Here is a 72,089-nt window from a genome sequence, read left to right on the forward strand (position 1 = left end):
GTATGCTTATTCATGACGTGTGAAATTATTGGGACTTAAACAACACAAAATTTTGAAATCCTTAAATAAAATTTGCAATGATTGACAAATCAACATGTATAAGTTAATTTTATTGTGGGGACGATTGCGACCTATTGAAATGGAAAAGATAGAGCTTGATTAATAATTTTCTTTATCGATGTGACCAACTTTTTTTGATTATTTAATGTTATATAGGAGTAACTAATATGCAAAAATACAATATCTTGACGTTTGTATGGTTTCTGCTGGATTTCTTTTTATTATTGGGGTTGTTGGTTCGTCTTTTTTCTTTTTGGTTCATATTTAAATCATGCCAAGTCCTTTTGTTTCCCTTTTTATTCTCTTTATTTTTTTGTAATATAAGAACTATGGTCAACATTTTTTTAATATTTTAAGGACAAACTCATTATATTCTACTTGTAAGGTATCATATATCCCGCAAAAAATAACAACAACAATCACTAGTTTGAAATTATCTACCACCATGACGTGAATCGGAACATGAATTTCAAATAATTATTTTGATCATAATAAATCAAACTTTATGTTGATGCAATAACTAAAAAGCAAATTCGCTTTTGATTTTTTTTCTACCAAATATTTTTGAAAATTCTTGCTTTTATTGGACCATTGGAACATAATTTTTTTTTCTATTGATTGAAAAAAGGAATAATAAACGAGAGGACATTTTTATTTTGACTTGTGTTAAGGCAATATTCAAAGGGTTTATGCCAAATTAGTGGACATCACGTAAGAAACTATTGTTATTCGAATATTGCAACTAAATTTAATTATCAGATGCAATGGATTGACTTCAATAAACAGAATAGTATGAATTTGTTATTTTATTTAATTTAAACAAAATTTAGTCCACCTTAACTAAATCGACACAAGTGCTGCCACGTTAACAAATAATGCAAATAAAAATAATGTATAATCATCGTGGACTCAATTAATGCAAATGTTGAGTACGTACGTGTTTGATATGAGAGTGATATTTTTCTTAATAAGTGAAAATATTTTCTAGAATAACTTGAATATTTTAAAAGTATTCTCCTAAAAAAAAATATTTTACACCATTAAAAATGTCTTACATTGTTTGTAGGTGCAAGTTAACAAATATATATATTTTAATTCTTGCAGCATGTCGTTTGTTTTCAATCAACATTAATTAACATATTATTGACTAACTTTAATTCTAAAAATTAGCACAAAAAAGCACCAGTCCATGACACTACAAATAACATGAATTAGCAAGAGACAACTTTTGTCGTTATAAAATAAAATTCTAACACTAATCCGATTTGATAACGGATCATATCAACAGATTATGAGAGAATTGTGTTAGCTACGGACAATTAGTGATATATTAAAACGAATTTCATAGTTAGTTTCAAAAATCCTATGATCCCACCTTACATTCTACTACTATTAAGCGTAGTGGGTTGGAGTTGATTTACATCAAATTTGACGTAAAATTTGGTGTTTGGATTGGAGATACCTTTAATTAACAAGAAAGATCAAGAACTATTCTATTATTTTTTTTTGAAAAATAATATAATGCGATAAAAATAAGGGTGTCAAAATGAGCCCAAATATAGGTAATCCGCCCAATCCATCCAAATTTTTATGATTTTTGGCTCAACATAATTTGTATTGGGTTCAATCTCAATCCATTCAAGCATAAACTCATTTTTTAAAAATCTTCAATTGAGCCCAACTTAATCTCCAATTTCAATCTATTTTAAGACTCTTTATTTGCATTGGTGTAGTGTATGTTTTCATATTAAAGGTATTAATTACTAACTATTTTATATCTTTTAGGATTAATCTATCCATTTGTAAATTTTTATTTTTATTTTCTGGAGTTGAAATTCAAAATGTGGTTATAAAAGATAAATAATAATATATTAAAATTATTGAGATTAAGTGGGTCAAATTGGACATGTCATGACCTAACCCGAATTTTAGCCCAATTAAACCCAATTTATTTGAGCTCAAAATAAATTTAAATAAATCATGACCCAACTTAATTTCTTTTTCAATTCATTTTAATATTTTCAATTTCAATCCATCTCGTCTATTTGATATCCCTGTATAAAAACTAAACACATGGGCCAGAAATCCAAATGAAGGCCAAAATAGGATTAGTACAAAGACAAACTGAACTGCAGCACTTATTGGAGATATCAATGTTCACTTTTTCTCTTCTTTTTTTTTAAAAAAATCCTCACCCTCTCTTCAAATCCCCAGTTAGTCAAATTTAGTTAGTTTTCTATACTAATTTTGGAGGATTACTACATTATTAAGCTGTAGAGCTACTAAGTATTAGTAGCAGCTAAAATTAAAGTTATCACCATAATGAGATGTTGGGAAAAGACATCTCAATCTAAATTGAAGGACAACTTATTTATTGTCTTCTTGTTTATGGCATCGAACAGCTGGGCTTTCAATAGCACAACACTGAATATTGGCCACATATTACTCAAGAATCTTTTTTTAAAATTTTTTGGTAATAACCAAGAATCTTCTACAAATAGATCTACTATTTTTTAATTGAAATTTTACACTTTAATGATTATTTTTAAAGATATTTTGTTTGGATCGGTGAGAAAAAATAATAATAATATTTTTACACAAAAAAACCAGGAAGTTTCTCATTATTTTAGTGAGAAACTGTTTTTCACCAATGTGTTTTTCCGATGAGCTAGTTTAATAGGAAATGAATGAAAAAATCATGTTTTACACCACAAATTTTCCGTTAATTTGTGGGGAAAAAAACTTTATTTCTAGTAGTGAGAGTTTAATTTTGAGAAATAATAAAATTATTTTTGTGTGATTTAATTTGTAAGTTACAAATTCAAGCTACATTATCATCAGTTATACTTGGGCCAGAGTAAACTACTTAAATTACATCCCTGGAGTATACACTTTTTTCTAAATTTTGCATGAGCGCGAAATACATCATGCAACCAGTTATAAGTGAAAAACAAAATTCAAAATATTTCGTGCATCAAATTTAGTTGTATATAACAGTTAGGTATAGAATGTTAGCTTATAAGACTTTTTTTCTTTAATTATTCGATATCTGAAATTTACGGTTGGTGATTAATCGAAAAGAATATAAATTGTTCCCTAGCAAGATGTTTTATGTTTGGAATTATAAATTCGACAAAAACCTTATCACAGAAGAATGTTCTCCGCTAGTACTTATAAATTATTGTATTTATTAATTGTGAGATTAAATTTTAGCAACATGTATATATATTCAGTAGGATACGAAAATCATATTTGGATTTGAGATTAACGGAAGAAATTCAATAGTTGAGATGTCACCTCATAATATATACACTCTCCTAATACTGATCTTAGCTAAAAGACAACAACTTGATACTGTCTAAAAATTGATGTTACAACCAAAACAATATATGTCGTCTGATCTTAGAAATGTTGAGGCATACGTAGGCTTTATTTTATCTTGTGTGAGATATATAAATTGTTTCTGATAAATTCTCAGCTCAATGGGGAGCTTTTGATAAAAATAAAATAAAAGTGATATTGTGCTTTTCTTTTCATGTTGAGAATGATATTTGAATTTGTCTCTACGCACCTCAAATATTTCATCATCGATTACATTCTTCAGCATATATATATATAGATATTGAATAATTTTACGTACTATATAAAAATTTGTGTCATACACATTTATTTATTTGTTATCTATTATAACTTGTATTCTAATTTCTCATTCATTTTCACCCGCTTCATTTAATGATTAGCAAACAACTTCATGAGTGGAAGTGACATGCTTTTCCTCGCATGCTGGAATAAGATGACAAGGCCAGAATAATGCACACATGGTAGAACAATGTCAAGTGTCACAAGTTAACAATAAGGTTTTGGGTAAATTCCAAATGATGGATTGGATAACTATGAAGAAAAGAAAGTCTAAAAGCAGTACTAAGCGGTTGAAAAATATTTTTGGCACATTTGTGACAAATTTTGTGAATGTTCATATGCTAATGCAAAACATTTGGCACGTATGTCAATGCCTTTTAACACTTAGTTTTTCTCTTCTTTGTACTCTTTCTTTTTTGGAACTCTCTTACAGTTCTACTATATTTTTTCTGTAATGGTCGGTGGGGGTGTTCATGTCTTAGATTAGAAGATACCAAAAATGTTGGGCAATGACTGACAAAATAGCTAATAATAATGTCAGCAATTCTGCCTCTTAAGACTTCTGGCAATGAGTATTTGAACTTGAGGGAGAAATTTTGAACAGAAAGGGATGGGCTGCACGTGGATTTCGTTAAGTCCGTATGTATCTGCTCAACATGAACCCTTTAAATTTCAGGATTTGTCTTCAAAACTTTAATTTAGCGTTAACTTCATTGTGACTCTCATCAATTAGAATTATGTCATCCGTAGATAACATACACAATGACACCTCACCTTAAATTTGTCGTGTCAATGTATACATCACCAAGACAAATAAAAACGAGCTTAAGGTTGATACATGGTGCTACCTCATCACAATTGGAAAGTGCTCCCAAATACTTCCCTCAGTCCTTACCCGAGTCTTAACTAGCTCCATCATAGAAGTCCTTGATCGCTCTAATGTACGCCACAAGTACACCTCTAACCTCTAGGCAACTATATTAGACCTCCCTTCAATCTTTGTCGTACGCCTTCTCTATGTCGATGAATATCATGTGTAAGTCCTTTCCTTTCATATACTGCTCTATCAGTCTTCTTACAAGATGAATAACTTTTGTCATTGATCGTTCCGACATGAATTCAAATTGTATTTGTCGTTCAACATCCGACATGAATCCAAATTGTATATTTAAATTAGTTTTTGGGAATGAGTTGTTAAAACCTATGTGAGCACTATTTTTTTTTAATAATCTATATTCAAGGTCGTTTAATTCAAAACAAAGTTATCTTGGGATTACAAATTTTAAATTATAACCAAAACAAATGATCTCATAATCTGTATGGAGCACATCCTACGATTTTGATATATTTTTATCTTGATTTTAGCTAATAACCATAATCAAATACTGTACAAACTTAATTGCAAATCTAATCCTGGAATAACCTCTAATCCCAGTAACCAAACAGCCCCTTAGATTATTATGCTGATCTCCACAAACATTTTGTGGTACATTTTTTTACTTTTAGCACAAAAGGGTTAACTCGAAACATAGGAATAAATTCATCAGTGAAGTCGACTCACTTGCAATCACCCCTTTTCTGTGTTTTCCTCCCCTTTTTTTTTTCTGGAAAAAGAAGTGCCTTATTTATCTCAAGAGAAATACAACATGTAAAATAAGATTAAACTATACAAACTTTAGCTGCTGAGATCTTCCATCTCTGTAAATGAAAAATTACAACTATGCGAAAGTTGAAAGTTGTATCAAAAAAAGTTGACAAGTTCTTGATACAAACGCTCTCAATTTCATAATGTTAGCCCTCCCAAAAAATTGTGTCTTCCATTTTGCAGATTACAATTTTTTCTGTGCTGTACAGAACATAGACCCATCCCTACATCATGTTCTCATGTATCTTCCAGTTAATATTTACATTCTCTTGGAATAAACTAGGCATCAATTGACCAGGAACCTTAAATAGCCAAAGAATCTGACTTTATCGCGCTCTTCTAAGCTTCAACTCCAATATTGAAAATGCTGTAAATGTCACTGCAGATTGCCACAGTACTTGAGGAAACAGCTAACAATATCATGACCGATGACACTATCCTGTCCCTCTTGGTTGCAATTCCATGTGTATCCCTGTGATCAATGGCAAACGTGGAGAATTAACTTTGAATATGTGAGGATGATTACACATGATTAGTTAAATACTTTTTAAGAATTTTCATCAAAGAAATGATTGGATAATCAACAAGCTTTAAGATCCCATTGTTAAGATGGTAGACATGGGTACTTACCGAAGGACAATAGCAGCAGGGAAAATGAAACCAACAGAGACAGTAGCTGTGGCGCCAGTAAACTGGAAGGCATCCCAGATGCTAGGAACACAATTTGCTCCCAAAAATATGAGACAGATGAGAGCTGCTGTGACTGAAAAGAATCTGCGATTATCATAGGCAATAGGAATTGCATAGGGGAAAAAGAGGCCATCCATATTGAGGCGAAGGGAAAAGAAGACGATTGGAAAAACGAGCATCAGGTGGATCACATAGCTCACTCGCACCACATCATTAAGTAATGATCCGTAAGGAATCCCAAGTTCACCATCAAAGTTGGCGAGTACATCATCCAAGGTATGATCACCAAAGAGAAGGAATCCAAAAAAGCTGGTTGCTACATATACAGTTGAGCACAACACAATTGAAGTACGGACTATTGACTTCATTTGGCTGCCATCTCTTAGCTCATTCTCTATTGGATGTACTGCAACATTCATTGAAACAAGTATCAGAGTTACTAGTAATTTCTGGCCACTCATTGAGCATTTATCACGACTGACAATTAGGAAAAAACCATGTCTAGGAGGTGAGGTTTAGGGCTGGTGATGTAGTGTGGTGGTAAACCAAATTATGACAATATGAAGTAGAAGTGCATCTGGTGTTCCATCCCAACTTATAACAGCGTAAAATACAATAACTTTGTGAAATTTTCAATGAACAATCTCTTCCACTATGTCCAGGTTCATAAGTTTATTAACTAATGCTACATTAGTGTATCACCATTAATTAAGCAGTTTGCTCCTTTTCTGAGCCAAATGAAGTTCCGAGAGCAGTTTTTTCCTTGCAGCAACACTTCTAAGATTTCACCCAACTTGCAATTTTTTGCACTTCCATTCTTCTAGACTCCTATACAGGGAGAATCTACTCCAAGCAGTAGACCCAAAAGGAAATCAATGACAGAGAGTAGGCCAAAGGCATCTAACAATATGTGAAAGTGACAAATTGTTAAGCTATTGATCTATAGCCCAACAAATCGTTCTGAATATGAATTTTTGGGATCAGTAGGTTGTGGTGAACGAAGGGGAGCCTTGGAGTAACTGGTAAAGTTGCTGCCATTTGACCAGGAGGTCATGGGTTCAAGCCTTGGAAACAGCCTCTGGCAGAAATGCAAGGTAAGGCTGCGTACAATAGACCCTTGTGGTCGGGCCCTTCCCCGGACCTTGCGCATAGCGGGAGCTTAAGTGCACCGGGCTGCCCTTTTTAGTAGGTTGTGGTGAACATGCAAAGAATGACAGAAAAATTGCCCAGGAGTAAGGATTTGATCTTTCAGGACCATGAAATATGAATATACCCTATGTTACATGGACTTGGGTAGCAAAATGTTCCCAGCATGAGGATGGCAGATTTTTGCAAGTTTTCAGCATATTTAAAGGATTTGGACAATATATCCATTTTCCAAATCATGCTCGTTTGACTTGAATATGTCAAGGATGAAAGTTTCATGTAATATTGCTGCCAGATGTAGTATGATAGACAGAAAAAAGTGTAAGTAATCTAATTTTACCATGTCAAAAGAAAGTGTAAGTTATCCTAAGGTTGACAAAGATCATGCATTACTTTCTTGGGGAAGGATAGAAATTTAAACAATCCTTTATCATTCAAGATTCAAGCCCCCTCCCTCAATAATTTCAGTGAGTTGGCAGCAAAGGAGTAGTATGCAGGGAATTTAGAATGTTTATATTCAATTTTAGGACCTTTCCTTGATTTTATTCTATATTAATGACACATTCAAATCCATTTGTAAGTTGCTACAGAAGGCAGAAACTATTAGAATTCTGAGTATCTTTTTACTAAGCTAAGAAGTTTGTACTAAAGAAATAAACAGAAGGAAAGAAGCAAGACAGATAGCAAGAGATCATGAAGATACTCTTTCAGGAAAAATACATATTAACATGCAATTCTTTGCAATCAAAGACTAATGCGTAAGAATTTCAATACTCAACAAAGATTGCAGTAGTATAGGAAATTATCAAAGAGATATAAAAAAACATAACACATAGGACATAGAATCAACTTATTGATGACCAACATTGCATAGCATATATTAAAACACTTCTTTATAAACCGGTTACCGCTCACCTTGAATTAGCTCCGTTATCTCTTTTTGTTTCTATATATGTGGACGTGCTGGGATGCATAGTGCAGAAGGTAAAAATCATGACAACTGATAATTGGATCTAAGGTGACGAATAAGTAAATTCTGTAGGAGTAATTACATTTGAACACTTGAAATAAAATTAGATGATAGTCTTAAATACATTTATTGTAACTATAATATTCCCATACTGTAAAGGAAAAGCTAATCCTTACTAAAGAAGTTGAAGTATAATTTCCTCAGACTGAACAAGAAAAGATAGAAAGTAAATATTTGACAACAATTGCTCAAATTCAAAATGCCTAATATTTCCCTGAATTAACCAGGTTTACATGTTCAAGTAACCTAGAGTAGCAATTTCACTTTGATTTTTCCATTGACATTGAGAAGAGCTACACAGTTTCTTCTCTTTAATTTTGTTTGTGTCTCTGTGTGTGTGGTTGAAGACAACAAAGTAAAACTGACTACAAATAGATCTCATTTCACACCACTTAACTTTTTTAGGAAAAACAAGAAAACTTTGTTGAAAAGGGACGTACATAGAGGAACACCTACATGTCCTCAATGAACCCGAATAGACGTTCATGACTTGAAGGTTGAAACTCTCGAAAGAGCTGCTCAGTAAAATGTAGATTGTATGCTTAGGAAAAATGTATGACAAAGAAAACCTAGACAATACTCAGATATCTTGGTTTCTCTTGGATACAAGGAGACTTGTTACTGAAAGCATGTCATACAAAAGCCTATGAGAAACGTCCTCAGCTTGATTTGGGTGTTTTAAGATCACATCAAAAAGGGAATTTGCATTATATATCTGCTCACTCACAAAGAGGTTTATTACTAAAGATATTCTTTGATAAAAATACTGTATAAGTGATGAAATGCAGCTAGAACTTACTATTGTGATGGCAAATATAGGCAGTAACAAGTACAGGAACAGTTGTGAAAAGCTTCCAGAAAGACGCTTGATCAACAACTTTAGGAAGTAAGCGGGGCATCCCAATGCTTCCATTAATGAACTTAACAACGACTATTCCAGCAGTGATCACCACAAATACAACAGCCAAAGCGACCGACAAGGCTGATGTGTATCTCAATGAATCTGCCCAACACAATAAAAGAAGTAATGCATATCAGCGGCTGAGTGCAGATAGAGCATTCACAGGATTGTATACCATATAAAAAGTAGAGAAACAAGTATAAAGAATGTGTAACATCATATTGCTGGCTGATTTAGATAGACTTCCCAAAAGCAACTGGATACTACATGCAATATAATCCGAATTTCATCTCATCGACAAGGAGAACCACTCCTTCAGTAAAGGCAATGCTACATAATAAGAATTTAGACTGCATTATTATGCAATAATAAGTTAACAACCTTATGAACCTGGACATAGTTGAAGAGATTGTTCACTGATAATTTCACAAAAATATTGTATTTTATGCAGTAATAAGTTGGGTAAAGTGTAATCAAACACCAGATGCCCTTCTACTTCATATTGTCATAATTTGGTTTACCATCACATTACATCACCAGCCCTAAACCTCAAATACATAATTGGCATGTTCCACTATGAGGTGGTATCTCGCCCTAAATGATCCCTTAATGGCTTTTACCACAACATAATTGTTGGTTCTCATGAGGTCACATTTAGCTAATAGACACATCCATTATCAACTTAAAGCTGAGTTTTTCACAACCAGTCCACTCACAGATTGGAAATAAATCCTTCAACACATATTAGATTTATCTGTTAACACATCTTTTTCCTATGAACGGAAAAAAGAGCCTTTATCAAAAAGGAAAAGAACCTATTTGTCAAAATTCATGATATAGAAACTTACTCCCTACTTCCCATTTCATGTGACCCAAGCTTTGTGTTACTTATAACCATAGTTCTGACGGGAGAAAATTAACACTCCTCTATTCAGTATCACACTGTCCATATCCACTTCCCTTTATTCTGTCAGAATTTAGAACAAATTTGGATCTAAATGAAAAGTGAGTCCACCACCATATCTTCATACAGCTTGAAAGTATTGCTACTTCATATTGATTATCCTTGACATGACATTTTTCTGAGTACCATGCTTCTCAAGTTGTTAAGTCTTATAATGAACCTATCTGACTCTAATACTATAAACTGTACTTCTTTCCTTAATTTCAGGAAGTAGTCATAGACTCATGGAAGAGCAGCTAATGTGAAGCAGCAATTATCTCAGTTTCAAGTTCTTATACTGTCAGGATCAACTCATGTAATATGATTATTAAAACCTATGCAAACTCCATCTGTCTTGAAATGATATAAACATGATGAAGCATTGGGAGGGAGAGATCAGAGATGGGTTAGTAGGAATGCTCACCAACGCGTTTAAATGAAATAAGAGGAGAAAAAACAAGGAGCGTGGTAAGAAGCAGTAAGTTGGAGCGTGAATTCCACCAGTGTTGCCCAAACCATTCTTCCGTCACACCCGAATAATGCACGCCATCTGACCAAGTCCCAGATAAAACATCTCCTGCAATCAAATACACCACTTTTATAACCTTACACATATAACTCCTGATTTAGCAACTAGTAACAAAATGGAGATAATACTCAATTCTTTTTTCAAATAAAAGAATGCAAAGTCGTGAACTTTGTTAAAATTTCAAAGTCCGAAAGAATCAATACTTCAAAAAAGATCAATAAATTTCGAAAAATTTAAAGAAAAATATTATGAAAACTGGAGTTAAGTACCAATGATGATCATGTAGACAACAAGGGTCCCGAGATTGTTGATCACGATACAAGCTTGCAACAATGTACGACCAAAGCCACCGAACGCATCGCCGGCGAGGCCGGAGTAGGAGGCGGACTTGGAAGCTCTGGTGAACCTCAGCAACATCTCAATCGACTTCTCCGTCAGTATAGCAGCGAGGATAATTACGATAAGACCTGGAATTGCACCAAGTTGCTTTAGTGTAGCCGGAAGTGCCATGATACCGGCGCCGACAATTGTTGTGGACAGGTTGAAGACGGCGCCGGAAAAGGAAGCGCCATTGAATCCGGCCTCGGAGTGGCCGAAATCAACATCCTTTTGCGGCAGAAGAGGGGCGGTTTTATTGCTCCGACGGTGTTTCCGATCGGAGTAAGTCATTCTTGTAATTTTGGGCAAGATGCCGGGGGTTATTTGGAATGAGGAATAAAGTAAGGGAGGTTTTTAGGAATTTGATTCAGCAAAAGGCGTTACATGAAATTTACGCGGGAAGTAACTTGGACAGCGCTTTATTTATCGATTCAACCAATAAGACACCGCCACGTAATCTGTGGGTCCCAGGACGATTATGTCTGTGTTTAATTATAAAATCTGCATTAAAACTTTTAATCAGCACGCTAATTCCTCATCCGCAAATTAATTTCAAATTCTCCGGAAAGTAAAATTTCATGTGATTTTAATTTTTGTAAAAAAATATAAAATTCAATCCATACGTTTAATTTTTGTAAAAAAAATCTATTATTTTAATTTTTATAAAAGAGAGTCATGCTCACCGTAAATTGATTGTTCGTATCATGTGGTAGAATTATATTTAGAGTAGTCAATTACTACTATTGCTAACTTTTTAATTTAGTAAATCTTTATAAAATTATGTGTAATTGAAAATTATAATAACATGTAATCATAATTGTTTATGTATAAAAGAAATATGGAACAAATAATTTATAAGCTAATATAATATAAATAGTAAATCTTTGTAAAATTATATGTAATTGAAAATTATAATAACATATCATCGTAATCGTTTATGTATAAAAAAAAAACATAGAACAAGTAATTTATAAGTTAATATAATATAAATAGTCTACCATGATATAAGTATCAGTAGCTTAATTCGACTATTCAAATTCGTGATCACAACTTTATTATTATTTCAAGAAGATGTTATTAAAATTTCTAAACCAGAATGACAAAAATATATTAAGTATTAAAATTTGTTTAAAAGGATGAAGAATATGGTGCTGAGTCGATATAGTAAGGGCGGCGACAACCAAACTTGGGCCATATGTCATCATTCAACGGTCTCTTTGTTCTTGAATTGGGAATGTAAACAATGAGAGAATGAGTCCAAACTGAAACATTCAAACAAGAAACGGATGTATAATAATGATGTTGAATATAATATATTAGTAATGCTGACAATAATAAGTGCTATTCTTCTTTATTCGATTTTTTAAAGCAGATAGGCTTTAGGTAGACATGAGTTCTCCATGATTATCAGTTGTCACATGAAACACTTTATCCTCAATTTTTTTTAAGTATGCCAGAGAAACCAAGCAATAAAGACGTTGCATATCTCCTTTTTAATTCAAACGAATCTTAATTATAATCACTTTTTAGATAGAATTCGTATCTCACAAAAATGCCAAAAAAAAGAAAGTATAATCACATTAGATGGTCACATTCGATCATTTTAATTACCAAGAAAATAGTCATACAGTGTATATTCATGTATACTAATTATATATTTTACATAAAGAATGTATCATTATAGACGGTCACATTCGATCATTTTAATTACCAAGAAAATAGTCATTCAGTGTATATTCATGTATACTAATTATATATTTTACATAAAGAATGTATCATTATGTATATTCAATGTATAACTCATGTATAAATAATCTATATTGTATAGTCAGTGTATACTTTCTATGACTTTTGACAAACTATATTATATAATCACTGTATATTTTCTATAATTTTTGGCTATTTTTATGTAAATATAACATGACTATATTTATTGTAAACTAATTACTTATTGTATATATTTAAAATTGTCCCGAAAAAATGGATACAAATCAATTCTTCAAAAAAATTGACGCAAACGCCACCAAGTTTTCAACATGTCAACTATCAAGTTTGATTTCTTGTTCTCCAATGAAGTAATTGTAAGAGAAAATTATAGCCAAATACCTTTGGGTCATGTAATTTACAAAATATGAACAGAGTGTTTAAGTAGTGCGTACTTTTTACTAATATACATGTCTGCATATAATATACATATCCATGCATACCCATACATATAATATACATATGTATACACAACATATACAACCGGGTGTGAATGTAATGTATACTTCGGTCGTGTTTGAAAAATTAGATGGCCAAATGGTATATATTGATAACTATACCTAATTGTAATGTGATTCTACTTCCTAGATTTTTGTGCAACTTCAAGAAAAATATAGGATTTGGGGATGAATGAGATTTTTATCGTCCCTTAAAATGGTTTACCCACAAAACTTGTACAGAACGGTTCATAGTTGATAGGATAGATAGCTCATAGCAGTGCTACAGACATTGATTGTATGCCTAGAACACATGAAACACAACTAACAAGTGCTTCCTTTAAGGGTTTACATTAGCAATATATACAAGCAGTACAAGAACGGCTTTGAACTTATTGATCAACATCTATCGAACTTGACCAGCATCATCCATGTAACTTTCCACGCTTTCTCTTTGAATTCTGCTTCGAATTGACCTCCTTAGGCGCTTGTGACAACCCACCCAATTTGGCACCCACGGCAGAACTCCACAGCGCCCTTTCAACGTCTGATGGAGTAAAAGAGTCTCCTTTTGCTGATAACTCCTATTAAGCAATTGCCAAATGAACATGAAATGAGATAGGTCCTCCGCTTCAGAGGCAACAATAAACAACATACCATGGTTCAGCATAAAAGTTCAAATGACTTACAAACACTACGAAGTACTAAGGTTGTGGTTTTGTTCACAGAAAAGCTACTTAGCATTGTGTAAAAGAATCTGTGTTTAGTCTTCAGGCACTTCCTCAAAATATATAAACTCTAAATCTTTCCTAAGATTAAGGGCCAAGGTAGTCAGGTCTTAGTTATACATGTTTTTACTTCAAAAATCAATCAGCATACGAAAATCAATGCTACTCCAGAACACCATAAATTTACTTCAGGTCATCACATAAATATTGCCTTCTTCTTCATTCTTCACCATCTCATCAGGTCCTCGACGAGAATCTTACCTGGCAAATTGCCAAAGAACCAATTTTTTATCTCTATTGAAGTCAAACCTATGGACACCATGACCGCTTTCCCCCACCAGCATAGACAGAATTGTTTTCTTCATCCAAAGGGAAGTATGTCTGAGGCATGACTACAAGAGCCATAAAACATAGCGGGGGGGGGGGGGGGGGGGGGTTGAGCATTCTTTGATATCCTGGAGAAAAAACAGCAGAGGAACGAGCGGCTTCATCTGAACATGGCATGCATGTAAACAAAGTCTAAACAGAGCAGATTATTAGTTTCTTTCCTCAGGGATGTGGTCTACAGTGAAGACCAAAAAAGAAGTGGTCTTGAGTGAAATTTAAGGAATAAATCACAAACTGAATGATGAGATACACGTGCATTGTGAAAGCAGAAAACCACATACTAAACGACATACAAGTATGAAAACAGGGCAATGATGAGCTGGTATCCATGCATAAGCACTATTGGCATAGCTAATCAAACAAACTTCGGAAACTAGGAAAAGAAAGCATCTTTGTTCAATCAGACTTTCAGGTGGAAGCTAGAATCAGAAATATTACAAAAGGTTTCCTGCTTTATAATAGAGAAATTAGAGGGATATTGTGTGGTTCGCAATCGGTCAGTCATTTAGATGACAAAAAGAGATGTGCATATTTGTAATGGAGGAACCTGTGGTAATCTATGTTCTGTATCACACCAAATTTAATCCCTCTGTCATGTATTCCGAATGAATCAAATGAAAGTAGTTCCAGTTAGAGCAATTTGATGGTCTCATTCTCCAAAAAAAAGGCAACCAACACCCAGATGAAAGCATCGTTATAACTAAAACATAGGGAAAAAGTCTAGCTAACCTTGGCTTTTGCCTGCAACTTGTCCACTAAAACTAGATACTGTTTCAAAGTATATTCTTTTGAGTTACCAATTGCAGCAACCATTGCCTAACAAAACAGCATTTTCACATAAATGGAACATTTTAGTATACTTCAATCATCAAAATACTGCAGAGAATCAAATAGAGTTTTCCATAGCAAGAAGGTCATGATAAAATTTACTTCATCCGACATGAACGGGGTAATATCCGGTGCATAAGCAGCCAGAACAGCGGAGGCAGTGGCTGGACCAACGCCTTTCAAGACAGTGAGTGCCGAAATAGCTTTTGAGATATCAGGTAGAGACTGAAATGCCTTCTCTGAAGCAGATCTCACAACGGCATCATCCAGTGATGATACAAAATCCAACAGCCTAGGCCTGAATGACAATTATCATATGTTACTTGGATTTTTCTCGTAGCCTTAAGTACCGCGTCTTAATATACTCCCTTCATTCCAATTTGTTTGTCTTAAGTTCATTTTTAGTCCGTTTTAAAAAAGAGTGACTGTTCACTTTTTTTGAAACTCTTTAATTCTAACTTTCTAGGTAATATGTTTAATATCACAAAATTAAAAGTCATTTAGGGACATTCTACATATCTTTTAATTTAAGACCACAAGATTCAAAAGTCTTCTTCATTAACGAGTCAAGTAAAAATCAGACAAACAAATAGAAACAGACAGAGTAACATATTATAGTAATTCTTCAAAACACACTAAACTAACTACAAAAAGTTGCACAAACTAGAATACTTGCACTTAATCATAATACTTATAAACGAATCAAAATACCACAGCAATTATTTTTTGAAACTGAATACCATAGCAATTATCAAAAGTAAATACATATATTTTGGCATATGCTAGATGAAGAGATAAGTAAGAACCTCCATTTGCCTCTAGTAAGCTTCCATTGCATGAGCTTGGCGAGTTCGGGAGTTGTGATGTAACTAGGGTTTCGTTGCCGGAGAAGGCCGGGAAGCTCATTCCGGTAGAAATCATCGAAGGTGACGAGGTTAGGCTTTTTAAGTGACTCGATACGATCTCCGTAAGAAGATAGGGCTTCCTTCCACTGTTCCAAATCGGAGCATTTGAAGTCCATCGCCGGCGAATACAATTTGGAGCTCAAAGAGGAACTATCGCGCCACTTCCTATAAATGTGAAAATTTCTGTGGCGCCACCATTAGTTTCTTGAAAATACAAGAGAGTCCACTAGGTTCCGAGAAGTTGTTTTTCTAACCTCAGGCTCAGGCTAATTTAATTGATTTAGCCTTAACATTGATATTTCCTTAAATTTGTCAGAAAATTTTATTTATACATTCGAATTACGATTTATTTTAGTTGATCATACGAATACATAATAAAAGTGTTTCTATTAAATACTTTTGATCAAAATTTATTAAAACCCTTTTGTGTATGTGCACATTATGTAAATAAATTAATAATTTAAAATATGTTATCTTCTTTAATAATATGCTTTAGGTTTAGTAAGCCGTAAAACCTCATGTTTGTTATAATTGGGGCTGATGTGTAGTTAAAGGAGATATTATATTGATTGTGATTAACTTAACTACCTAAATGACGTTTGAGAATACACGCAAAAAGAATTTAAAATTTGAATATAAAATATCTAATAAACTTAAAGTTGGTCTTATGTGTTATTTTTTTTTGGAAAAACTAGTAATTATTTCAATAAAATATAGTAAGATCTATAGAACTGTTTGTTATGTAATTTAAAGTGTATATATATATATATATATATATATATTTCAGGTAATTTACATAATCTAAATTATTATTATATTTTTAATTCTCATAAAAAGAAACTTATACTTTAATATACTACTCTTGTTTCTTCCTTCTACAAAATTATTGAATCTCACGGAAACAAGAGTTAAAATAAATCAAATTGCACTCGTTTTCATTATTTTTTTCTCGGGTTGTTAGGGATAACAACAAGCAAATTGAAGTAGTGAAAGTTTGTTATAATATTGAGTTTTCAAATTCTAGAATTAGGTTCTATTGTTCTACTTTCTATGTATTATGTTTTAATTTGAATATTTTTATTTACGAGTTTTAATTTATGTGATACACTTTACTTATTAGTTCATTCCGAAAATAGCAATTAACAACTTCACATTTAACATGTTAGAAAAATACACATCAAATAATGTATGTATGATTTTTATTATAATAATAATAAAAAAAAAAAATCAGAGCCTCGTATTGAAGTTTGGCTTTAGACCACCAATTAAGTTGAGCCATCCCTGATCATATATTTGAAAGTTCAATAAAACAAGCCATAGTTTAAATGTATAAATGAATTTTTCGAACAGATTTAAGGAATTGTGTATGTATTAAACCATTGATTATGACTTGGAAACAATTTTAGATTGAACTAGGTCTGCTGAACCCATTTGAGTTGTTTAATTTAGCTAACACAGATACATACGATAAGAAATTTTAATCAATGTTTTTAGTGTAAAATACTTTTTAACTTTTCTCTCTTAAACCCCTTTTCTTTCCTTTAACGCATTTAATAACAATAAAAAATGACATTATTATTAGGGTTATTTAGAAAATGCTTACTTGCATGTATAGAATTAAGAATGTTGGTAGACCATAGTTTCAATTGTGATGCATGTAGTTTCTATATGCATAACGTGGAAATTAAATAACTTTGACGGCCTTTAGATCGAAAAGGAAGGGGTTAAGCTAGATTTTGAATCAAGCATGGCGGAGCTATCCTTGTCTGAGGGGTGTCAAGCGACACCCCTTCGTCGGAAAATTATATTGTATATATAGGTCAAAATTTGATTATATATATATATATAAGTATTGACACATTTTAACACAAGTTGAATATTTAGTATAGTGGTTAAGAAGTTACAAAAATTGCTTGAGGTTGTGTTCTACTCCTACTAATTGTATTTATTTTTTTACTTTATATTTTGACGCCCCTTAATAAATTTCCTTACTCCGCTACTAGAACCAAGTATATTTTGACGTAGAGGACTAGCTCATTTATTGGGATTCTTCTTTCTCTACAGTGATGAATGTAGAGCATCAGAAGTAGATTCATATGAACTCAATAATTTTTATATATTGATGTAATTGTGAATACAAATATAATTACACATTAATTTGAAATGCTAGAAAAAGTCATAAAATTCAAATTTTGAATCTCAATTTCTCATCCTATATTCAAGGAAATTCTTAAAGACAAACACAGTTGAAGCCCACATCACAGGAAAAATCCGAGTCTATCATAAAAGGCCCGAGCAATAGTTCGTCTTTCACTCTGCATTTGGGCCAAAGCCCATTCTTTATTATTATTGCGGAAAATTTAGTAATAGCAAGATTGCATTATTACGAAATATTTAACATTTTGATTTCGTAGTAAAATACATTATATTTGTTTGCATAATAATAATAATATAATAAATTGTATTTGCGTACATATTAAGTATTTCTATAGCATCACACATTGTATATGTGTGCTTAATAATAGTGAAATACACTATATTCATAGACCATGTATATATAATATTTCTGCTTAATTATATCTCATACTAATAAATATCTCCACACATTATTACTTTACTACTTAGCAAAAGAGTCTAGGAAGTAGGTGTTTGTCAACATGCCTACTTACTAGACAAGGATAATTTTTTTAATTTTTTTTATTTATCATACTTTTTTTTTTATTTGTTGTATATTTGAAAATTATGTAAATAATTCACAATAATTAAATATTTAAAAGTTATCAAAAATTGGTTGTCTCTCGAAATTCTATCAGTGCCGCATAAATAGGGTAGATGATAAATATATATTATTTGAAGATGGCGTAAAAAGTTCTATAAATCACAATAATTAACAACTTAAAAAATTAAAGTACGTATAAAAATCATTTTACTCTCGAAATTCTAGTGATGCCAAATAAATTGGGGCATAGGAAGTAACATATATTATTTTGAAAATTATATATAAAAAATACTATAAATTACAATAATGAACAACTTAAAATATTTAAAATACATGTAAAAAGAGGTTAAATTTTGAAAATCTATTTGTGCCACATAACTTGAGATAAAAAAATAATATATATTATTAAAAAATTATGTAAAAAATACTATAAATTATAATAATTAACAACTTTAATTATTTTTAAAATCATATAAAAATTTGAATAGCTTCTTCAGTTCCATCTGTATTACATAAGTTGAGAGAAAAAATAACATATATTGAGCCCCATGCTGGTACGGATCCTGTATCTAGTATCTACTATAAAACTTCACCTATCTCTATATTATATCTATAATTAGAGTACTTAGTTCAATATGCCACGTAATCCTCCCTTGTTCTTATATGCGTATAGCTTTGTTGCTATTACTGTGTGTGTGTGTGGGGGGGGGGGGGGGCTATTTTTTGAAAAGGAAAAAATAAAGTTGATTTAAATAGTTCACTCAATATTACATTTTTAGAGATTATCTATTTCTCCCCTTTGCCAACCACAAAATGCGTTTGAAACTATGTTTTGCATTGTCATTGTCCCTATGAAATAGAAAAAAGAAGGAAAAAACGAACAAACTATAATTAGAGGACTTTCATGATAAATAATAAAATAAAAATTCTTGATACGATTGGTACGTAGATGCTTACATGATGAATCAGATTAAAATTGAAGAAAATTTTGTTGGATTGTAAATTAAAGTAGAGAAACAAAAAAAGGCCCACTAGACAAATTCATAATAGTAGTTCTTGGAAAACAATTTCTTGTAACAAAGACAAAGAGCTCAGGGCCACATGTACCTTAACGTATTCATCTTCAATGGTCTCAATTTGTCACAATAAATACTATGTCCTCCGTTTTAATTTAATTCTTGTACTTTTAATTTGACACAATTTAAAAAATAAAAACAAATTACTTTGTGGCCTTGAATTAAAAATATGAAGAATGTATAAAACGTCTTATAAATTTATAGTTTTAAATATATTATGTGTAAAGTTAAAATGAAAAATACATTCTTGGGGCGTTAGTTTTTTAAAGGGATAACATATAACTTGTGAAATATTTTGATGAGAAAAAGATAAACTTATAACCTTCAAAAATTATTTGACTTAAAGAGACAAGTTTATAGATTTTTAATTTTTCATCAAACTCATAGTTATTGAGTTCACAACTAATTATTTATACATATTTTAAAAAAAATTAATTTAAATATATAATCTAAATAAAAATTATTGAATTCGTCCTAAACAAAGACTAATTAATAATCCATCTCTGACTCTTGCTGGATGGATCTCGTGATCTACGTGTGTGGCTGTCTTGAATATAGTACCAGTATATCTATATTTTATTATTGCTACGATTATGTACCCCAACTTTCATATATACGTCAATATGAATTGTGGTACAGTAATATGCTTGTTTTATTTTTAATTAGAAATTTTGAATTTGAATATTGAATGTGAAAAAATTTATGTTAAGAGCATCACCCTAAAATAAATTTTATAGTGCAAAATCTAAATTTAATCGGAGTTCCATTAAATCTAAACACCCGATGGAAAATTAAAAAAAGCAGGCCTTCCATATATACGTCTTCGATAAGGACCTTTATATATATGTTTAAAAAATGAAGTATTTTATTCACAAAAATTTTATGTTTATTTTTTAATTCCTTTCGTATTGAAGACACGTATTGTTATAAGTATATATTTATGGGTTTATTTACACAATTGTCCCTCTTTTTAGGCCATCATTTGATTTATTTTTCTCTATTTTAGTTGTGCTACGATCGAAACTTTTCCTTTTTGTGTTCTCTTTTTCTTGTAAAAGGAAAAAAAAAATAGTACCCTTTAAATATATAGCCTTGGGGTTATTTTTTGAAATATTTGGGGCAAAATAAAGCTTCTGAAAAATAACAAAGATAATCTCAGAATTTAAATTTAGCGTAATATAATGTATGATTGGTGGATGCATTACATAGACGTATTTAAAAATTTTAGAATATAATGCACCACCAAAAAGAAACTAATGTATGTGGGAGATGATTCCTAGTCCTCTGGGGCCTAGGCTAATAACTTAACATTCAACTAAGTGCACCATTTAGCTTTTTTGTAGGATGCATATGATAGAAAATATATACATAATATATCTAGTTTTACGGAAGACCACGAGTTCATATGCTCCATTTTTGCATAACTTATGCAACATATAATTCATATTATATTTCGCACTGCTAATAAATATTCTCTCATTATGCAAAAATAAATAACTTGTAGAATAAATATGAAATAACATCTGTATCACTAACATAATATAATTCCTATGTTACCATTGCCGCATTACGATCTTTACATAATTATTCATTGCATAGTCAATTTATGCATTTTAATCTCTGTATAATTAATTAATTGGATTGTGAGTCAAGCCATCCATAATGTCAGATCAAAACAAATAAGAGAAGAAACGCACGCAAAAAAAGAAGAGAAAATAGGTTTTTTCAATTGTTTTGTCTTTAATTTGGTAAAATCACCACAAATAATAAACAATATAATGAGGGCTAATTAGTTGAACATTACACTTTTGTTTTAATCACGAATATGCATTTCATTAATTAATTCAATAAACCTTCTTTCCTAAGCTTTTCCTCCTTTAGTTATAATAATAATAATAATAATTATGTGAAGCATGTTTGATGGCGCATTCCATGTAAATTAAATAATCCTTGGTTTCCCAACTTTTCCCCTTTGACTTATTAAGGTGCTCAATTACAAATATTCAGCAATCGGTGACAAGTAATTTCATCACTTATGGATCATACCAGTGACGATAATCCGTTTATACACGGGTCCAATGATATTATTTTTTATAATAATTGATTATATTTTTTACGATACGTGAAATAATATTTATATTTGAATATATTATTATTTTCAAAGTGAGTTAAAAAATAAGCTATAAGTTATTTTTCAAATTTGAATCATAACTTCAAATTAAATTTTAAATTTTCACGGTGAAACACTGATTTTTAAATATTTTTTTTGTCATTTCTCGGTCAACAAAAAGAACACGCAATTGATGTAACCAATTTTTCTTTGTCCTTTGAATAAACAGTCGGTTCTGCTTATGTATTAATTACATACTTTTAAATTATTTTTCAAAATTTAAAACTATGTATCAATCAATATTATTATTATGATAAAATACTCATATTAATCATTAATTTAAAAAAAATATAAAATTTAAAGTACACAAATAAAAATAAGTTCAAAATATAGATGGCGGATGAAAATATAACGTTAATTTCATTTAGATTTTATTAAGAAAATTATCTGCTACTAATAAATAAGTGTGAAACAAGCTAGCTACTAATCTATAAATGGAAATAAACAAGCAATTGATAGACAAGCAAGCAGCACGAGCAATATGCTGAGTTGCTGACCATTAGATGTCTTCTCATCCATCACTTAAATATTAGTAATGGATTTCATCACAAAAAAATCTGTGTGACAATTTTTTTGTGAATGATTCTATCTCTAAATCGTGGATCACTAAAAGTATATAAATACAACTTAGTGTTTTGTTGCTAAATAAAGTTATATTAATTACAAATATTTCTTTCATCTTTAAATGCATAATATTTGTGACGGATTTATTTATCATAAAGATATAATTTTTTTATAGTTAATAGAAGGTTTTTGTCACTAAAAAAGTTACCAACATCGATAAAAATACTTTATCACTAGTTATTTAATTTAATTAGTGATGATTTCAACTATTTTCAATGTTAAAAATATTTTGTAGTAGAACAAATGTAATTTTATCACTGATAAATTGTTTTTTATACGTAAAAAGTGTTTCGTCCCTAAATATAAATTACTCTTATAAAAATGATTTACTATTTATAGTTACAACTATCATCTCATCACTAAATATATTGCTTTTACTGATAAAACGACATTATCACCTTAAATTGTCATGATTAATGACTTGTATAATTATCATAGATTAATGCTTTTTCAAAACGACAAAACTACTCCCTTCCTTATAAATTAATTGATATTTTTATTTTTTATTTTATTTCAAAACAAATAGTATTTCACATAATCATGAAAATGTTAATAATGCTTTTTCAATTTTACTATTATTTAATAAAGAAACTTTTACATTATATAAAAAAAAAAACTACTAAATAACTACATCTTTTAAAGATATTTATTAAGAGTACGTTAGTAAAAATATATCTTACTAAAAACACCACATTTTGAAATGGAGGGAGTATTCAACTGGGGCCTTTTTTATGGTCTAATCATTAGGTATGCTCTCTCAATCTATTTTTTTTTTGATTATACTAAAAATAGATGTCAACTTTTACTTGTTTGGTCTAAAAATTAAAGAGATGATTTATCATTTTAGATATATTTTTTTTTATTATTAAGTACTATTTATTTTACAACATTTAGATAACTTGCACTAATAATAAGGGTGATATAGTAAAATTATTATTATATTTATTATTTTTTAAGAGACGTGCCAAGTTAAATATGAATGGAGAGAATATATTCAAAATATACACACTCGTTAAACTAATTAAAAATTGCACCGCGCAAAATAATTCTCGTTGATACTGAATCAATAATTACATTCAAAATATTTAACATCCGATGAAAATAGTCACTCTCTTACTTATATACGATTCGTTAAAAGGAAAGTATTCCCTATTATGATTTTTGTAATATAATTCTCAAGGTCCGAAATTAAAATTTTTAATTAAGGACATAGCAATCCTATAATTCCAGCCACCATTATTATCAATGGTATTTGGGAACTTCAATTGCTAAAGTGCCAAATTGGTGATCATGAATTTCAGTTTGGTCAAAAGAAAACGAAATTGTAAACTCCAGAGGCGTTTGATATGCGAGATAGGATAAATAAGTATATTTTATGAATTAGGATATTTTAGGAGATAATTTTATTTTACTTTTTATGCGGAATAGTAATTTCACTGTTTTAATACAAATAATAGAATAAAATAATTTCGCAATTAACTAGTATCTCAAATCAAACATGAAATAATATTTATATCATATTTTATTTCAAAATATTATTTTTATCCCACATGCCAAGTAGACCCTTACAGATTTTTTTGAATTGGATGACTAAGTTGATGGAAGACTTTTTATTGCAGTTGGATTTAACCTAAAAGTTTTATTGTAGTTGGATTTAACCTAAACCAAACATGTAATAATGTTAATCTCATTATTTTATTCCAAAATATTATTCTTATCCCAAATGCCAAGTAGACCCTTACAGATTTTTTTGAATTGGATGACTAAGTTGGTGGAAGACTTTTTATTGCAGTTGGATTTAACCTAAAAGTTTTATTGTAGTTGAATTTAACCTAAAAGAAAATAAGTAGAACCCAAAAAATAAAGTGAATTGTACAAGAAAAAGTCATCAGGGCTGCCGGAATCCGATCTCCAAATTTTAAAGCTCGAATGTTTAATTAGCCAAATTCAATTTTGACTATAATTATAATTTATCTCATATTTGGCCATCCTCAATCATAAATTCATTATTTGACATATTATTTCCATCGATCACTTTTATCTATCATTTTCAATAAAAATATCGAGTAAAAAGATTTGTCATTTTAAAAAGGAAGAGAACATTAATTATTTTTTCAATTATATATATATATATATGTATCCTTAATATTCCAAATGGACAACATGGCCATTATCAACAATAGTTAGAACCAAATCCAAATCACACCTTAATTATTAAATTGATTCAAGCCTAACTCCAATTAGGCAAACACCACCTCTTTAGTCAACAACAAAAAAAAAATCACCTCAAAACCTATTTGGAACTTTGAAAATCTTTTAAAGATATTTTTTTAAAAAAATTGATCAAATTTCATGAATATTTTTTTTTGACAATCGATCCTCAAAATCTATATTCAAATGAGAGATTAATATATGTTGTTGGGTAGCCAAACGACTTATAACAATACTATAACTCTCAGGATTTCAATTTTTATTCTCATTTCTTACCTTAGGTATATATACTTTCCTCCGTGAACAAAGAGAGAGAGAGAGTCAAGACAAATAACATGTGTTTTAATTACTTGGTTTATTTTGATCCGTTCAATTTTTAGCATGCCAGGCTTACTAGTTGAAGTAAAGAGTGTTGAATTATTCGAATTATTTAATTGGCATCAAGCATTAGAACAAGACAAAGTGATTCAGGCCACACGTGCCAACACGGATTTTTCCAACTTCCAATGGATTCTTTTCTTCCAAACAAATCTTCATTTATATTTATATTATTAAAGAAAAAAGAAAATAAGAAAACGAAATTCAGAACTTTCTGGAGTGCTAACAATATCAAAGATACACTATGTTAGACACATTTGGTCTATCAATTTGAAACATTTTTTTTAAAAAAAATAGATATATTATTTCGTTTCAATTTATGTGTTACATTTTCCTTTTATAATCCGCCAACAAAAATTTTCACATTTCTATAATTATAAGTAATTCAATTTTTAAAAATTCATTTTTTACTGTTAGTGAAATGATTTATAGTCACATTCACCTCAATGATCAAAACCAACTACGTCAGAGTTTCAGTCCAGCTTGTTGTTGCATGAGTCTTGGCTTCATCAGATGCATCCTATTACTATGTTGATGATCTTGTATGCTAAATGAGTCCATGTATAATATTTGTTTTACATCATAAATTTTAAAAAATGATTTCTTTCCCTTAAATTTTGTATTAATTAAATTAAATTATGTCATATAAATTGAGACAGATGAGTTTAACGAACAGTAAAAAAAACAACACTCACTTTAATACGTATGAGTAAATATTGTTTGTTAATTCTTCCTTTGAGATGGATAGAGGAAGAAAATCCACGTTACAAACTTAGAGACCACAATTATAGGGAAAATGATACAGACTAGTAAATATCTATTAGTTAATATATATATATATATATATATATATAGCTCTAGTTTAAATTAATTTCTACTTGCCACTAACCTTTTTCAGTAATTAATATACACAACTATAGTTATTCAAAATTTGTATAATTAAGCTCCAAATTGTATAAGTTCAGAATTTATTTGTATGAATTCTGAATTTCCTAATAGAATAAATTCAGAATTTGTATATGCTTACCCTAGCATGTATATAATTATAATATTAATACATTTGATTTGTATAAGTTCTGAAAAAATTCTGAAATATATAAATACAAAATTTGTATATATTTTTCCTGTTTGTATAGCCAATTATACAAACAAATTTGTATATTCACAGCAAATTATACAAACGGATATGTAAATTATACAAACAGTTGCTATAGCTACAATTATAGAATATAATTACCTAAAATGTAATTATTTCTGACCATTGAAAATTTTCAAATGTTTTTTTGAAAAATGACTTTTCAGAAAAATATGCAACTTTTCAATTATTGGCCCATCAATTATACTTGCTGATAAGTTCAATAAATTTTTGCACATGTAAATATTTCTGCAACTCATATATGATATAACTAATAGTTTTTATATTATAAAATATTGATGCATTTGATAATTTAAGCTATGTATAAAAATGATTTTTTCACTTCTTAAACTTTGAATAAACAAATTAAAATAAAAAGAATAATAATTATTGCTCGTGAGGATAGTTGAAGTGGGTAGATATCAATTTTCCGTGGAATTTAATTCAAGAATTTTTTTAATTACTTTGTATTTCACATGGCTAATGGTTGGTGAGACCTGAATTTTGATTATTTTCTCCATTTTGAAATAAGTGATATTAGTTCAAAATATCACTTAACGTGGACATATCTGATATTATTTATCTATTATGTTATATGTCTCTTAAAAAATTATAAATAAAAATGATACTTTTACTAATTTAACCTTTAATTTCTTTCCATACACTCTCTATTTATGTGTCTTATCACAATATTACAATTAACAATGGAGAAACTTTTTAAGAACTTTATCAAAATTACACTATTTTTTGTTATGTAAATCTCTCTTTATTTAAATAAAGAAAAAAAATTGAAAAAAACATCATTACATGAAAAATACTTATTTTGAAATAAAATGGAAAATAAAATAAGTTATTTTAAACTAAAGGAAGTAGTATGTACTTCCTCTATATCTATTGAGTGATATTTTTACCCATTTATTTTTTAGTTCAAAATAATTGATGCTTCGTCTAATGAAAAAGATATTAATTATTTTCTTTTATATTTATCTTTATTTAGATAAGAGAGTTTGTATTTAACCAAAAAATATATTAGTAAAAACAGATCTTTTTTACTTTTGGAAAGGAGTAATTATAGTCGATGACTCTTTCCCACCAACTCTTTAAAGAGAAACTGAGAAAGATATACTAAGAAGAAAAATAGTAGACTTAATTGCTAAAATACCGAATTTTTATCATGAATTATTCTTTGGTCAAAAAGAAGAGGAGTTATTATGATTGTAGATCGTTCTTGGGCGTTTGGTGTAAGAAATAAATATAAATAATTTTGAGATTGAGATAAAAATAATAATTTAGAAATAAAATTTTAATGTCTTATTTAATTGATAAGTTTGAAATAATTTATCCATTATTTATATCGTGATAAAATAAATTATCCATATGTATATTAAGATAAATTATACCACCTTATTTTAAAATAACCAATCTCAAAATAATTAATTATTGAACAACTTATTTCCAACCAATCGAACCCTAATATCGAACCCTAATATGACAAACAACCCCCAGTGTCCTTTTAACTAAAATTTCTTAGATCACTCGTCTCACGTAAAGTTTCTGCTTGATTACTCTGACAAGTCCAACCTTTTCAATAATTTATCCTCTATCACATGACTAATTAATACTTAGGTCCACGTCCAAAATAATTTCTCCATTTTATTTTATTTGATTCATATATTAAAAATAAATATTTCATTGAGTGTATAAATTAAAGTGCGTGGGGCTTGTTTTGTTTGAGTGATCAAAGTGTGCCTTGTCAAGAAATCTCTCTGTCGCCAGCGAAGCATTCATCAAATACAGCCCAACTCTTCTATTATCATTTTTTATTTATTAGTTAGAGAGAGATTTACGGGCTTTTTTGTTAGAGAAACAACGACGTCGTTCCTCTTGCTCCGTCGCTGTTTCCCGTCCTTTTTCTGCATTGTCGCCGGCGACAATGGTGGATTTGGGTCTCTCCGGATCTGTTCTTGCGGTGGTGCTGGGGTTCGTTGCAGTGTTCTGGTTTTTTATTCAGAGAATTGGTGGCCCCGGCAAAGATAAAATTGATGACCCGGCAACCACCACAACTACTGTGTATAGTGGGGAGTCCAGATCAAAAGATGGAAACAACGACGTTGACATTATCATCGTCGGTGCCGGTGTTGCCGGTGCCGCTCTCGCTCACACTCTTGGCAAGGTTTTGTTTCTTTCTTCCACATCCTTTTTTTAAAACTTATTGTTCAACTTGGTCCTTTTTTTTTATGTACATATTGTAATGAGAAGTGATTAGATTGATTGACTTAGGTATCTTAAGGTATAGTTGATGTGAATTATTCATAAAAGACATGAACTTGATTGTTAATTTGATGAAAATCAGAGAAATGAAAGATGATGAAAGCATTTGGTGTGACTGCAAATAATTTTATTGTAGTTCTTTGTTGACAATTCTCTAAAAAAAAATAAAAATTGCTATGATCTTTTTGTGAGGATTATGATTATAAATTTGGGACTATAGGAAGGGCGTCGTGTAAAAGTAATTGAAAGAGATTTGTCAGAGCCTGATCGAATTGTTGGAGAACTCCTTCAACCGGGTGGTTACCTCAAATTGCAGGAGTTGGGATTGGAAGGTGAAGTTCTCAAATGATGTGATTTGTGTCAATTCTTGTTAATTTACTTTCTTGAAGAGAAAAAAGGAAATTCAGTCTTACATTTTTAGCTTTTCGTCTGTCTCTTTTTCGGGATTTCTCATATTTGTATTTTGGTCTACTGCAGATTGTGTGGAGAAAATTGATGCTCAACGGGTGTTTGGGTATGCTCTTTTCAAGGATGGAAAGAGTACCCGTCTTTCTTATCCCCTAGAGAAATTTCACTCTGATGTTTCTGGAAGGAGCTTCCACAATGGGCGTTTCATTCAAAGAATGCGAGAGAAAGCTGCAGCTCTTCCCAAGTATTCCTTCTTACCATTTTTTCTTTATCCCTTGGCAGATCTATTTCTCTCTCTTTCTTATTTGTAGTGATCTCTCTTGCTTGAATCATTCTCAATGTGTTTTAAAGTATTTGATCTTCAAATAATTTCCTGTTTGAACTTATAGAGAGGATTCATATCACCGATCCTTACTAGCTTGGGTGGAGGCTTAGTTGATTGACTGAAATAGTTTCCTGTAGAAGTATCTCTGCTTTTATTGATTAAGTGCACATCGGCTTTGATTTTTTAACAGTGTCAAACTAGAGCAAGGCACTGTTACTTCTCTGCTTGAAGAAAACGGGACCATTAGAGGTGTTCAGTACAAGACTAAATCTGGTGAAGAGATGAAAGCGTATGCACCATTAACCATAGTTTGTGATGGTTGTTTCTCTAATCTGCGGCGTACCCTTTGCGACCCAAAGGTAAGGGTGCTTATCAATATTTCTCTTGGTTTTTGTTTAAGATAAAGATGATGGAACTGGGTGATTACTTGTTTTCAAAGCTCATTTGTGAAATCTTTTGCTTTTACTTATTGTATATAATCTTTTGCTTTTACTCACTGTATGAGACGATAAGAATTAATGTACCCAAGTTTTATCTGAATGAGCAAATCCTTTTCTATGAACATCATCATTGCTGTCCCTTCCTAATGTACCTCTCAATACTCAGAATGACGTGTTACATTGTACAGGTAGAAGTGCCTTCTTGTTTTGTTGGTCTGGTCCTGGAGAACTGCCAGCTTCCACATGAAAATCATGGACATGTCGTTTTGGCTGATCCATCACCTATCTTGTTCTATCCCATAAGCAGTACTGAGGTCCGCTGTCTGGTTGATGTACCTGGTCAAAAAGTGCCTTCTATTTCGAATGGTGAAATGTCCAAATATTTGAAAAGTGTAGTTGCTCCCCAGGTAAAGAATTATTGAAAACTTTATCCTGAATACAATACCATGCCATTATAGTAGCATACATACTTAAGTTGCATGATGTTCAATGAGCATGTTCGAGTGGTTGTTCCAGGTCCCTCCTGAGATAAAAGATGCATTCATTGCCGCAGTTGATAAAGGAAATATCAGGACAATGCCAAACCGAAGCATGCCAGCTGCTCCTCATCCTACTCCTGGTGCTCTTCTCATGGGAGATGCATTCAATATGCGCCACCCCTTGACTGGTGGAGGAATGACAGTAGCATTGTCTGATATTGTAGTATTGCGTGATCTTCTCAAACCTCTTCGTGATTTGAATGATGCACCTACTCTTTGCAGATATCTGGAGTCCTTTTACACCTTGCGTAAGGTAAAAATCATTTGAAATCCTTCCTTGCATAAGCAACATATCTGGTTGCTGTAAGTACCACGTTTTCCACTTTAAGAATCCCTAGTGAAGTAAGAACATTATGTTGACTAGTGAGTAATGAAGGATCTGGAACCACAAGCTATCAATTTACCAATAATGACGTAATGTAAAATGGCTTGGTTCATTACAATGTATTCTGATTTTTTTTAACCTACTCAATTCTCCTATAACTTGCCTTAAATTTAAAAAAAGAGAGAAAAAGAGGATGACTCAGTTCTCCTGCATCAATTTGAGACTTAACTAGAATATTATCACCTTTATAGATATTGACTTGTTCTGCTCGCATATTTTATCTGCAGCCTGTGGCCTCCACCATCAATACATTGGCTGGTGCCTTGTATAAGGTGTTTTGTGCTTCACCTGATCAAGCTAGGAAGGAGATGCGCGAAGCATGCTTTGATTATTTGAGTCTCGGTGGAGTATTCTCAGAAGGACCAGTATCTTTGCTTTCTGGCTTAAATCCTCGTCCATTAAGTCTCGTTTGTCATTTCTTTGCTGTGGCTATCTTTGGTGTTGGTCGCTTGCTACTTCCTTTCCCATCACCCAAACGTATATGGATAGGAGCCCGGCTAATATCGGTAGGTGTCTAATCTTGCTTTTGCTCAATATTTGCAATCTTACTTGTGTTCCCGTGTGACCTTGTATTTTGACAATTTCATGTTGATTCAAATGCAGAGTGCATCTGCAATCATTTTCCCTATCATCAAAGCAGAAGGGGTCAGGCAGATGTTCTTCCCCGCTACTGTTCCCGCATATTACAGGAAGCCCTCCTGAAGTGTAACCGCTACAAACAGAATAAGGCTATGCCATTGTACCACCTCCATCGGTATTCTGGTTGTGAGTGTCAAGAGTTTAGTCCTAACTGTTGCATAATTTTTGTTTGCTAGTGTTTTCTTGTAATTTTTTCCTTTTAGTTTGTTCCCATGATTGATTACATCATTAACTGGAAAGTAAATATAAGTTGTACAATCAATTATTTGTTCTCTGTACATTGATTTTTCCTCTTATTTTTTTTTCCTGCTTTGTCTTATTGTTCTCTCCCACGTGGCTTGGGGTTCACTTAGTTTTGCCAATAACAGTTAGCCTCTTGGCTCTTAAGCCCCAACACCAACTACAGCATTGGCAATCAAGAAAGAAACTAGCATATATTATTAGTATTAGTCTCATTTCATTGTTTGCTACGATTACGAACTCAGGATTTGTCCATTCTTACTATTTACTTCTCAGCTATTTTGGCCAAAGCTTTTGAATTGTACAAATTTGTTTTCTTCAAGAATCGATGAAAGGGGAACAAACAAGCTCACCATTGTTTACTGCAATCCACATAAACAGACAAAAAGCGCACACAAATTTCTATGTAGTGTGTTAGAATGAAATAAGCACGAAGAGAGAAATAGATATTGGCTATTTATATTGCTGACCTTGACAAATTTGGAATTGAAGAATAGTTGATGGGTCATACTGATACCGAAGTAATCATCTTTTTAAGTTTGACAATGGAAGAGATATTGAGCAAGCATAATAACTGATCCTTTAAAGGCTCGAACCTTAAGATTGAAATTATTGTAATAGTTCTATGGCATATACAATGAATAAAAAATAGCACAGAAGTCTGGTTTTTTTCTCTAAATTTCGACCTTTTGTGGTGCTACAATGAACAATTTCAAGAAGTTTTTTACATATCTTTTCTACCAAGTGACTAGGGATATAACATAATCAACCACTTACAAGGCCAATTCAGCCTTGGCCACTCAGATTTAATACAAGGCAAAATTCATAGGCTGATTACAGCCTTATCTCTCTTTATTTGACATTTTGAGCTAACTTACAGTGTACTAAAGCCTGTGTGATATACAATGTCAATCCATATGTTCAGCTATCCCACATCACAAATGGAGCTCTTCCAGGAAGAGTTGGGAGCAGAGGTATTACAAATGCAACTAATCCTGGCTGTAGAAGTACTCTTATGCTCGTTAATTTTGAAGAAAAAACAAACAAGAACCTATTGCAAAGCGTATCCTGAAAACCCCGATAAGAAGCCAAGAATGTCAAGAGACTAAGTGTACCAGTCGACTAGCACAAGACTGGAAGCAATGGCTCAACAGTTGCTCTGGAATCCATCATGAAGGACCACTTGGATTTATCCAAACTAACATACAACAGCAAGTGGACATGACCTCTTAAATTGTTACAGAAAATTTGCAGGCATTTATCATGGCTCTTTTATCTGCTCGGGTCATTCTTCCTTTCCGACTTGATAGCCTCATATGACTTCATGACTTCCTTAAACTTCGCTTCAGCAGCCTCTGCAATCATGTCACAATATCAGATATTTATCACCTGATGCAAGTAGTAGCAATTCTTTCCTTTTGTTTTTCTCGAATTTGAATTAGGCAATACTAGTATAAATAAAATATCAAATAGACCAGTCAATACAATCCACCTTTGTTTTGCTGATTCTGATCAGGGTGAAACTGTTTTGCCCTTTCCCTAAAGGCAGACTGCAAGTTCAAAAAAAGGCACATTCAATTAATCTTTTCACATGTGCGCGTGACAGACACAGAGAAACAGAACAGATGGTCAAAACTGAAGGACCATTGATATGTCAACTATCAGATGCCCTTGCAAATAGCTCAAATTGGAGGATTAATCAACTTAAGATAATAGTAGTAGAGATCTGTGCGTACAAGTATGTACAACAAATCAGCAGCTTCATAGAATTTCATAGTAATCAGCGATGCCAGCACTACCCAGATTATATTAGGCATCAACTTCTTAAATTTGAAGAGGCAGTGAAAAAATGGACTTTTAGTCAATTGTTCCTTTCTTTTTCCTACCAACTACTCTCACCATTTCCTAGTGAATGCTTTTGTTTAATTTACAAGGGGTTTTCATAGAGTTGAAAATGTTTAAATATTTGTTAAGTGATGTGTAGGCTGATGTGCGGACTTTTAGGTCTTGATGAATAGAATAAGGAGCAAAGTTTCCTTAAAAGATTAAACATGTTCAATGTCATTTTTCGTGAAGTATAATATGTTTTAATGGTTAGCCTAAATTAGCGAGCATCACTCCAACTAAGATTGGAAAGGAAAGACGGGCATTCAATTTGAAATAAAGTAGAAGCAACCTAACTTATGAAAGTTGTTGTGGATATCCATTTCCCAATTCCAAAGACACTCCTAATTGGATTCTATCGAACACAATTTTGCAGAGCAGACAATTCATGCTAGTTCTGTAATTTTTTAAAACTGAATTTTGTTGGAAACTGCTCAAGTGTCTTTGTCGTAGCAGCCAGCACGGCAGTAAATTCAGACGTAAAGCTACTCAAAAGTGTTCTGTTCTAAAAAAGGCTAGTTGATAATTTTACAAAATAAAGCAATGCGCTTGGATCTTAGTCCATTGGAAATATGTTTATATTCCCCGATTTCTTGTTGTGTATAAGAGACATGGTGTGCAGGCAATAGAAGTAAAGAAGCTTGGCTTGCAGTCTCTATTAAAGTACACTAGGAACAAAGAAAAGTAAAGTTGTTGAGTAATAAACAACTATGTTGCTCGGACTCTTAAAAATGATGGGTGCGTGTTGGATACTCCAAAAGTAGTGCATTTTGGAGAATCTAACACGGGTGTGGCAACAATTTTGGAGAGTCCAAACAACATAGATTAACAGCGCTTCTAGATACTAAAATGTTGGTGATACAAAAAATTTATCGGGAGAAGTATCATTTCATTTTAACCTTTTCCAAGACGGTGGTTTTCTTTAAGAGGCTACAGATGATTTGGATCACTCTTTTTCCTGCCTAGTGCCAAATATAGACCTACATACGTTTTATTCAGAAAATTCAGAAAAATAGGAGCAGCACACAGGAGATAAATGCTAATCCTGTCATTCACGTAGGGTGGTAGCGCCCAAAAAGAAAAATACTTCTATATTCAGAAAATTCAGAATAAAGGAAATAAATGTCCTAAGGCTTCAATTCATGCATGGTGGCAGGGGTAGTAGCACCCCAAAAAAGTTTTTTCGCCGTTATTTAGTTCTCTAGACCATACTCCACAAAGAGGAGGTGGGATCAGGAAATCTTAAAACAATGGAAGGTAATAAAGATAAAAACAATGGGAGGTGAACTGCACGTAACAACACTATTTTCATTTAATACTAGAAATTTTTTTGGACATGCCAGAGAAGGCCAATTACCTTTATCTCGTCATCCGTGTAAGGCTTCGTCCTAGACCTGTCATAATGTAAGGATCAAACATGTCAAGTTTCATGTCAATGTCAGTATCATCACCAAAGAAATAGAGAACACGTCCACATTAAACATCTGACATTCCAGATATAGACCTCTTGGCCACATGAAAAACTAATACAGCTGATAATGTAAGAGAAATTACAACTAGAGAAGAACCACAAGTATCTGTAATTTACAGAAGCAATAATATCCTTTAGAGCAGCAACGTCTTCTATCCTAGACCACCTCCTCATAGGTGGAACAGTGTTTTAGAACATAATTTTCAATGCCATGATTTACCCAGGTGAAAGTAAAACTCATTATGAGATTAATCACAAAAACGGCATCTTACTATCCAGATTCTGTAAAACAGATCTTCACTTTCATCTAAGTAAGAAACAAGGCGCACTTGATAGGTTGCAACTTGCAACATTCACATCATAGGGTACCATTATCTTTTACTTGTTAGATTGCAGTTAGTGAATAAGTCGAAAACAAACTACTCAAGTATATAGAAGTCAATGGTGACTTCAAATAGAAGAGCCCACAGCATTGGTAAATTGCAGCAGGTACTCCTATGATTCAAATTATTTTAGAGTTGAGGTGTATGGTCTGGTCCTCGAGTTGCCAACAAAAGAATGCAAAGTAGTTATTTTTCTTCTTTGTAAACCCTTCTTTCTGTTTTGATGCAAAACACCCCAGCAAAAGAATTGGCCAAAATGCATGCCTCAGGCACAGATAAATATGCCTCAAACCATAGTAAATGAACAGTAATGTGTCCTAAACAACTTTGATTTTAGGACTATCATCTTTGCAGTGGAGTTAACTCTTTTTGGGTTGTCCGTTGGCTTAAAAAGGACTTGAGGAAGATCACGGAGAACCATGGAAGTTATACAACAAACTTCCAAATGCATTCTTTGCATGAAATTCTAGATAGATGATCAACAAATTTCCCAGATCACTAGCTCTTACTTAGGAGGAGGTCTAATTTATACTCCATTTGTTCCAATTTATACAACATCCTTTCAATTCTTTGGACGTAACAAAACGTTTGACACTATTCTGTTTTAATGCAACTTTCACTACTTTCAAGAATTTAAATCATTAAATATGTACACTTCAACTCTGATGTGATATTTGCTCTCTTTCCACCACTACTTTAATATTCTCTTTTATTAACATTAATATGCTATATAAATCAAATTAACAGCTTAAAACTCCAAACCTAGTTAAACATTATAATTTAAAATGAAACAGAGGGAGTACATGATATTGTTTAGTATCTAGTCGTAAAGCTGTCATATCAATCTGTTGTTTCCAAAGAATGCAATAGAATATCCACTGAAGAGAGCTAAAGTGGGTCCTCAAAATTCGTTACTACTTCTTGGATTCTTCCTCCAACTTCCACTTAAATTTCATTGGAAAATGCAGTTGCAGTTTGCCTCTCATATCTGTATATTTACCACATCTGCTATCTACGTGGCAGAGTTCTGCCAATTGATGGGTAGTCTTCCAACGTTCATTTCCCGATCTCGCCTTGCACTACTCTACTCTACATTCTAACAGTTTTTTCAAAGCCAAGGCATTAGGAGACACCAGGATAAGGCATCAATAAGATGCGCTGATGCATCAGGTAAAACGCAAGACTCCTCTATAACCATGGCTATATGTTAAGGAATACACAGGTGCAAACTTTATAAGCCTTTGCAGAAAGCGTTCACTTTTTGGGCCTGTGTTAATTTAGAGTTTCATCAAGATGCAAAGAGGGCCTATCATGTTTTAAGCATCAGCCAGAGAATAAAGAATTAGGGCTTGATTTTGCTCTCTTGTGGATAATGTTTACACCATTACTATTAAGTATCATATTACGAGTCAGACAACCGACAGCACTAGAAGCATCTTCTTCATGGATACAACTACTCAGCAAGGTCTTCCAGGAGGATCTAACCAAGCACAACCATAATTGGTACGTCTTTCCAAACTTATAAGAGATGAATGATTTGCTAATGACTGAGCCTAAAGTAATTGCCAGAGTTGGCTTATGTAGATGCATGGCCAGACACATGTGAAGTGCTGATTTGACAGGTCCATCCACATGAACTGACATCATCAGTCTCAGTAATTGTGGACTAAATATATGAGATAAGATTTTCAGTGATTTATTCATTGAGATGAGACTTCTGATGAAATTGGGGATAGTGTCAGAAAGAAACAGAAAGGAGTGCATGCCACTGAAACAGTCACTAGAAACAAATAAGGAATCAAATAACTTGCTGATATACTCCAAGTTGGTGTTTTAATAAAAATGTGCATAAAGCTTCTAGAAAATCTGGTCAGCTATCTATACACACATAAATTAAAAGAAAACAAAACGAACTATGAGTTAGCTTTTGATAGTTATCTATTCTAACAGTACACAAGAAAGAGGTAGCCTCTGATAGTTCTACTATTCTAATTCTAAGGAACAACAACAACCCAGTGAAATCCCACAAGTGAGGTCTGAGGAGGGTAGGATGTATGCAGACCTTACCACTACCTCATGACCACTATCTCAGAGAGGCTGTTTCCGAAAGACCTTCGACTCGAAAGTCACAGTTTCAAGTATGAGAGAAAAAAAACAATATATATAGCGTTAAGAAAAAATAAAAAATAAAAAATAAAAAATAAAATAATAATAAAAAAGTAAAAATAGAAATAAAGATAAAAATAAAATGCAATGCAAAATTTACAAGACAAGAATAATAACTATAGCAAAGTACTGCAATAATCAAAGGTATTAGCAACACAACTATAAAGGCACGCCTAAACCTACGACCACCCTAAAGCGACACACAGTAAGACACTATTCTATCCCTACTAGCCTTCTACCCTAATCCGCGACCTCCACTCTTTTCTATCTAAGGTCATGTCCTCGGTGATGTGGAGTACCGTCATATCTTGTCTAATCACCTCTCTTCAATACTTTTTCGGTCTACCCCTACCCCTCCGCATAGCCCCCATATCCAACCGCTCGCACCTCCTAACTAGGGCATCGACACCCCTCCTCTGCACATCCAGAAACCATCTCAATCTCGCTTCTCTCATCTTGTTGAACAAAGATGCCACTCTCACCTTCTCCCGAATAACCTCATTCCTGATCTTGTCACTCCTAGTGTGTCCACACATCCATCTCAGCATCTTCATCTCTGCAACATGCATCTTCTGAACATGAGAGTTCTTTACTGGCCAACACTCCACTCCATATAACAACGATGTTCTAACAACCATTATGTAGAACTTACCTTTAAGTTTAGGCAGTACCTTCTTATCACACAGGACTCCAGAGGCTAGTCTCCATTTCAACCATGCTGCCCCAATGCGGTGCGTTGATGATGTCACCACTACTCTGGATAATGGATCCGAGATATTTAAAGCTTTCTGTCTTGGGGATAGGTTGGGTGGCAAGCCTCACTTCCTTGCCCTCTTCATCCATCGCAACACTAAATTTGCACTCCAAGTATTCTGTTTTGGTGCTGCTCAATTTGAACCCTTTGGACTCCAGCGTTTGTCTCCAAGCCTCCAACCTATCATTAACTCCGTCCCGAATCTCATCAATCAAAACTATATCGTCCGCAAATAGCATAAACCATGGAACCTCCTCCTGAATAGACCTTGTCAGCTCATCCATCACCAAGGCAAAAAGAAAAGGACTCAGCACTGATCCCTGGTGTAGTTCCACCTCAACAGAAAAATGCTCTGAGTCACCTCCCACCGTCCTAACTCGAGCCTTGGCTCCAGCATACATGTCCTTTATCGCCCTAATATACACCATCGGGACACCTTTAGCCTCCAGACATCTCCAGAGAACGTCCCTCGAAACCGTCATAAGCCTTTTCAAGGTCAATGAACACCATATGGAGATCCCTTTTTATTTCTCTAAATTTCTCCACCAGTCTCCGCATAAGATGGATTGCTTCAGTAGTCGACCGTCCTGGCATGAATCCGAACTGGTTCTCTGAGATTGACACTTCCCTCTTCACCCTCATTTCCACCACTCTCTCCCAAATCTTCATAGTGTGGCTTAGTAGTTTGATACCCCTACAATTATTACAGTTTTGGATATCACCCTTGTTCTTGTACAATAGAACCATAGTACTCCACCTCCATTCATCAAGCATCTTAGCAGTCTTTAAAATAACATTAAACAACTTAGTCAACCACTCCAAACCTGCCTGGTCAGTGAACTTCCAAAAGTCCACCGAAATCTCATCGGGCTCTGTCGCTCTCCCCCTCCTCATTCTGCTGATAGCACGTCTAACGTCCTCAACCTTAAAACACCTGCAATATCCAAAGTCTCGAAGACTATGAGAGTACGCCAAATCTCCCAGTACAATGTCTCTGTCTCCTTTTTCATTTAGGAGTCTGTGGAAGTAAGTTTGCCACCTTTGCTTGATAGAGGTCCCATCCACTAACACTTGACCTTCCTCGTCCTTGATGCACTTTACTAGATCCAGATCGCGAGCTTTTCTCTCTCTCGCTTTGGCGAGCCTATACAATCTCTTATCCCCATCTTTTCCCCGTAACTCGGCATACACGCATTCAAAAGCTGTCGTCTTAGCACTGGTGACCGTCGACTTCATTTCCGTCTTTGCCTTCTTATAGATATCTTTAAGCCTATTCTTCTTCTCCTCATCCACACACGCCAACCACTCCATATAGGCAACCTTCTTGGCTTTCACTTTGCCTTGTACTTCTCCATTCCACTACCAGTCTCCTTGACGACCACCAAAGATTCTTCTCGATACCCCAAGAACCTTGGCGGCTTCTTTTCTAATGCAACCAGCTGTCACGTCCCACATGTTGTTCACATCCCCGCTACTACTCCAGGCCACTAAACCATTCAACTTCTCTCCCATATCCCGAGAAAAGGCGGGAGTTAGGCCCCCTCATCTAATCCTCAGTCGATCATAAAGGGTCTTCTTTCTCCTATCCCTCTTAATCTCCAAGTCCATCACCAAAAGCTTATGTTGGGTGGTAATATTTTCACTCGAAATAACCTTGCAATCCTTACAAAGGCCTCTATCACCCTTCTAGAGAAGTAAGTAGTCAATCTGAGTCCTAGCTACAGTGCTACTAAAGGTGACCAATTGATTATCCTTCTTCAAAAAAACACAAATTAGCAATAACCAACTCAAAAGCTTTGGCAAACTCCAAGAGAGAAGCCCCGCCGCCATTCCTTTCCCCAAAACCAAGCCTCCATGAACATCATCAAAACCATTAGAAGTTATACCGATATGACCATTGAAATCTCCACCAATGAAAATCTTTTCAGTACTAGGTATACCTCTCACTACTTCATCCAAATCCTCCCAAAATAGCCTTTTGACTTCTTCATCCAGACCCACATGGGGTGCATACGCACTAACAACGTTCACAGAAAGCCTGCCTATAACTAGCTTTATAAAAATCATCCTATCACTGATCCTCTTTACCTCTACCACACACTCCCTAAGGTCCGCGTCGACTAGAATACCTACTCCATTCCTATCTCTTGAGCCTCCTGAGTACTATAATTCAAATCTGTCCATATCCCGAGCTTTGGAACCTACCCATCTATTCTCGTGAACACAGACTATATTAATCTTTCTCCTCTTAAGACTCTTCACTAGCTCTATGGACCTTCCTGTAAGCGACCCTATGTTCCACGATCCTACTCTCAACTTACGAAAATCCGTCTCCCTCTAATTCTAAGGAAGAATAAGTAAAAAGAATGGATAAAAATTTGGTATAGGACCTTGAGCTACAAGAAATAATAATAGCCTCCTAATTAATGAAATTCTGAATAATTATAACATAATCATTCTTAATGATTCATTTGACATTTAACACTTATCACACAAACTGGACTGCCAAAAGAATAACACTCGGCACTAAGTAAGAAATAAAAGAACCTAAATCAACTGAAAGAAGCAACTTCACTGCTACACTGATATCAATAAAGATGCTAAAGCTAAGGAAATTTGAGGTCTGGAATGGCATATCTGATTGGTGATGACATGCTTAACCAGGATAAATATAGATCAATTCAACATCTGAAAAAATATTACTACCTGTCAAGACCCAAAACCGAGTAATGCTGTGACAACGGGTAGCTTGCATTAGCCCTAGGAGCTTCCCTGAAATTAGCTCCTCGGTCTCTGAACGATGTATCAGCCTTCCAATACCAGTCATTCCTTTGGAAGTGCTGATGATATGCACTTTGCCCATTTTCTTGCCAGCTCTCATAGCTCCTCTTATATTTGTTTCTCTCCCTATTGAAAACACTTTGCATACGGCGAATGCGCTCCTATGAAAAGCATTAGGATTTTGGGTCAACAGAAATCCAATTAAGGTAGAATACACAGATAAATTTCAGAATAAACTCACAAATGGAATTTTATCCGTGATCTCATTGCAGTTTTCTTTAGTTCAGATATGTTAAGTCATTAGATCTAATATCTGTAGTTGGCTTGTGAGGATCAAGAATTATGGGATAGAAAGAAGAAAGTTCAATCAGGCAAAGAAAACATAGGGTAGGAATGGCATTTCACTTGAAAGAAAGACAAGGATGAGTATTCAACATTATTATATGTCCAATGGTTCTGTACAACTTGAGTGTATCATTGCAGATGAAGAAATAAGGGTAAATCTTTGGTCCATCCTCCAACCTTCTAACTATAAGATTTTCCATAATTTTTTACTCACAGCTTGTCCAAAAAAATAGAGTTACGCTTATGTCCAAAAGAACAAATGGTATGTGAATTATTGACATGGCCAAATTATTCAGAGACCACACACATGTTCTAAATGAATACACAAAGGGGCCTGGATTCCATAAAGTAAATATCTCAATGTCTTCACATGATGACTTCACTTGCTTTTAGTTGAAAAAACTTTGACAGAGTTCTCTTTCAATTCGATACAAGGAAATGAGAGTGAAATTGTTGAAGATGAAAATGTAGCTCACCACTCTCTCCATTTCTTCTTCATACTCCTCCCGCATCCTGCGATTATATCTTTTCCACGCTTCCTCCTGAAAACTTGTCCTAAAAGAATCCCCAGCTCGACTTCTCCGTGCTGACTGCCTCAACTTTTTCAATTCAAAGAAATAGTTATTAGCTCAAGAAAAACATTTCTTTCCTCCCCCCTGCACAGTATTTATCAAAACAACTAGAGCAGAACTCTTTTTTAAGCACAAATGTCAATAAAACATAAGCAACTTCATATGATGCACTTCATCTTATGCATGCAGCAGTTAATTAGTATTGAACTCGCACCCTGGAATATTGCAAGAAAACAGCAAAAGCAATTATGTGCACAAAATTAATTGTGGCAACATCTCATTTCACAGAGTAAGAATATACTCCCAGTATCAGAAGTTAATAGCACGATTATATTAAGAGTTTCTTTTACAATTATTTTCTGATATTTCTTAACTCTAAAGCTGTGCTATAAAACTTTTTCTGCAGTTGATAAATATGAAAGAGTTTATTTCCCAAAATTTAAAAATCAATATCAAAATTCACATCCGATGGTCTTCCCCCAAACCCCTCATTCTTAGTAGGATAAAGGTGCTTTTCAGTTTCATCTTTTTTCCTATGACCAAGAAATATCTGAGGGCTAGATGGCCCACAGTTCGAAACTCGGTGTATCATGAGCCCGTCTCCAATTAAATACCAAGCTTCAGATCGCCAGGACTTTCAAACTCATTACGTGTGGCTAATCCACACATTGCTTACCTCTCACCACTTAACCAAAGACCTCGGAGCACTGTTTTTTTTAGTCATTTTTCAATCATCTTCTGTGTGGTGATTAAATTTGGACGTGAGTTAAAACCAAAACACATTTTGAAGATCTAGAACATTGACAAGAGCAATTATGTAGAAGAATGATTGATGCATCAATACATCTTCCTGCCTTTGATATTTATCTCTTTCTTTTAGTTTAAGATTAAAAGTCTCAATTTGTGTGTCATCCTTGAGCAGGGACCATGCTAATCTTCTCGATTTTTCTTAAGACAAAAATATTCTTCGATTAGAGATAATACTGCTTGTTCATTAAAAGGTCTTATCTTTTAGTTAGAGAAATATGTTTTAACTTCTAGTTTTAACTTGAGCAGTGTTCCCTATTTATAAATAGGACCCAAGTGCATTTTGGCAGAGAGACTATAATAATATCCTATAAATTGATTGGATACTAAAATTCTTCTCTTTATCCTCTTCTTCCTGCTCTCTTCTCCTATCCCCCACCCCATCCCCTCTCTCTCTCTCATTACTGCCTTTTCTCTTTCTTCCCCTTATTTTTATTCTCCTATTTTGGTGCTACATAAAAAATTACAAGAAAAAGACAAGAAAACCAGATAAGAGGTAGTCAAAAAATGAAGCAAAGGTTGCTCACTATGACTATGCACAAGCAACAGGCAATATAGGACGTAACTTATACCACATGCAGGGAGGGTAACTCCGGAGTACACTAAAATTCTACATTTATCCAAATGAGATTGAACAAAGATGTTGGTTACCTGAGAGTAGACAAAATCCACTGTACTTCGCAATTGTGTAACCTGCCAAATTTCTCAGGCTGTGAATTAATAATCAGCAGCAACCCAGAGGCGGGAAAAAGGAGGAAGCAAGGAAAGGTACAAAATTCCTTTACAACTTTTTCATTGTTCTAACAGAATACAGAAGGACATGAGAGTTTAAAGAAGTCAGAAGCCACAATGACCCACACCCGGGTGGAAAAATATCAGACCTACTCAACTTCAATTTGTAGAATCCATTGTTACAAGTTTCCAAGAAAAGAAGAATATGCAAAAATTACTGAATAGTACGCCCTTGCTAATAATAAAGTGTTGCAATGCACAAAGGTATTTACATGTGCTTTTATATTCATATCTTCTTCCACCTTGGTCCTCTTCCTCCCCCCCCCCCCCCCGGTATGGAAAAATATCAGGAACTTGTAGAATCCATCAATTCATTGTTACAAGTTTCCAAGAAAAGAAGAATATGCAAAAGTTACTGAATAGTACACCCTTGTTAATAATAAAGAGTTGCAATGCACAAAGCTATTTACATATGCTTTTATATTCATATCTTCTACCACTTTGTCTTTCTGTGTCCCCCCCCCCCCAAGGATGGCTTTCATCAATACATGCAAAGACCTAAAACCTTCCACTCCTATCTCCCATACTTGAGTAACTATAAATCCTTTGCGTGAAACTCCACTTCTCATTCCCAATACTAAGTGGCTCTTTTGAAACTAATTTCGTGGGATATTTCTACATGTTTCTTGTGACAAACTCGAATATATTACCCAATCTATCGTAAAATGGTAACAACCCAGGATATGCATACTTTGGGGTCTCCACACAACCTATCCAACCAAAAACGTATATGGTTGTCCCTCCCGACAGTTTTGCATTAAGGGTCATTTGCCTGACAATGAACGTTTCGAATCATTTTTTTTTAAACAGGTAACTTTGTGTATTACCACAACAGTACATAGGCAGTGCTGAGCCATATTTACAATAAGATCATCAAATCAAGCTATCTGATCCTAAATTGAGTCTAGTACATCAATTAGGGAGATAGTGTCATTGGAGTGTAATTGATTACACCAAAACACAGTAGCAACAAACAATTAAGCTTGACTTTTTGCATACTTTTTTCTATACTATCAAAACATCTGAAATTCCTCTCCTTCCATATTGCCCACCAAATGCTAGCAGGGACAATTCTCCATCTCTCTCTGCTCTAAGACAGCATTCCAGCTTCTTCCCAACTCTGAATGGCTTCAGCAATCTTGCCTGGCATGACCCAGGACATGCCCTTGAGATTTAGGAATAGTCTACAGAGCTGGCTAGTTACTCTGCAGTGTAGAAAAAGATGGTTAACTGTCTCAGCAGTTTCCCCACAAAATAGGCACCTTGAGCACAATGGAATCCCTCTCCTCGTTAGGTTGTCTTGGGTCAGAACTGCTTCCTTAGCCAATAACCAAACAAAAAATGATACTTTGAGGGGTATTTTGGATTTTCAGATTCCTTTCCAAGGCCAGTTCCTAGTCAACTGGTAGGAGTTCAACCAGTTATAAGCACAATTCACCTTGAAAATACCCTTTTTGTTGCCCTTCCACCATAAAGTATCCTGACCCCCCACGTTTCAAATCAATTTTTTCTTCATAATGTCCTTTTTTTCTAACAACCAAAAGATAACAAAGGTTATATCATTTTGTTGCCGGGAGATGAACTTTCCACAAACTTATCAATAAAAAGAGATAAGGTCATTTGAACATATTCACCTTCCACTACCTGATAGTTTATATCTGGCAACAATAACTTTGTCCGATAATGTCTCTATGTATAAAAGACATTTCTCCATTAGTGCCATATTAAATATTTTCGATCTCTTGATCACTAATCCTCCCCCTTAACATAGAGAATATTTTCTTCTCCACCAAAAGATATCTCCTTCCCCATCTCTTGTTTTTGTAATTGAGAAATCTCCAAAGGTCACTCGTGCACGGTTCGAAACTCGGTGAAAAATGGGCCCATACCTTTACCCTTCTCTACTTAAATTACCGAATTTTGGCTGCAACGACATGGTTCTAACCCGTGACGTGCACCTAACTTGCAGCCAATTTTGGTGACCGAATCTTTCTGTTGAACCTATCAACAAAACATGACTTATGGTATCACCTCCGGCTTATAATTTCATCAGTTGAAACAGAGCAAAAAAGCTCACTCTGGATAGATATTAATGAGTACCTTCCCTCCATGGTGGTCCCACACTCTGCCACTTTGAAAGATTTCCCCTCTGCAATTAACACCATTTACACTACAAGTTCACTGGTGCTTTGAATATCTAACTCACATGACTTTCTTTTTCTTATTCTAAAAGATTACCTTAGCTACAGAGTTACGCAGATTATGACGGGGTAGGACATAGTGCCTAAACTCCTTGGCTCCTAACCAGGGGAAATGAACATGTTATATATGGTAAGGAAATGAACAATTTTTTTCATGAGGTATGATGTTTCAATAAAAACGAATCAAGATGCTGCATGATAACAAGGGGCATAATTACAAGGAAACAAAAATACAAAAGAGAGTTGTTAGCCCCTATACATTGACTCCATCCAAAACTAGAGTGCTAACGAACTCCAAAAAATGTCCAGTATAAATGATAGGGGACAGCTTAGTCCAGCAAATAAGGTTGACTAAGCATTTAGCTTCAAGTGAGTGGTTTGGAGTTGAGGAGCCATTAAAACATCTTCTATTACTCTTAGTTCCAAGAGACCAAGGAATTACACCAGGAATAATACACCAGATTTTCTTGATGGTTTTATCAACTTTCCAAAGACTCCAACTGGCTGTTGAATTAAGTCAATAATACTTAGGAACATATTCCATAAAACATAGGCCACTGGGCAAAGCAGAAATAGGTGACTGATTGATTCCTGATTTCTCATGCATAAATAACATTTATTGACCAACTGAAAGCCTCTTTTGTTAAGGTTGTCTTGAGTAAGGGAATGGACAATTATGCATATTACAATGTATTAGTACACAAATTCTATGCATCAGCGCCATATGAGGTGAGACTCTTCCCATTTATAGAAGTCGTAGAGAGTATAAGATGACTTGATTTTTGCTGCATCTTCCTTTCCTTTCTACAGTTCCTTTAGGACTTCATAGATTTTATCTTGATTTCCTCTCCTCCCCCATTCCCCCAAAAATAAAAATACATCAGCAAATGATGGTCATCCTCAAAGTTACAACATATCAACCTGTAAAACAATTTGAATCATTGTGGTTTCTAAATATGATTAACAGTCATGGGAGAATTATCGGAAACAACTTCTCTACTTTTGAGGTATGGGTAAGGTCTGTGTACACTCCCTAGACTCAACTTTGTGGAACTACACTGGGTATGATGTTATTGTTTTCGTCATACGGTAGAATTACTACTATTATGGCAATTAATCAGGGCAAAAATTTATTCACAACTGAGCATAAAAAAGAAGAAGGAGAAACCTTAATATCCCCAAGTTTCTTTCTTTCCCAGAGTGATCAAGCATTCACTTTGGTTTCTTGCAATATCCACCAAAATATCAACCCACACAAAAAATAAAAAAATTAGCAACCCATTTTCCCTAGATGCCCAATTACCACATTATATCTGATACTGCAACATATTATAGATTAAAGATTTCAAGATTATTCAATAAAGCTTCGAACTTTACAGAAACCACTGAATTGCACGCGCCAAATTCGAACTTATGAAAAAAGTATAAAAATCAAAAAACATGAGATGGGGTGAGAACCTACGGCGAAAGTTGTGGCAGTAGCTCCGATTAATGCAAAAACAAAAATACCCCAAAGTTTCATCTCATCTTTTTCTTGATAAGGTCTTCCCTCATTTTCTTCACCAGCTTTTTCGTTACCCATATTTGATTGACTTTGAAAAAATTCACCGCAGATTTGTAATAACTGAAATAAACAGGACAAAGAGCTGATGAAACATGCTATGTTGTGTGCCCAATAGAATCTTTGATGTTTCTTCTTCGTCTACGCCGACTTTAGATGAAATTGAACTTTGTATTTTGTCTGTTTTCTTCTTCTTTTCAACTTCGCTTTTTATTTCTCTGTGGTTTTAATTGGTTGGTGATAATTCCCAGTGACCCGCTACCGCTCGCCGGACCTTTTCGGGTCAACTGTTTTATGTAAAACTAGAAAGTAGCAACAAATTTTGACTTTTCTACCCAACCCATTATAACACCGCGAACAATAACAACATGCTCAATATAATTGATATAATAGAGTCAAAAAATAGAATATCTGGATTTTATCTTATCATTTTCAACAAGCCCTCGGTTCAAAATAGAAATAATTTAGAAAAATATATAACAGAAATATAGAAGATAATAGATAGCAAAATAAAAATATCACATAGTAACAAATCAATACTATAAAAAAAAAATACTGCAAATGAACGGCATGAAATAATTAATAGTAACAAAAATCAAAAAACGAAAAACTACAAGAGTAGTCCTACGACTACTAGTAAAGGCAACAAAACAAATCATTCTTATCTACTAGTATGAAAGCACTCATATCTATTAATATTCTATCATAATTCATGTTTTCACACCTTCATATCTAAATTCATGTCCTTGATAAGTTGTAACTGCATCATGTTTTGTTTAATTACCTATTCCCCAATGTTTCTCTGGATTATCTCTACCTCTCCTATCACATGTTTGAACTATCTCAACCTCACTTCCTCCATTTCATCTTCCACCAAAATTATTCACACCGTATCTCGAATATCTTCATTTTTAATTCTATCTTTATAAATAAATTAATTAATATAATTGTGAGATGATGTTCTACATGAACCTTTCATCTTTTTTTACATATAAAAACAAAAGATCAAATGAAGACTTCCTTCCTACCCTCATTCCTTTTTGGCCTTTTCCCCCATTTTTTTTCCCGTTAAAATCTTTCCTCCCATAAACTTTTGTAAAAACGTAGAGTCTAGGAGAAATGGTCATATACAGACTTCAATATGTATAAAAAGGGCAGCTCGGTGCACTAAAGCTCCCACTATGCGCAGGATCCGGAGAAGGGCCCGACCACAAGGGTCTATTGTACGCATAATTTTTTAGCAGACAAATCAACAACAATTAAAATGGAAGCAAGCACTAATGGAATCTACCTATAACTTTTTGATACAACTCCGGTTGTAGAAGTTGGATATATAGAGAATGATGAAATCACAATTGCTATATCTAAATGTAGCTAATAAATAGGAAATGAGACAATAATAAAAAGAACACTAGAAATTTACGAGATTGGGCAAAAGTTTAGTTTCTTTTGCTTAATCCTCGGACGCAATCAACCAATATTTATTTTACTCCAAAAGCATACAAGTGAAAAACTACAAGAGAGAAAGAAGATCAGATGCCTTAAAAGATGAGAATACAAGTGAGATGTGTGTGACAAATTCAAATTCAACAACTTTTGATCGTGTCTTCAACTTCAATCTTCAATGTTCAACAATGTTGATCAATTTCAAACAATGTTGAAACTTGATCGCAGTCACCACTTTTGTCAGCATATCGACAATGTTATGTGTAGTCTGAATTTTCTGCACTATGACTCCACCTTCTCCTATGATTCTCGTACAAAATGATATCGGACGTCAATGTGCTTTGTCCTTGCACAATAAACTTAGTTTTTTGCTAAATGAATAGCACTTTGACTATCACAAAATATTGTGATACCTTATTGTTCAATACCAAGCTCTCTAAAAACCACTTGAAGCCAAATCGCCTCCTTTGAAGCCTTTGTAATTGCCATGTACTCTGCCTCAATGGTATACAAAGCAATCGTTGACTACAAAGTGACTTTCAACTAACTGGTGCGTTTGCAATAGTAAAAACATAATCAGTAATTGATCTTCATTTGTCCAAATCACCCGCATAATTTGAGTCACAATATCCAACAAGATATTGACTATCTTCCTGCTTGAAAACTAAACCAACACCTACAGTATTATGAATATATCATAGAATCTATTTTACAGCTTGCCAATGTTCCTTTCCAAGATTATGCATATACCTACTTACAATTCCTATAGCATGTGAAATGTCTGGTCTTGTGCAAATTGCATACATCAAGCTACCAACAACATTCACATATGGTACTCTTGACATATACTCTTGTTCAACTTCAGTTTTTGGCGATATAACATCACTAAGCTTAAAGTGGGGAGCAAGCGGAGTGCTAACCGACTTTGTTTTGTCATTCATACCAAATCGGTTTAGTACCACCCTCTTCAAGTATTCCTTTTGAGATAAGAAGAGCTTCTTTAAATGTCTATCTTTTTTAATCTCTATGCCAAGAATTTTCTTCGCCTCACCTAAATCCTTCATCTCGAACTCCTTTCATAGTTGAGTTTTCAACTTCTCAATTTCCTCTTGACTTTTAGAAGCTATCAACATTTCATCAACATACATGAGGAGATATATAAAGGATCCATCTTCAAGCTTGAGTAAATACATACAATTATCGTATTTTCTTTTTCTATACTTTTGTTGCAACATTAATTTGTCAAATCTTTTGTACCATTGCCTAGATGATTGTTTTAATCCATTCAATGATTTTTCAATTTTGCACACCATATTTTCTTTTCCATCAACTTTGAATCCTTCTAGTAGAGTCATATAGATATCCTTTTCCAAGTCTCCATGTTAAAACGCAGTTTTTACATCCAACTAAACTAGTTCCAAATTCAACTATGCTATCAAAGCCAACAAAACTCTAATGGAGGAGTGTTTCACGACTGGAGAAAATACCTCATTATAATCAATTCCCTCCTTTTGAGCATATCCTTTGGCCACCAATCTTGCTTTGTAGCGAATATCTTCTTGGTCAGGAAATTATTCTTTCTTTACATCTACCCATTTGCACCCAATTATTTTCTTGTCCTCCGGGAGATAAGCCAATTTCCATGTGTGATTCTTATAAAGGGACTGCATTTCTTCATTTATGGCTATCCTCTATAGAATTCTCAGCAAAAGAATGAGAGAAATCAAGGATTATATTACAACAACAACAACAACAAACCCAGTGTAGTCCCACCATGTGGGGTCTGGGGAGGGTAGAGTGTACGCAGACCTAACCCCTACCTTAAAAGGTAGGGCGGCTGTTTTCGAAAGACCCTCGACTTAAGAGAGAAGAACAAGGGAGGAGAAACAAGGAAAACAAGACATAGGTCAGTAAAGCCAGGCATATAGCAAACAATATAAAGATATGAATAATAAGAGCGATAAAGCAATAAAGTCAAGGTAGGAAAGATCGGGGATAAAGGAGCATTAACTACTATAGATAAAATAGGATACCCAAAGTAAACTAGGCCAACTAATATAAGCAGTAATCCCATGCAGAATCATATGTTAAAACAAAAGAGTGTGACTACGACTACTATGGAGAGCAGATAGGCCACCTAGCCCACTATCTTAGTCTGAGTCCTCCATAGCCTCCTATCTAAGGTCATGTCCTCGGTGAGCTGCAACTGTGCCATATCATGTCTAATCACCTCTTACCAATATTTCTTCGGCCTCCTTTTGCCTCTTCTGAAACCGTCCATAGCCAACCTTTCGCACCTTCGCACTGGAGCATCTGTGTCTCTCCTCTTCACATGCCCAAACCATCTCAGTCTCGCTTTCCGCATCTTGTCCTCCACCGATGTCACTCCCACCTTGTCTCGGATATCTTCATTCCTAATTCTATCCATCCTAGTGTGCCCACACATCTACCACAGCATTCGTATTTCCGCGACTCTCATCTTCTAAACATGAAGTTTCTTGATTGGCCAATACTCCACCCCGTACAATAGGGTCGGTCTAACCACCACTTTGTATTGATAATAATAAATAAGTACAAGTCTCTTTTATATAGAAGTGAGTTGTAGAGTCTAGGCTAACTAAACTTAGAGTTATACTACAACACAAATACAATAAACTTAAGTATAAATTAACTACTACATGTTCATAGCATCAGCCTAGTCACATTCTGACTCTAACTTATCCAACAGTGAGTCCTACTATAACTTAACTCTTTTAGTAGGTCTTTGACAGTCGTCAGGACTCATATCAGTTGGACCATGTCATTCAACCTATTCCTTAGATGTATCTTTAACACTTCCCCTCAAGCTAGTGAGTGGTGGAACAGTTACTCCTAACTTGCTTCAAAAACCAGCAAAAACTTGCTTTGTCAATACTTTTGTATGAATGTCAGCTAGTTGATCATTAGACCTCACAAACTGAGTAAGAAGTTGACCTTTGGCCACTTTTTCTCGAACAAAGTGATAGTCCATCTCAATATGTTTGGTTTTGTCATGCATAACTGGATTGATTATCATGTACAAGGCACTCAAGTTATCACAATATAGTATAGGAACTGACTTGAGATACACGCCGAGATCATGAAGTAAATATGTAATCCATGTCATCTCCGTTATAGTGGAGGCTAGTGCTTTATACTCAGCTTCAACACTTGATGTTGCTACTATGGTTTATTTCTTGGAAGTCTAAGAAATATAATTTGCACCTAGGTAGATGCTATAGCCTGTAGTTGATCTCCTAGTAGTGGTGCAACCTCCTCAATCAGCATCTGAATATCCATACAACCTACAAGGTAATTGTGAAATAATTTTGAATCCAAAATATAGAGTGCTTTTGATGTACTTTAGAATTCTTTTGACTCCTTGAAGATGTTCAGTATTGGTGTTTTGCATAAACTGACTTACTAGATTCACTGCATGAGTGATATCAGGTCGTATGAGTGTCAAATATCGAAGACTCCCTACTGTCATTCTGTATAGAGATACATCTACAAAACTTCCCACAACTTCATGTAAACCATGCTTTTGAGCTAGAGGAGTAGCTATAGCCTTTGCCAAAGTCATATCAGTCTTATCCAATAACCCAACAACATACTTACTCTAACTCAAGTGAATTCCTCCTGCAAAATACATGACCTTTACTCCTAGAAAGAAGCGTAGAGGACCAAGATCTTTCATAGCAAATTCCTTTTCAAGTTATAAAACCAACTCTGAGACATGTGATGGATTACTTTATGTTATAATAATGTCATCTATATATAATAAGAGGAAAATGGTACCTTTGTGAGTTTGTAAAGTAAACATGGAAGGATCTGCCTTACTAAGAAGGAACCTAAGATGTAATAGATGCATGCTAAACCTATCAAACCAAGCTCTTGGTGCCCGTTTAAGACCATACAGTGCCTTCTTCAATAAATAAACATGTTGAGGATACCTCAGATTAATAAAACCAGGAGGTTGACTCATGTATACCTCCTCTTGGAAGAAACCATGTAGAGATGCATGCTAAACCTGTCAAACCAGACTTTTGGTGCCCGTTTAAGACCATACAGTGCCTTCTTCAATAAATAAACATGTTGAGGATACCTCAGATTAATAAAACCAGGAGGTTGACTCATGTATACCTCATCTTGCAAAAAACCATGTAGAAATGCATTTTTGACATCTAACTGCCCAATCCTCCGCTTAGAGAGCTAACAATAATGGATAGAATCACCTTAATAGTTGTGGCTTTAACCACAGGGCTAAATGTTTCTTCAAAATCTATCCCTTCAAGTTGTGAGAAACCCCTGGCAATAATCCTGACATTGTATTTGCTTACAGTCCCATTTTCCTTCAACTTAGTCTTAAACACCTATTTAGAACCAACTAAGTTTATACCAGCAGATTTGGGCACCAATATCCACGTCTTGTTGTTATGCAAAACACTAATTTCCTTTTGCATAGCTACACGCCAATGCGGGGACTTGAGTGCTTCTTTAGCAGTCTTTGGTTCCTTTAAAATATCTTCTCTGTTGTTAGCAACAAGTGATAGATGATGTTTTTTTACCTTGTTTCTAGTGATCATGTGATGCCTCTGTGATGCAAAAGGTGCAGGAGGTGTAGTCATATTCCACTTTGAAAGATCAATTCCTAGATGTATCCCTAGTCCAGGTGGATTGGTCACAAGTACAGGTTCAAAAAGTGGCGAACCAGCACTTTTAACCTGTTCCATACTACCATCATTTGATTCGGCATCTGAGAAGTCAGTAGCACTAGTAGCATCATCAGATATATGTGCTACAACATGATCAGTAACACCATCACCAACAACACATGAATGAGAAATAACACTGCCAACTTGTTCCATACTATTATCATTAAAATATATAGATGTTTGTAATGTGATCAGCAACATATGTAGTTGAATCATCAGCAACTTGTGTAGTTGGATCAGCCTGCACTTCCCCTGAAGTAGGAGCAGTTGGTGCCTGCACTTTAGAAAAGAATTCAAAAAAAGTAGCTAAATGAGGTAAGACATCGATGTTAGTCTTGGATTGTTTTGGAGACACAAAGGGTAATATGTTCTCATCAAAGATGACATGTTTGGACACATACACCCTCTTTGTTGAAGGATGATAACATCTATAACCTTTTTGCAAACTACTGTATCCTATAAACACACATGGATAAGTCTTTGGACTGAACTTGTTACTGACTTTGATATGTGGAAAACACCTACAACTAAACACATTTAAGTTGTTGTAATCAGGTTGCTCACCATGTAACTTGACAAATGGAGTCACCATTTTTAAGACTGAGGAGGGCAGTCTATTGATGAGGAACACTGCAGTAAGAAAAGCCTCAACCCATAGAAACAAAGAAAGATTAGCATGGAGTAAAAGAGTCAAACCAGTCTCAACAATATGCCTATGTTTTCTTTCTAAAACTCCATTTTGTTCAGGTGTATTAGGAAATGAAATATGCCTGACAATACCACAATCTTTCAAATGTTTAATGAAGTCTATTTTGAGGAATTCACCACCTCCATTACACTAGAATATCTTAATCTCTTTAAAAATTGTTTTTCCACTATTTTCTGAAATTTTACAAACACTTCAAAAAATTCAGACTTCTTTTTCAGTGGATAAAACCAAGTATACCTTGTGTGGTCATCTACAAATACAACATAATATTTCATATGCGGAGAAGATTCAACAAGAGCAGGTCCCCACAGATCACAATGTATTTTTAATAAAGGTTCCTTCTCAATTTTATTCCTCAAGCCAAATAAAAGTTTACAACTTTTTTCCAACTGACAACTGAAATAGACAACACGAATTTTATTCCAACTACTAACATTTATACAACTATTTCTACTCAAAATTTTTAAAGACTTCAAACTAGGGTGCCCTAATCTAGTATGATACATATTGTCTGATGTGTTCCAATCACGTGTAGTAGTCAAGGCATGAATGTTGTTGTCTTCCAAATCATATAGTCCACTTCTCTTAGATCCATTGGCCAGTAGTGTCCTTATCTTCTTGTCCTTTGTAACAAAATCAGTTTCATCAAATTCAAGAGTGTAACAATTATCCTTTACAATCTTACTAACTAAAAGTAGATTCTTAGTAATCTTAGGAACTATAAGAACCTCCTATAATTTTAGACCTGACCCAATATGTGTTATGTCTAGTTGTGATCCATTGCTAATAATGATTTTATCAGATCCATTGTAGTTTTTAAGATCAGACAAAATACCTGAATTATTTGTCATATGACTATTGGCTCCAGTGTCCACATACAAGGTATCATCAGTGGCAGATGTATTCTGCAAATTAACACCAGTCAATGCTTATGGTAGTTCATCAATGAATTAGTACGAGTAGTCCCACCTGTAAAAATACTCAAGAGTAGTATGGTTATTCCTACCATAAATTTGACAAGGCTCAGCATTTTTTCTTTTTTTGTTCGAAGAACCTGTTCCATTCTGGTGGTTCTGAGAACCTGTTCCTTGTCCAGCAGCCTTGAAGCCTCTTTCTTTGGAGTTGAAGTTGTTGTTTCTTCTTCCCTTAGAGTAGTTTCCTCTTTCCCCGCCCCTTTGGGCAGAGAATGTTATGTTATGATTTTGTGGTGGCACTTCTTCTTCATCCTCCCTCATATCAAAACCCCTAAGAGCATTAATAAATTGATTAAGAGTGAGATATGGTGCCTTACCTAGCATAACAGTCCTGAAGGTCTTGTACTTGAGATCTAAACCTCTAGCAAAGTTAATTACTTTGCTATCTTCATCCACAGGTTTGTGAATGGCTGCAAAACTGTTACACCTCTCACTTTAAACTTGGAATGTCTCCTAAGTTCCTTAGACATTATCATGAGAGGCGGATAAGCTATGGCACTATCAAACGATTCTAAGGAAGGGAGGGATGTTATATCCCGCACTTTTGGGCATTCGGAAAGAAAGAAAAAAAAATTAATTTGCAAAGAATGACGTTGTGATTTATTTTGTTTATTCTAGTTTGTACTGGGGTGATGTTCATCGAAAAAATTGATATGGGAGTACGGAGGAAGGCCGAGGGTAAAATTGGAATTTTGGAGAGTAGTTTGTGAATTGCAAAAAGAGAGAAGACTTGTAGCTTTGAGGCTTAAATAATAAGTAGTTTGGGCTCTCATAATAATAATAGTATATTGAGGCCCAACAAAAGAAAAGGCCCAAGTCTTGTAAAGATGGCCCATTAGTTAAGTAGCCTTTATATATATATATATATATATATATATATATATATATATATATATATATATATATATATATATATATATATATGTGTGTGTGTGTGTGTGTGTGTGTTGATGACTTTTAAGTCATCTTTATCCATAAGTCCTTTTTATCAACAAGAAGCTACAAGAAAAATCTAGAGAAAAGAAAGGGGAGATATATATATATATATGTGTGTGTGTGTGTGTGTTGATGACTTTTAAGTCATCTTTATCCATAAGTCCTTTTTATCAACAAGAAGCTACAAGAAAAATCTAGAGAAAAGAAAGGGGAGAAACTTGAAGCTAGAGAGAGAGGGAGCTCGAATTTGGGAGAAACAAAGGTGAGTCTCCGATTTTGTTTCGTGAATTAATTATCTAGAGTACGCCACGATGTTATGAAGGTGTTATTAATGAAAATTTATGGTTTGGAGCAGCCCAAAACGTTACCAAACAGCCTCAAAGTTTCAGCTGCGCTAAGGAGGTTTCCGAGGCGCAATTTTGGCTAGTTTTGGCCAATTTCGGGTAAGGTAAGGGTTCTCCTTTAAATTTGGACTTTATGGAGTTATTTTGAAATGTATTAGGTACCTTTTATACTATTTAAAGTATAAAACAATCATGGATATGCTCAGTAAAAGAAACAACCTAAATTGAAGTCATTATAGTTAAATTGTAGTCGAAATGAGGCATTGTGCGGATGGGGGCTGCTGCTGGTCGTGTGGTGGGGTATTGCAGGGCCTAAAAGTATTATAAAGGAGGTGGGGGAGCTTCTGGTTGCAGCCACACGACCCCCGCTTCGTACGGTTAAAGATTTTGCAAAATGGAAACTAAAAACTCTATTTTTGGTATCGTAGTTTGAAACTAGTTGTTTGGAGCTTGTATTGTGTAAGGTTGAAGTGATTTAATTATAAATATGCTGCTAGTTGTTGTTGTTGGTATGGTTGTTGATATTGTGGCCGAGTTGGAATATCGGGGATGTTAAAGTTGTAGGGGAAATGCTGCCCGATTTTTCGTAGCATCAGAACTAGTAACAAACTAGTCGGGGGTAATGGATAAGGAAATGACTCCTATTAGTATTTGGTTGTGGAGTGGGCTATTGAAAAGTGAAAGGATATTAATCTTAGTATTACTTTCATGTCAATAGGTTAAGGAGGTATCAAGGCAAGCCGGATTTCTATTAATCCCGAAAAAGGTATGTAAAGCTATCTTTTTTTCTTTTGGCATGTCTTAGCCTTAAGTGTTTGATATACGAAATGTGGGGATAATTCCATTCATAGAACTCCAAGTATGACTCATAAGTCTTATTCACTTCTCGATGGTAGAATTCCTATACTAGTTGAGTTATTGCCTCTCAAGGCTTCTATACGACGGAGAGTAGTAAGTATGTGAAGCCCTCTCTTCTCTTGGCATGTTTTTGGGTATAAGTAAGTAAAGCTACCATTCTTCTCTCTTGATATGTCTTTAACATAAGTTATGATGTTATGATGAAATATTTATGGTACCGAGTTCCGTGATGGGCCAAGTATGATATATGTTATTATCTAAGGATCGGGCCGTACGTTCCACGACACATATGTATATGATGACTCCATAAGGGAAAATAAGAGAGTATGTAAAGCCGTCCCTTCTTTCTTTCGGCGTGGCTTAGTATTAAGTAAGGATTAATATGAGCCTTGAGGGTGATTCATGATTTCTCTTCTAAGAGATTCTCCGGTAGTTAATGTCCTTGACTTTTATAAGTTATTTTGTATCGTCTTAATTCATGCCTATGATTTCTAAGGCTCTTTTGGTATGATCAATAGTAATATTTGAGGAATGAGTGATATGACTATCGTCTTGATTTTCAAATGACAATTTGTCGTTACTACTTCATTAAGTCTTGGATAATGTTTTAAATTGCATATAGTTACTCACTACTCTACTCGTGTATACTGTAACCCTTCTATCACCGAGTCTCGGGCTGGGTATGTAATCGTGCGCAGTTTACTGCATTATCCACCGAGTTCCTTACTAAAGGGACGGGTACGCTATATGAGGAAATAATAATGCAATGACATGAATGACTCACCAAGTCCCTCACTAGAGGGCCGGGTACGTATGTATATATATATATGATAATGATGTGATGTGATAAGGTGATGATGGCGCCGAACCCTATGATGGTCCTACAGTTATAATTCACCGAGCCCTTGAAAGGGCTGGCTATATTGTATAGTATAAACATGCATGTTCTTATGTTTTACAAGGTACAGGTACAGTGTTTTCTTACATGACGTATTTATCCCCCTAGCTCCCTTTATCTCAGATATGCTTCCAGTTATGCTTTATATACTTAGTACATATGTCGTACTAACCCCCTTTCTTCGGGGGCTGCATTCATGCCCACAGGTACAGATACACATTCGGGGAATCCGTCAGCATAGGAGTTCCACTCAGCAGTCTAGAAACGCTCCAATGTGTCGGAGCTTAGTTTTGATATTAACCCTCGATGTATACATTTATTTGTTCATGGGTACGGCGGGGGCCCTGTTCCGCCTTATGTTACTGTTCTTACTCTTAGAGGTCTGTAGACATGTATGTGGGTTGTATATGTATGCGTGTAAGGTTGTGCCTATATGTTATGATAGCCTTGTCAGCTTATATATTGTCTTGCCTGTTGGTATGCTATGACTCAAATAGGAGACATGTTTACTTATATTTAGTAGGGGTATACGCGAGTGTCCAGTTTGGGCACCCGTCATGGCCTACGGGGTTGGGTCGTGACAAAAACCATCACATATACCCTTGAATTCCTTAATGTATTCATCAATCTTTTTAGTTTCTAGCTTAACACTTTGCAGTTGTCGTTTGATCTGAAACTCCTTAGCTTTTACTGTTTGAAGATATGCTTCTTCCAAGCATTCACACATCTCCCTGGCAGTTGAGCAGCCCACAATCAGGTACATATTTCCTTCTGTCAAGGTGCATGAGATCCAACTCCTTAGCAAAATATCTTTCTTCTCTAATCGTTAATGTTATCACTGTCTTCTGCATCCTTCTCAACAGCTACAGCTTTCTCAGGAGTTTTTTCGGTAGAATAGGTACTCTGAGTTGGTTCAGTCGTTGTAATGAAATAGGTTAGTCTCATCACCTGAATCAATTGCATCATTTGTTTCCTTCATATAAGATAATTTGTTGGCTTAAGTTTAACGAAACATGAAGCAATGAGGTGATAAAGGAAGGAGGTGGATAGTGTATTGGTGGATGGAGCCATTGTAATTTGGACGTAGAATTTTGATTTTGATTCAATACTTTAAATAGCGGAAAAGCTTTAATGCTCTAATACCCCATAGAATTCTCAGCAAAAGAATGTGAGACATCAAAGATTGTATTGATAATAATAAATGAGTACAAATCTCCTTTATATAAGAGTGAGTTGTAGAGTCCTAGGCTAACTAAACTTAGAGTTATACTACAACACAAATACAATGAAATTAATTACAAATTAACTACTACACGTTCATAGCAGCAGCCTAGTCATATTCTAACTCTAACTTATCCAACAATAAGCCCTATTATAACTTAACTCTTTTAGTAGGTCTTTGAAAGTCGTCATGACTCCTATTAGTTGGACTATGTCGTTCAACCTGTTCCTTAGATGTATCTTCAACATCCTTCACTTATCTTCTTTTGAACTTTGGACTGCATTTTTATAAGTGGTAGGAATACCATCAATTGCAATTGAGTCTACACAAGCCACCATATCTATGAGTCGAACATGTTTTCTTATTGTTCTTTTTGGCTTGCTGATTGCTATTGATTCAAGTTGTGGTTGAGGTTCTTGAGATGGAATCTCCCCCTCAACTGGCTCTTCTTCCAGAGAAAAATCTTCTGTTGTTTCCTCGTTTTCTCTCCGTGTTGGGAAAGTTATTTTTCCCTCAAACTCCACCTGCTTTGAAGCACCATCAATTTGTTTGACATCTTCAATTGTTACCTTATTTGTCAAGGCAGATTCATCAAAGGTAACATTTCTGCTGAAAATATTTTTTTATTTCTGGACACCATAAACGGTATCCCTTGACTCCAGAAGTAATCTCCATAAATAGAGCTTTTTTTGCTCTTGGGTCCAATTTTAACTCTTTTACATGATAATATGCAGTTGAGCCAAATACATATAAAGAATCATAATCTTCAATAAGTTTTTCATACCATTTTTCTAATAGTGTCTTGCCACCAATAGCAGTAGATGGTAGACGATTAATGAGGTGACATGCATATGTTATTACCTCAGCCCAAAATTCTTTGCCTAAGCCAGCATTGGACAACATACACTAAACTTTCTCCAGTAAAGTCTGATTCATGCGTTCTGCCACTCTATTCTGTTGTGGTGTGTTTTTGATGGTGAAATGTCTGACGATACCATTATATTCACAAATCTTCTGAAAAGATCATTTTTATATTCTCCACAATTGTCTGTATGAAGACACCTGATCTTTCTACCACTTTGAGTCTCTATCATCGCCTTCCATTTGAGAAAAATTCCCAACACTTCATCTTTAGTTTTCATCGTATACACCCACAACCTTCGGAAAAAGTCGTCAACAAAGGTTACAAAAATAGTGTTTCCCACCAAATAAAGGTGTTTTGGAAGCACCCCAAACATCAGATTTAACCCTTGTCTGTTTTACCTTGATACAATGCTCACAAAATTCAAATTGCAAGTTTTTACTCCTTTCAATAATCCTTGATCTGATAAAGTTTTCAAGGATTTTCCTCCAGCATGTCCCAAGCACATATGCCATAGCCTGATCATTTTTGCCTCCTTGTCATCACTGGATGTTGTTGCCGTTGTTCTAATAATTGTACTACCTTGATAGTGGTACATTTTATTGTTTCTTCAAATCGCCTTCATTACCATCAGTGCATCGGAGCATATTCTCATTACCCCATTAGCTACAATGATTTTGAACCCCTTTGACTCTAGGGCTCCTATAGAAATGTGATTTTTCTTCAAATCTGGTACGTATCGAACATCTGTTATTGTTCTGCTCAATCCATCATGATTCCTTAATAGGATTGAACTAATACCATATGCAGTAAGAGAATTATTATTTATGGTGTGAATAACTCCACATTCTCCTTCTTGTAAATCAACAAACCAGTCCCGATTGGCATAAATGATGCTACAAACTGAGTCCATCAATCATACATCAGATGATTTTGATGGCTCTTTTGTAACCAGCAAGAAATCAGAGTCATCACAGTCAGCTACATTTGAAACGATGATGGTCTTCCTATTGTTTGGTTTGGCCTTGCTTTCAACTTTGGACAATCTTTTTTTCAGTGCCCCTTTTCTCGGCAAAAGGCACATTCATCTTTGCTGGGTCTGGATCTTGACTTAGATCTTCCTTCTTCATTCTCATCTAATTTTAAGAATGGTCTCTCATGAATAGTCCTTTTGTTTCTCCATCCTTTTGTTTTTTTCTCTTTCTTTGTTCATAACTATATAAGGCAGAACAAACTTCTTTGAAAGATACTTCATCATTCCCATGAAGTAGAGTAGTTTCAAGGTGCTCGAACTCGTGGGGAAGCTAATTTAATAACATTAAGGTCATATCTCTATTAGTAAAAGTTACATCCATATTTTGCAAATCTATCGCCAACTTATTAAAGCTGGTAATATGAACATTCATTGTGCTACCGGGGGTATATGTGAAGCATAACAGTCTTTTTTCATGTAATGTTTATTTTGACTGTTTTTCTTCAAGAATTTCTCCTCTAGTGCATTCCATAATTTACTTGCAGAAGTTTCTTTTGTGTATGGATACATTTGTTCTCTTGCAAGGTAAGATCGAATGGTACCGCAAGCAACACAATTGATAATCTTCCAATCTTCCTCTCCAACACTGTCTGGATTTTTTTCTTCTATGGCAATGTCTAGTCCTTGTTGAAAAAGGACATCAAGGACTTCGTCCTGCCACATTCCGAAATGTCCTTACCCATCAAAAATTTCAACTGCAAATTTCGTATTTGACACAATTCTTGTCATAAGCGAAGATGTCAATGATGACGTATTATTGACATTCGATGTGAACTCATCATTTTTCTTATCTCCCATTTTTGCTACAAATACTATTTATTATTTAACAATTGCAAAAGGCCAAAATAAATCTTTTCTGATATGGAAGTTCAGACATTGCTACAACCATAGAGCATACTCGGATAAAACCTTAGTTCTGATACAACTCCTGTTGCACAGTCGGATATATAGAGAGTGATGAAATCACAATTGCTATATCTAAATGTAGCTAATAAATAGGAAATGAGACAATAATAAAAAAAACACTAGAAATTTACGAGGCTGGGCAAAAAATTAGTTTCTTTTGCTTAATTTTCAGACACAACCAACTAATATTTATTTTACTCCAAAAGAATACAAGTAAAATACTATAAGAGAGAAAGAAGATCAAATGTCTTAGAAGATAAAAAGACAAGGGAGAGGTGTGTTACAAATGAACTAAGAGCTACCTATTTATAAAATGAAATCTTCCTCTTGATGTCATTCACGACATCACTATGGGTTAAAATGTCAAGGTTTATCTTGTGAAACCATTTAATGGTTTATCAATATTTCAACTACAAATTTCCTACATTGATTTTTTTTATACCAAAAAAGAATTATCTTCCTACCAAATCTTCACATTAATTCATTTAAAATCTTGTCAAATTCAACACGTCCAACATCTGTATTTTGTAGTGGACATTTTTCACGTTGATGAAGTAGGAACATTATTCTTGGGAAGTATGAAAACAAATCTGGACTCACTAATTCTGTAATAGTCAACATGTATATAACTATGTTTTTTGGTCATGTAAAGAGTTGTTATAACTGTTGCTGCTACTACTTTTGTTCCTCCTACTTTGCTAACAGTTTTTTATAGGTGGAACCCATCCGTGACCTCCTAAAGTTGGCACCAACTTTCACTTAGACACCTAAATCAGGAGATGTTCATTTTAGACACCTCAAGTAAGGGTTGAATGTGTCATCTTGACACTTTTTTTTCAATCACCAAAATATATTAGGTGTGTGTAATACACTCACCTGATGTGTCAAAAGCAGCGAATTAAATAAAGACACGTGACATATATATATATCAAAAATAATTATCAAATAATAATCAATAATTTGATGACACATGACCTTTTTTATCCAAAAAAATAAAATTAACAACTGTTAACCCACCACCCCGCCGTCATCTTCTCCAACCCTTCCCCCACCCCACCGTCAACTTCTCCAACCCCAACTCCCCCCCACCCCACCAGATCTTCTTCTCTTCCAAAACCCACCCAACACTATCCATATCATCTAAAGAGGAAAATATGGAGTTATAATGACAAACAAAAATATAAATCAAATTGGGTCAAAAAATCCGACGAATCTCCATTTTTTCCGGCAAGATTAATACAAATCTAAAATTACTTACTAATTTCTAATTGTTGTTAGTAATTATATAATTATCATCTTCAAAATGTTCTTGTATTGTTTGTGTGCACCACACATAATTCAATCAACTACATGAACTCCAAAGTAGTTAACATTATCTTTAAGAATATAGCCAGATTTACATATGAATTAGAATAAGCTGAATGGAAAAGACCACAAATTCAAAAGGAATTTGGGGCTTTCCAGATTTTGAGAATCTTATAGATATCGATTAAGTGGTCGAGAAATCTCCCGTGCTTATGCCAATATTTGTCGGCACCGACGGAATGCAAAACAGCGATAAAGGTTGGGAGATCTTTATTGATTGATTCGAATTCTCCTCGGAGAAAACGACGAGATGATTCCAAAAGGGTATAGAGATATGGATTTTCAGTGGGAGAAAGTGATGAACAAGAAGAACATTAAAAAATGAAGAAGAAGAACAACAATTTTTTTTTTTAAAAAAATAGTTTCTACGCGTCTCAGATAGGTGAAAAACACGCGAGGTGCCAGCTGTGTAAAAAATGTCAAGATGACACATTTGACCCTTACTTGAGGTGTCTATAATGAACATCTCCTGATTTAGGTGTCTAAGTGAAAGTTGGTGCCAACTTTAGGGGGCCACCGATGGATTTCGCCTTTTATATATATATATATATATATATATATACTTCTGCTGGGTTCAACTCTTAGATATGTAATAACTAAGTTGTTTATTATGACGTATATTTTCTACCAAAAAAAAAGAATATCTAAATGTGAGCATGGCGCATTATACGTATCATTACAATACAATGAGGTGTTACAACTGTGATGAAAAGTAAATATTTCAATTTCGAGTTTTGATGATTGACAAAGTGAATCAGATTTTGAAGATTGATGGCGAGTAGAGGCGCATGAAATTTAAATAAGAATCCGTGTGGAATTCTATAAAAGGAGATGTTGACCCTGCGAAGAACTACTTTCCTTGTAGGACTTAAGTAGGATTTCTCCGACGCGCAAAATAAATAGTTATAAAAGGAGAAGTTGAATAAAGAAGCAAACACTTTTTCCACACATAGAAAATTGACGTTCTGAGCAAAAGGCAAGTCACGGCAAGGGAGCGCATCACGGCATAAGAAAGAATACCTAAAGTTAGAGAATTAAGATTATTGCTAGTGTGACTTAGAATCATTATTGAGTTGTACTAATTACATTCTAAGTTCAAAAGTGAGTTTGTGAGAGTTGTAACTAGAACTCTAGAAGTAGTTGAAACTTCTTGGAGAGTAGATCCCGGTTAGAGTTAATCGTTGGGGTTTTGATATTAGAGTTAGTCCCTTAGATTATAGAGTTGTAATCTTAAACCACTCTTTAAAGTTAGTAAGAAGTAGTTGAAAATCCTACACACTGTAGGTCGTGGTTTTTCTTTTCTTGAGCAAGGAAATTTTCCACGATAATGTTTGAGTTATTTTTTGTTACGTGTTTCTGTTTAAGTAATAGTACAATGCTTTCCTTTCAAGGCTATAGATAATAATGTAATATGATAGTATATCTTTTCGTAAGTAAAGTATAAATCTGTAATATGATGCAATAACTATTATGTGCACCTCATAAATAAAATTGAATTTCAAATTCCTATATTTATCTTCTACATTTTTTTCCTAGCATTGGATTCACCCATCGAATGTAGGGGTGTGTAAAAATTGGACCGACTGATAATTTGAATCGAAAAAATATTATTGGGTTAACAAATTTTTAATGATTTTATAAAAAAATAATTATTGGGTTAATGGTTCGATTTTGATTTTTAGTATTGGATAAATCGATAACCCATTAAGATAGTAGTAATTTACTACTTTACCTTTCATAAATATTAAATATTAATAATTAACCTAACTAGACACTATATATCTATATCACTACGCTACACAATCTATCCATTTTAGAGTACTACTTCATACCACTTTAGTCTTTTCTCTTTTCTCAAAACCTAAAGATTAGTTTGTAATTGTAGCTTTTTCAAATTTGTAAATATCTGTAATTTGATTAATATCAAAAATTTCATATTATGTTTTAGATGTAACATGTACATCTGCTCTTATTAGTGCAATTTATCATTATCTTTCTTGTTTCACTATTTCAAAGCATTTATAGTTTATTTGCTTATTTCACCACCGATAAAAAATATCTTATTGATTTGTTACTGATTTAGTGTATTTAAAAACTGAAAATCAATAAAATCGATTTTCAACATAACCCCCCACCCCACCCCACCCCAATTTTTTAATTTTATTTTAGGATTATATACATTCTCATAATGGGAAGGGGCCATTCGGGCCTATCTAAATAGATAGGGGGCCATTCAGACCTATCAAAATAGATACTATGTTTACGTATGGATCCCTACATCGTTACATTCCATTTAGGATTAGGAATACGCGTAATCAGACCTGCTTTTTCATATCTCTATTGGGACTTTAGAGAATTACTTAACTTACGGAATAGAATAGGGGAATATAAATATACAACTATGCTATATACGATCTAGAGTGATAGCAAAAAAAAATTACAACGATATTAAAAAGTAAGGGGAAAAAGATTTGTACTTTTGGGTCAACCCAACCCGAATGGAAAGAAGAGGGTCAACCAAATTGCGGTCCACTTTGTACTTTTGTTAAGCAGACCACTCAGGCATTTTATTTATAAATTCCTTTTATAAAGTTTTTTTAAAAAATTCTTATTTCATCTCTCCTACTCCCCATTCAAATAATAATTTAGATTTTTTTTAAAAAAAAATTCTACCATGCCCCACTTAACCCTTCGCTTTCAATTTTTTTCTCGTTTTGTATTAGATATATACATATGATTTTAGGAAAGTATTTTTTACTTGCCCAAGACTAGTCTTAAATTTTTTTTTTGTTATATTCGGTACGCAAGTAGGAAAAAATATTTTACTAAAAATATATGTACATATCTAACACAAAACGAGAAATATATTTTTAAAAAATAAATATAAATTAAGAGTGGAGGGTTAGATAGGGGTGGGTATAATTTTACTTTTTTAAAAATAAAAATAATAACATTTTTAGAAAGGAGTTGGGGAGGGGGTGAAGTATGAATTTTTAATTTTTTTTTTATAAAAGAACTTTAAGAAATGTAAAAAAAATAAAAGGATGGGGATTTGGGGGTGGGGGGTGGGGAGTGCGTGAAAAAAATATTTTAAATTTTAACTTTTTTAAAAAATAATTTCTTTTTTTGGGGATAGAAATACTTTAGTCTTTAACTTTTAACTAATATTAATAGTTTATTTAATTTTTGTTAAGGTGAAATATTTTATCCATGTGGAATGTCATGTTTCAAGGTTTTTTAAAAAAATAGAGAGAGTACAGATAGTGTATTACACACACTACTAATATGTGTTTCTCAAATTAATAAGTGATAATTTAGATATGAAACTCACACTTTCAATAATTTAGATTTGAAAGTCAAAAAAATAAGATAATTTAGATGTGTTTATGACACTTATCTCCTAAATCAATTATCTATACTTAAACTAATAGCAATAGTTTTTGTACCATATAGTCAACATGTTTAAATAATCTTAATATTTTCAAACAGAGTATAATTAAATAAAAATTGAACATATAATTTTAAAATATAATTAATTAAAGGATTGAGCGCGTAGTGCAACCATCTTCTTAGAATCTTAATTCAATTTAAGCATAATGCGTAAATAGACATCCAAATTTGGGTTGAGCCGAAAAGTAAACACTTAAATTTTGAGAGTTCATATCTAGACACCTTAACTTGATCTCAATTGACAACTAAACACTTCAACTCATTTTTCTGTGTCACGTGTCAACTCAATGTTGATTTGATACATAAATTTGTTAGTCAGAAGCATTCAATTGACATAGTTAAAATGAGTTAATATGTCGAAAAAAATATGAAACTTTTAAAATTAGAATGCTTATTTGTCATTTGGGATCAAATTAGATGGTGTGTTTTGATGTATTATCTCAAAACCTTCAATCTCATACACCACCATTTAAATGTTGTGTGGGTTGGTAATACAGGAGGAGCAGAGTGGGGTTTCCTAATCAGAATCGGAGCTCCGAAGTGTGAGTAGAGCCGTAAAAATGACAACGGTTCCAATCCCCACGCGCCAATTTCACTAATCTTTAAAAGCTTCTCCGCATACGCGCCTTACTTTCCAAATCTGCAAATCTCTCAGCAAACACTTTCACCTCTTTCTCTGAACAATTTCCAATTTTTTGTGTTCATCAAATACATATCCATTGAGTACCGGAATTACGAAAACCTTTCTAAATTACGGATCTTTATTCGGGCTTTAACATTATTCACTACTGATTCAGGTACACATGCCATTGTTTATTTATTTGAAACAAAGACCTCAAAGCTCTCCTTTTTCCCTTTTGTATCAAAATGGGTACAATGTTGTTTTCTTGCTCTTTTTGTTTGCTAATTATAGTTAAATATTGAATTTTTTTGCCTCTTTCTTGACACCCTTTTAGTTTCCATTCATGGGTGTGGTTAACAAATACTATATGGTTAAATGCTTCACGATAATCCCTTTTGTGTTTTTCCCCCTTGTATCAAAATGGGTTTAAATGTTGTTTTCTTGCTCTTTTTGTTTGCATATTATAGTTAAATATTGAATTTTTTTGCCTCTTTCTTGACACCCTTTTAGTTTCCATTCATGGGTGTGGTCAACAAATACTATATGGTTAAATGCTTCACTACAATCCTTTTTGTGTTTTCCCCCCTGTATCAAAATGGGTTTAAATGTTTTTTTCATGCTCTTTTTGTTTGCTAATTATAGTTAAAGATTGAATTTTTTTTCTCTTTCTTGACACCCTTTTAGTTTCCATTCATGGGTGCGGTTAACAAAAACTATATAGTTAAATGCTTCACCACAATCCTTTTTGTGTTTTTCCTCGAAACAGAATGGGTTTAGATGTTGTTTTCTTGCTCTTTTTGCTCCCTAATTTTAGTTAAAGATTGGATTTTTTGTCTCTTTCTTGACACCCTTTTAGTTTCGATTTATGGATGTGGTTAACAAATACTATATGGTTAAATGCTTCACCACACTCCTTTGTGTTTTTCCTCATATCAAAATGGGTTTAAATGTTGTTTTCTCTCTCTTTTTGCTGCCTAATTATAATGAAAGTTAGAGTTTTTTGTCTCTCTCTTGACACCCTTTTAGTTTCCATTCATGGCTGTGGTTGACAAATACTATATGGTTGCATTCTTCACCACAATCTTTTGTGTTTTTTCCTCATATCAAAATGGATTTAAATGTTGTTTTTCTTTCTCTTTTTGCTCCCTAATTATAGTTAAAGATTGATTTTTTTCTCTCTTTCTTGACACCCTTTTAGTTTCTGTTCAGGGGTGTGGTTAACAAATATCCTTACATACTTCACAACAATCCTTTCTGTTTTCCTCATATCAAAATGGGTCCTTTTCTACTCTTTTTGTTGGCTAATTATAGTTAATGTTTGAATGTGTTGTTCCTTGACACCCTTTTAGTTTCTTTTCATGTGTGTGGTTAATAAATCCATAGTTACTAATCATTGTTTTCTTAAAAGACTAGTTCTTTTCCTAATATCGAGATAATGCCATATTTGGAGACTTCTGCGAAAAATAATTAAAGCTGCCAGAAATGAGAAATGTTACAGCTTTTGGTATCTAGTTTTGATTTTGACATTATAAGTTTTTGATTGGTTTTTAATGATTAGGATTTGCCTTTATTGTTACCCAGGAAATTAGGTCTTTTGATTACAAGGAACCTATAATGATGTCAAGGAGGCCTATCAACCCATCTCGACGTGTAGCAGATAATGGAGCTTCTTCGTTAGAAGGCTCAATTCGGTCAAAGACACGGTCTCCCCCATATTTAACAATTGGACTTGTTATTGTGGTACTTATTTCCAGATTCTGATGCTAGTAGTTATCATTCTGGATGACAATGGATAAACTTTGGAAAATTACTAGTCTCAAGTCATTCAACTGTAATTGTAACTGTATTTATCTTTTTGGATATTCCAGGGAGCATTTCTCCTCATAGGGTATTTTTACCGTGACACAGGTTTGTATCTGAATCCTTGGTATTTTATAAATTACGTTTATCTTTGAAAATATAGTAAGATGCCCCTAAAAATATGAAGAAAAAAGAAAACAAGATATTTTAGCTGATTGCTCAACACTGGAGTCTGGAGCTCTGTCATGACACTAGACTCCAAGATTCCTTATGAAAGGCATTTAGTTCTTATCATCAAGGTGAAAATTGTTGGGTATGAAAGCTAGGGGCATTACAGTTTGTAGCCTATAAATTCTAGTTTAAATCAAATAACAGTTAAACCCTTTAGTTGCCTTGGAGGACTCCCTATAGATTCTTTGGTTAGAGTATATTGTATATTGAAAAGAACCGATAATACTTGTGCATGAACAGTCTCCTTCTCGAGGAAAGAAGATGTCGACATCTACATATGCACAAGTAAAAGATGTCTCATATGAATTGTTTTCGACATATTTCTTATTTTTTATCTACAAACAAATATTGGTCTTTGTCTTCTCTTAAAACATTTAAACAAAGGAAAACTGGCCTTACCTCATGTTTTGATGAGTGTTCTTCTAAATAAAAATCTCAAATGAATCTCTGCTCTCAGTCATGGTCATGCAGGTGATTTAATTACACATCGTGTTTCCTTCTCTCAACTTGAACACTTTGTTCTGCCTCTAAGTATTGTTTTTACTTCACACTTTCTGTCTCTGAGTCTTGTTCCTTACTTCACTCTGACACTGATAGAGGGATTATCATCGGTTGTAGGTACTTTTGCCAGTATTAAAGGAGCTATCAGTGGAGTGGAAGGTAACTGCTCATGCATTGTTCTAAAGGATTCGAGTTTTGACATATTTATGTATCAAATGCCACATGAATTATGTGATTTAATCAAAGTGCTGATACATTTCTTTTAATTGGTTCGTGAAAATGGTTCTAACTATGTACTCATGATCACCTCATGTATGTATCAAGAACTTTAGTTTCGTCCTTAATGTTATCTGCTGTCACTTTTTTGCTCTGCCTGGGGCTTTACTCTAACGATAATTATAAAAATCTATAAGGCTCATGTTGTAGGAACCATCTAAAAGTTACTTAAAACAAATGTCTATTGGGATATAATAAATCTAACTAATCCCTTTATCAGCTTAAGCCTTTGGTAAGTTGGTCACACTCTTCAACATGGTATCAGAGTAGACAAGAGGTCCTGGGTTCAAATCTCGCAGCCATCCAAAAAGCAAAAAGTATTTCCACGTGTTTGGTCCATGAAAAGAAATGGGGCCAACAAGTGAGGGTGTGTGTTGAGACATAATAAAATCAAGTCACTAAGTCATTAACAATTTAAGCTTTTAGTTTTAAATGAGATGGTCACACGCTTCAACAATGCCTTTGGAGATGACATGCAACAAGATTGTTGTGTTCTATGAGGAAACCCATGTGCATTGTTATCATGCAGCCAGTCTATATACCAGCTTCAATAAACTGATATCAACCCAGAAACTTCATATCTTAGATTTCCGTTCTCTTATTGGTGAGCATCTGGAACATCTGAAAACTGCCCCCCTACCCCCTACCCCCCACCATACTTTATACACCACTTACTCATATAGGCGTAGATGAGGTAACAAGATTAGTAATTATCGTTTGTCACTCTAGGTGGGTGGAGTGACTCTGCATTATACCTATCAAGAAACTTGATATAGTCTATACACAGAGCTACTAACTTCCAATCTTCATATTAGAAGATATCTTAATTCTATTGCTTTTGTTTTATTTGGGTAATAGTGTATATCAGTTTATTTGCCTTGACATTTTTGAAGATAAAGTTACTGCTGTTTTTACATTACAGTTGACTTGGGATCTACAACCTGTTTTACCTCTGCAGGGGATTTTTCATGTACTGTAGAGGTTCAAAAGGCGATTCCTTTTTTGAAGAAAGCATATGGTGATAGCATGCATAAGGTGCTGCATGTTGGTCCTGATACTTGCTCGGTAGTTTCTAAATTGTTAGAAGAGGAAGATACTGAAGCTTGGGGTATAGAACCATATGATATAGAGGATGCAGGTCATTTCTGCAAGAAACTGGTGCATAAGGGCATTGTTCGTGTGGCTGACATAAAATTTCCTCTTCCATATCGTGCAAAATCATTCTCTCTTGTGATTATCTCAGATGCGTTGGACTACTTGTCCCCAAAGTATCTTAATAGGACCCTTCCCGAACTGGCGAGGGTGTCATCTGATGGACTGGTTATTCTCACAGGTAAGAAGAGTTTGTTAGGTGTTATGTTTAGATGGCAGCCATTCTAAAATGGATGTTTATTTTGCATTCATTGTACTGTCCGAGCTAAGCTGCTTCCTATCTTTCACTTCCTGTCCATCTCTGTTTTGGTTTGGGTTACACACATATGAGTAGGAGTGTTTATCTCAATCCTAGAGAGATAGCCTTTTAACATACAACAACAACAACATACTAAGTGAAATCCCACTAAGTGGGGTTTGGGGAGGGTAGAGTGTACGCAGACCTTACCACTGCTTCGAGGAGGTAGAGAGGCTGTTTTCGAAA

The 72,089-nt window shown here is 33.9% G+C and overlaps 5 protein-coding genes and 1 non-coding gene across 6 annotated transcripts in view; 2 read left to right on the forward strand and 4 right to left on the reverse strand.

Annotated features, from left to right (window-relative positions):
- Window positions 1–5,318: 5,318 nt before the first annotated feature.
- Window positions 5,319–11,449, reverse strand: LOC129904681 (amino acid transporter AVT6A-like). Its single transcript, XM_055980259.1, has 5 exons — window positions 10,853–11,449; window positions 10,479–10,631; window positions 9,010–9,213; window positions 5,975–6,440; window positions 5,319–5,816 (listed from the first exon to the last, which is right to left on the reverse strand). The coding sequence occupies exons 1-5, from the start codon at window positions 11,250–11,252 to the stop codon at window positions 5,684–5,686; spliced, it is 1,356 nt and encodes a 451-aa protein (XP_055836234.1). The 5' UTR covers window positions 11,253–11,449; the 3' UTR covers window positions 5,319–5,683.
- A 1,890-nt stretch (window positions 11,450–13,339) lies between these two features.
- On the reverse strand, window positions 13,340–16,210 carry LOC129904402 (uncharacterized). Its single transcript, XM_055979966.1, has 4 exons — window positions 15,912–16,210; window positions 15,208–15,403; window positions 15,007–15,093; window positions 13,340–13,746 (listed from the first exon to the last, which is right to left on the reverse strand). The coding sequence occupies exons 1-4, from the start codon at window positions 16,124–16,126 to the stop codon at window positions 13,588–13,590; spliced, it is 657 nt and encodes a 218-aa protein (XP_055835941.1). The 5' UTR covers window positions 16,127–16,210; the 3' UTR covers window positions 13,340–13,587.
- Window positions 16,211–28,051: 11,841 nt separating this feature from the next.
- LOC129902522 (squalene epoxidase 1-like) lies at window positions 28,052–31,608 on the forward strand. Its single transcript, XM_055977814.1, has 8 exons — window positions 28,052–28,496; window positions 28,815–28,926; window positions 29,072–29,246; window positions 29,518–29,686; window positions 29,956–30,174; window positions 30,284–30,559; window positions 30,919–31,197; window positions 31,295–31,608. The coding sequence occupies exons 1-8, from the start codon at window positions 28,257–28,259 to the stop codon at window positions 31,391–31,393; spliced, it is 1,569 nt and encodes a 522-aa protein (XP_055833789.1). The 5' UTR covers window positions 28,052–28,256; the 3' UTR covers window positions 31,394–31,608.
- Window positions 31,609–32,319: 711 nt separating this feature from the next.
- Window positions 32,320–47,529, reverse strand: LOC129902523 (uncharacterized). The gene is made up of 7 exons (XM_055977815.1): window positions 47,189–47,529; window positions 43,385–43,426; window positions 41,831–41,953; window positions 40,935–41,170; window positions 34,812–34,848; window positions 33,063–33,120; window positions 32,320–32,925 (listed from the first exon to the last, which is right to left on the reverse strand). Exons 1-7 carry the CDS (start codon window positions 47,306–47,308, stop codon window positions 32,843–32,845), a joined length of 699 nt encoding a protein of 232 aa, XP_055833790.1. The 5' UTR covers window positions 47,309–47,529; the 3' UTR covers window positions 32,320–32,842.
- Window positions 42,807–42,904, reverse strand: LOC129904822 (U6 spliceosomal RNA). The gene has a single exon (XR_008770496.1). It is a non-coding gene; the product is annotated as a U6 spliceosomal RNA (small nuclear RNA).
- Window positions 47,530–67,488: 19,959 nt separating the features above from the next.
- Window positions 67,489–72,089, forward strand: part of LOC129904129 (probable pectin methylesterase CGR3) — a 6,645-nt gene continuing 2,044 nt past the window's right edge. Inside the window, exons 1-5 of the mRNA XM_055979664.1 lie at window positions 67,489–67,820; window positions 69,227–69,385; window positions 69,514–69,553; window positions 70,295–70,336; window positions 71,412–71,786. Coding sequence (XP_055835639.1) covers window positions 69,260–69,385; window positions 69,514–69,553; window positions 70,295–70,336; window positions 71,412–71,786 — 583 coding nt within the window. The 5' untranslated portion in view covers window positions 67,489–67,820; window positions 69,227–69,259. The remainder of the gene's footprint in view (window positions 67,821–69,226; window positions 69,386–69,513; window positions 69,554–70,294; window positions 70,337–71,411; window positions 71,787–72,089) is intronic.

The sequence above is a fragment of the Solanum dulcamara genome, chromosome 9 (assembly GCF_947179165.1).
Source record: "Solanum dulcamara chromosome 9, daSolDulc1.2, whole genome shotgun sequence".
NCBI classification, from domain to species: domain Eukaryota; kingdom Viridiplantae; phylum Streptophyta; class Magnoliopsida; order Solanales; family Solanaceae; genus Solanum; species Solanum dulcamara.

Coding starts and splice junctions, on each gene's coding strand:
- LOC129904681 (XM_055980259.1), bottom strand. CDS start 11,252: ATGACTTACTCCGATCGGAAACACCGTCGGAGCAATAAAACCGCCCCT. Junction 10,632..10,852: donor TGTCTACATGATCATCATTG/GTACTTAACTCC, acceptor ATTTGATTGCAG/GAGATGTTTTATCTGGGACT. Junction 9,214..10,478: donor TATTTCATTTAAACGCGTTG/GTGAGCATTCCT, acceptor TGTGTTGGGCAG/ATTCATTGAGATACACATCA.
- LOC129904402 (XM_055979966.1), bottom strand. CDS start 16,126: ATGGACTTCAAATGCTCCGATTTGGAACAGTGGAAGGAAGCCCTATCT. Junction 15,404..15,911: donor CTTACTAGAGGCAAATGGAG/GTTCTTACTTAT, acceptor ATTGTCATTCAG/GCCTAGGCTGTTGGATTTTG. Junction 15,094..15,207: donor CCCCGTTCATGTCGGATGAA/GTAAATTTTATC, acceptor CTGTTTTGTTAG/GCAATGGTTGCTGCAATTGG.
- LOC129902522 (XM_055977814.1), top strand. CDS start 28,257: ATGGTGGATTTGGGTCTCTCCGGATCTGTTCTTGCGGTGGTGCTGGGG. Junction 29,247..29,517: donor AAAGCTGCAGCTCTTCCCAA/GTATTCCTTCTT, acceptor ATTTTTTAACAG/TGTCAAACTAGAGCAAGGCA. Junction 30,175..30,283: donor AAAGTGTAGTTGCTCCCCAG/GTAAAGAATTAT, acceptor TGGTTGTTCCAG/GTCCCTCCTGAGATAAAAGA.
- LOC129902523 (XM_055977815.1), bottom strand. CDS start 47,308: ATGGGTAACGAAAAAGCTGGTGAAGAAAATGAGGGAAGACCTTATCAA. Junction 41,954..43,384: donor TGGATTTTGTCTACTCTCAG/GTAACCAACATC, acceptor GAATTGAAAAAG/TTGAGGCAGTCAGCACGGAG. Junction 32,926..33,062: donor TCAGAATCAGCAAAACAAAG/GTGGATTGTATT, acceptor ACATGATTGCAG/AGGCTGCTGAAGCGAAGTTT.